The sequence below is a fragment of the Pterocles gutturalis genome, unplaced genomic scaffold (genome assembly GCF_000699245.1).
Source record: "Pterocles gutturalis isolate BGI_N339 unplaced genomic scaffold, ASM69924v1 scaffold26814, whole genome shotgun sequence".
In the NCBI taxonomy this organism is placed as follows: domain Eukaryota; kingdom Metazoa; phylum Chordata; class Aves; order Pterocliformes; family Pteroclidae; genus Pterocles; species Pterocles gutturalis.
In genome coordinates, this window is record NW_010136547.1 from 1 (window position 1) to 57,727 (window position 57,727).

The window sequence follows — 57,727 nt, forward strand, 5'->3', positions numbered from 1 at the left end:
CAAACCCAAAACAAATCAAAAAACCCCACCAAACCAATGACCCCCAAAAAACCCCAACTACACACACAAAAACCAAAACGAAACCCAAACGAACGAACCAGACCAAACAACTCCAAGTGAACTCTTTCTAGGCCCTGTTTTGTGACCTTATATTAACCATTTCTAACTTACTCTCTTCTGCTAAGAAGCTCTGCTATTTTAGGGAGATAGAAGAAGCACATTGAGTCTGCCTCTTAACCTGGCATTACTGAACTGATATCCATGGCTCAGTTCTTTGGGATACAGATCTCTTCTATCTGAATGCTGACTGCTAAAATTAATAGGCAATATGCTGGTGAAATATGCAATTCAGTTCAATTATTTCTCACTTCTGGGGCATCTGAGGTAAATAATTCCCAGTATAACCTTAGATTACATAAATAATATTATATAACTTCAATTATTGGGAGGAAAAGGAAGGAAATCTTGTAGCTATCTCAGCCTGTTCTAGTGCAGGGAGTGTACTTTCATGTCGCTTAACCATGAAGCCCGTGTCCAGCTCTGTTTATGAAGAGGAGTCTGTCAAGTCTAATGTGTGGTTCCAGGCCCTGTGGTTCACCTGCAGACATACTGCTTTCATCTAAGGCAACAGAGATGCTTTTGTATAACACAAGACTTCTCATCTTTGCTGCATCAAGCTGTTTAAACTCATCTTTTGAGTTGCTCTGTCATATAAAATGATGTTAAAAAGGTCACTAATTATTGTTGTATTTATACCAATTTTCATAGTTGTGATGAGATAAAAAACATTGTTAGCTTGCTTGACTTTTATCATATTTCCAATTCATAAATTGAGAAATACAATTCTTAAATATTTACCTTCCAGAGGTTAAGAACTGAAAATAGACTCTTGAAACAGCGCATAGAAACATTAGAAAAAGTAAGTATGTTGGTGATTAGATTTAATCTGTGTTAATTTATACTTAAATTGACGGCAATTTTATTGTACTAAATGGGAATTTCAGAAGCATAGTTTACTGTTTTTCCTGCTAATCTATGGTGTTTGCTAAGAGTGCTTAGCCAAATAGCATGGCAATAACAAAACAATTAGGGTCAGTGCTTGTAAATATTTAAGGTTGTTATGTCTGGCTCTTAGAGAATATGAAATCAAACATTTTGACATACCCAGCTTTTGTTGTACCATGTTTTTTCTGAATTAGAAGCATCTGTTCAAAGTCCAGAAGACTACAGGAAACAGTAGACTGCTTGGGTGGAAAAGAGGTTATTGTGAGAGAATCCTCAGCTTTGAAAATCTGAAGTTGCTGGGTGTGTTTACGTAGGAGCAAAATGACAGACCTACCACAGACCAGAGAGAGATTGAGATGAAGGCAGATTATTTCATCGCTAGCAAATACAGCAGTAGAGGGGTGGTGTTGCAGCACTCGCATTTAGTACATTCAGTCTTCTGCCATGAATTTGTTTTACACAGTTTTGAGTTTTTATAGTAATTTTGCTGCACGGCGGGGAAGAGTATCTTAAGACACTTCTTGCAGATCTAGTCTGGAATAGAGTTTTGTTAGAGTTCATTGTAACTGGATATAACTTTAAAAGTATGCTTGACAACTGGTGTTGATACATAGCCAACATACAGGCATTGTTCTCCAATGGCCCCTCCTATATTCTGGTATCATACTTCCTGTGACAGATTGCATCTGAGCTGGTCAGCTCTAGAATGAGAATGTTCTTGTCCGTATTAACCACAAATAGCAACTGTCTTTCAACAAACGAAATGGAATGTTCTTGTGAGTTGCAAACAGTTATTCATGTTTCACAGGATAGAAAATGGTAAAGATTCAATTTAGAGTGACATAATTAAAAGATGTCATACTTCAGATGTTAAATCCTTTGCAGTTTCTTGGAAAAAGTGTCAATCTATGTCAAATTCTAATGAATTTATTTCTAAGTTTAGTTTGGAAAAATGCACATAATGAGGACATATTATGAAAGTTGTGACCAAAAGTAAATTTTATAAACATCTTTGTTTCTAATATTGAAGTGCTGATAAAATTAACTGAAAAGAGCAGGCTCTTTTTTAAGACTTTTGAAGCTATAATTATAATTCAGTGTTCTTTTGGTAAATTTATGATAGTAGATACCCCTGTGTTATATTTAAATTAGAGGTTTGAAATTAGTTTTTTTTTTTTTAATTAGGAAGTCCATGACGAACTGCCAGATGCTAGTGCTTTTGCATATTCTGTATTTTATATTTAACTTAGAGGTTTGAAATTAGTTTTTTTTTTTAATTAGGAAGTCCATGACGAACTGCCAGATGCTAGTGCTTTTGCATATTCTGTATTTAAAATTTCAGAATTCACTTCCATAGTATCCTGTTCTGACTTGAATTAGAACATTACAAAATGGGAAAAATATTATCTATTAACTACAGTTTCTGAGGAGTATTATTATCGCAGCATCTGAAAAACAGATCCTAAAGTGTGAACAACCACATTCAGTTCTTCTGTTAGAAATTTGTTTTTATTTTAAAATATTTTTTCCACATCCTAATCTATATTATTTAGTTGTGATTTCCTTAGTGTACCTTAATGACAAACACCTTAAATTCTAAGTAATAGCTCTTGTCACCCAGTTTGAACTTTAATTTTAATAAAAGTTACAAGGACAAAGATAGTATGTAAATCAATGTGTTCTCTGTTGTAAACATGCAACTTGGGGAGGGGAATGCAGTGCTTGTCAGTGTGCCGAAATGAAAATTTCTTTCTTGGAAAACTTTGGCAAGGAAAGACAATCTATGAACTGCTCAATTGAGTTACTGCAAGAGTTCAGTAAAACAAAATATTAGCTGTCTAGTAGAAATTTTCTACTTGTGCCTGTTGGTTTGCACCATTTAACTTTCCTGCTTCATCTTTTTGGAAGCCTTAGTTCTGTATGAATGCCTCGGTGCTTAGTGGAGGTTCCTTTGTGCTCAAATTATGCCTTCCTTTCATGTTGTGGACGGACCATAGACCACATTTCACATCCATACACTAGATCATATCAGACAACGTATCAGTAACTTCTGTTAATTAGGGAAGCAAGCCATTCAGATGAAAATACCCAGTTTCCTGTAAGTGGATTTTAAGTGTTAATGGAAATCTGGCTTTGAGATTTTCTTGTATCAAAGATGGACTGTGTTAAATCTGTTGCAGGAAAGGCTGCTTCCTGGGACTTTCAGGCTGAGTTGTCTTAACTTATATGAAGAGTTGTTAATTTTGCAAAAAAAAAAAGCTTGTACAGAAAATGGGTAGAATTTGGGCATTTTCCTTCTCTCAGCTCTTGTCTCTCATCACTATTATTATCCCTTTGTTTTTTGGTTTTTCTTTTCCTTACTTCTATCTGAATTTTTCCTTTGTAGGAAAGTGCTTCCTTGGCAGATAGATTGATACAGGTATAGTCTTTTAGTCTTTTACTGTATGACTCTCTTCCTACTCTCAAAAACCCCAGACTGCTTTAATGCATGCATATTTGCATGCTGTACTCTACCCCTGCCTTGCTGATTTGGAATAAATATAGAGCTAATCTCTTGCTAGAAACTTGTTTAATTTTGTTTACTAAAAAAATATAAACCCAATACCTGCACGTTATAATATTTTTCCTAACCTAATTTTTTGGTAGAAATTCCTGTGACAAATGGATTCTATGACGCTATATTAACACTGAAATTGAATATTGCTAACTTAAACTCTGCATGTACAGCTGAGTAATATTGCATGAAAGGACTCTTAGTGAATGCAAGTACACAATTGTGCTTGCTAAACGGATGCTGAACTCTGTTATAAAGTACTAAAGCAGCTGTTTAGTGCTATCTTGTCCTAAAATTTCTACCAATTGTACTGTATGCTGTTTGCAAAACCAATCTGATGAAATAAGCAGCTAAGCATCACAAAGGCAGCCTTTCTTGGATTTGTCCTCAATTGCTAAAAAAAAGAAAAAAATATTATGTCCTAAGGGACAAGTGACAAGGGCCCAGGAGGCTGAGGAAAACTACCTCGTAAAACGGGAGCTGGCCACCATCAAACAGCAGAGTGATGAGGCCATTACTAAACTGGAGCAAGCTGAGCATACCATCAGGGAGCTCCAACAGCAGCAGCAATGGGTAAGGAGCCTGACAGCACATCATCTCATCTTTTTCATTCACTTGTGTTTTATTTTTCCTCATCATGACATGGTCTCTGTGCAGTCCTTGTAAATGCCTGTTCGTTGTGATTTGCGTTCTTAAAATTACAGAAACTGGACTGATATTTTGGTCTGCTCTTACTGATAGATGAGATTCATAACCCTGGATAAAAAAACCCAACTAAACAAGCCACAACAAAACACACCAAGCCAAAAAACCCAACAACTAAAAACCCGAACCCAAAATCACACCACCACCAAAGAAATACTAACACAAAACCACACACAAAACCTTTTGGTAGCTCCCAGTGCTGAGAATCTAGCCAAGGCAAATTGTGTCACTCAGAATACTCAGATTTGAGAAGTTGATTCATAATGCCTTTACCTAGCTTCTCGTTTAAATCAAGTCTCTTCCATGTTGAAATTTCTTCTGTGTTTTTTTGGGGGTTTCTGGGGGGGGGTTCTGTTGTTGTTGTTGTTTTGCTTAGCATGCTTAAATTTGCTGTTTGCAAAAAGAGAAGGGTATTGTCCCTGGGTTTGGAACTACGGGACTTTATAAAAATGTGTGCATTTATGTGCAGATAGAGCAGGAAAATAACTTGTAGCATCTATGTGTAATACTGTGTTTTAGGTAGCATAACGTGCAAGACTTCAGACTATTACTGTGAGACTTTGTCTAAGCCACTTACCAAGGGCTCAGTATCTTCTCTTGAGAGAGGGAGGGAAGCAGTTTCAGCAGTCTTCACTTGCTGAGTAAACTGCACTAGCAGTGTTGATGTGAATATGCTCATATTGGTTTAAGTAAGTGGTATCCAAGTATTTTTCTGAAGCCCTGGGCATTTCAGGTGTATGAAATAAAACTTTTCAGAACTACAGCATACTGCAGCTGCTTACCAGATCCGTTAAAGGCAATATAGCAGTTTTACGCATCTTCCACCAAAGCTCTGGAAATATTTGTATCTCACCTTTGAAAGTGGAGATGAGATTTACTGTTAAACTGAAAAGAAATCATAACTTAAACACGACATTATGGAAGTAGTTTATTATGTCTGTTTAATGGATTTTGGTGAAAAAAAGGTACATCTTTTGGAACAGTTGTAAGGCGTTATTAATGAGCTGTTGCTCTGTAGTGTGAAATGCTGCTTTCTGTTTAAGTTTGGCAATTCCTTTAGGGAAAAAACATGAAGAAATTATGATTAGGAAGATGGGGATGTTGTAGAAATACCTTGCAAAATTTTAGATACATTGTAATCTTTCAAGTGAAATAAAATGAGAAATTTTTATAGACTTGGGTAGCCAGCTGTTTACTGTCTGATTACAATACTACGCATGCTTTTGGAATATGTTTTTGGAGACATTAATGTTACTTACCTGTACTCAAAAGTTATTAAAAAGACTAAAATGCTATGTCTATCTATTAGTTAATTGATGGGTAATATGACTTTTAAAGCTAATGCTTTTAATTATGCTGGGGACCTTATTAGGTAGCAGTGATGGGGAAGCCTGACAGGTTGGCTAGGAATGGGAACTCATCCTGAGAAAATTTATAGGTAGCTCTGGATTGCAAAATTGGCTGGATTGGAGCTTGAAGGCAATTTGGACAGGTACTTGCAGGAGTGGTGAGTGAGTAAAATCTAAGAAAAAGCCAGACTTCCTACCCTGCATGCTTGCAGCCTTGTTTTCCTCCACTTAAGCGTGACCGTGACTATAGCAAATAGTCCTGACTATGCTTGGAACTGAGGCTGTAAATCCATGTGGTTATAGAGAGATTTGTGCTAGTAGATGACTAGTTTTGAAGTGTAAGGAATAGTACTGTGGTTTTGAGGACCGTCTGATTTAACTGACAATGTGCTGAAAGTGTTAAGATGGTTTCAGTTAGTGGTTCTCTAGATTATGCTGCATTAGTAAGATTTGATTGAACAGGCTTTTAAAACTTAATTTCTGAGCATGGAGACAGGAGCAACAAATGTGAACAGCTGCATGCACATAGGGCACTACCTAGTGGAAATCCATTAATTTTGGCATTTTGCTTTGAGTACACCAATAAATCTTTTTGCCACTTCCTAGGACCAGTAGCTTTGCTCTTGGCAATACTCCTCTTCAGTATTGTCATATGAATATTGGCTTTAATGTTTTCTTTCTCCAGTTATTTCTGTTTTGTTTGAGCAAAACAATTGCACGATGAACTTGTAAATGGCTGCATAGTTTATCTGTACTTATTTAAAGGTACAGCATCTATCCTACATATTTTATCTACATCTTTTCCAATTTTGAGTTGTCTGTTTAGGATAGAAACTGTAAAGCTTCTGAATAGGAATATATGAAAAGAACTGCCTAGGGATACTTGTGTCTGCCTCTTCTGAACAGCACTATGGGATTTAAAAAAAAAAAAAAAAAAAAAAACCAAAACACAACCCACTTTTACTTGTAAGCTATAAGGCAGGAGAAATAAGAGTAGGGTTTTTTGTTTTGCTGGTAGCAAAAATATTATCTAAACCATAGTATTTCAGAGAAGGGTAACATACCCCTCATAAAAAGGTTAGGCATTTGTATTTAAATATTATCTAGGGCTTATTCTGTCTGCTCTATGATACTTGATAGCACAAGTTGGATGGCTTAAAGGTAAGTATTGAAAACACTTACAGGACCTGTGTGTATATGACTAGATTCTCCATTGCAGCGCGTCTGTGTAAGGCTGAATACAGAGATGGGTAGAGGAGTATTCTTTTGACTGAAGTCCAACACCAGAAGCCCAAATTACATGCAACTTTCATTTTTCCTCTGCCTGCAGTATTTATAGAGAGCTTTTAGTTGAACCAGAATGACTTTATTACAAAGTGTTGAGTCTACTTAGAGAGGTTCTTCTTACCATTGCTTATTAGTGAAAGGAAGATCTGCTATAGTACTTCTCTCATATGACCTGAAAATAGTACTAATAATAATATGATAAATCATATACTAAGTGTCATCAAGTGTATTCTACATATTTCTGAACATATTTAAGGTCATTTGGAAGGCGTGAAGGAAGTGGAAAATAATATGGTTTGAGATGGAGACTTCACATTTAATTTTACTTTGTATGTGAACTTTTATGTCTTAGTAGAGAACAACTCTGACATGTAAGGTTTTAAAAACAGTGTATAACCTGTACAATTTTTTTGGTATTGATAACTAGGAAAAAGTAATTGTAAAGATAATACTATTCTGAAGTGCTCTTGGAGTTCAGTGCTTCAGCTACCTGAGCATTTGCCTAAATGGTTTTGAAGAGCATGGTACTGATCTGTCTTTGGCACATCTAATCTTTAAATAGAAAAACTTGCAAAAAGCTTCTAGATGTGGTGAGTACAAAAGATTAAGAGGAAGGTGGTTTCTTCCTCATACTGCTAGTAAATCAAGAACTGCATAGAGGAAGTTGTGCCTGACTTCAACAGAATGCGGAAGGTTTTCTTTTGAGGTGTGCTGAGAGCAATGGTATTTGAGTTTGGGGTGAGGGTAATCAGCCTGTTCTAACCTACTCATGATAATTACATGCTGAAGTTTGGGGTTTTTTTCCTCAGTTCTTTTCCTCCTATTGTTTCTGAATGGATAAGGTAGCTTCTGCTGAATGTATAAAAATGAATAATGTAATTATTTCTGCCAGTTAAATCCACCTCCAAAACAGGAATCTCAGTATTTCCCAGTAATACTCTAATTTGCAATGATTACCCAGTTCATCAGTCTGAATGCTTGAAAATTGCATCTGAGAAATGAAAGGCAGTACAAGCTAAAATTGCTTCACATCTTACTTTTAAGAAGGTTCAAGTGTATTATGTGAAAATAGAATTTTAATTGACTAAACATCCAGATGAAGCATATGCATTTTGCAAGGTAATTTATAGCCATGTATTTATCTATTGCTGCAGCAACTCCATATTGTGTAGTTTCTTTTCGGGAACTCAAGCTAAAATGACTAATAATTAAGAGCATAATAATTGATATAGGGAATATATGCTTGTAAATGAGTGTTACAACATTATAGAAGACCTCACTTGATTTTACAATACACTTTTTGTATATTATGTTCTGATTTGCCATTAAAAAGCAGAAAATAAAAATACTGCATTTAGTACAGTACTATAGTGAGTGCTTAAATGTGTAAAAGTTAGCTGGGCAGCTGCTGAACAACCTGTTAGTTGCCCTTAGGTATAGAGTACTGGAAAAACATTCAGTAATTATATATAATAATCTGTTATTGGCCAGAATAATATTAGGAATGGTTGTGTCAGTCTCTGAGAATTTACTATTTCTGAGATATTAAGAAAAGTTGGGAGAAAAATCTTTCTTTCAGACGCAAATGGATGTGGAACTACATTTTTAGTGCTTTATATGACAGACATCTTTTCAAAACAGCCAAGAAAAACAGTGTTACTGTGGTTAAAACATTTGACTGGTGCTTAGAAATCTGGATTCACATTGTGTTTTTTGTCAAATTCTAGGGCTCAAGGCAAATATATAAAAGGAGGGTTTTTTGCTAAAGGTCAGTCTTAAAATAATTTTCAAACATTATTTTGACTACAAACCTGTGTTACCTTTATGTACTAAATTATTAAAATTCTGTTTTGTTGTTTTTTAAGGAGCAAAAAGTCACAACTTTTAACTTGTGAATATTATTTTTTAAATCTGTTTTGATCTTGGCTGTATTTTTTTGCCAGTCTATCAAGACTTGAATTAAAGTTTGTTGTGGCTAAGTAGATAAGTAGTGCTAACATATTCCGTAGGCATGTGAAATATAAAGAAAGATTTAAAGGAGGCATAACTTGTGCCTGAAACTGAATAAGTAACTTTTCTTATACTCTCCATTACTTATTATGTGGCAAACATCAGTTAGATTTTTTTTTTTGGTAGTCCAGAACTATCTAGAGTACACTTACATGTTGTTGCAAAATCAGGATGTATTCAGCTGTTCAAATCTGCTGTTTTATTTCAATTTCTTGGAAGGCACAAGAGGACTTTCTACCTGTGGAAAGCATGCTGTTGTTCTTGTTCAGTTTGTATCATAAGCAGAATCTGGAACAAGAAATGCAGAGTCTATTTAAGTTGCTGTGTGTATCATCTGGTGAACTAGTACAAACAGAGAGGGAATAGGAGAGCTGTTGCCTGTTCTCCGTGTCTGCATGTCATTACATATGCTACTTATGCTCCAATGTCACGTGAAACAATTGTAGAAATGCATCAGCATTGTCCACCCTCCTCTCCTTACACTCAAATCAAGGCTACCTCACTGCTTGCTGGGGCGAAGACACTGTGGGCTGAAAATAATATTAATTCAATGAGTCTTGTATAAAGGAAAATTAATATTAGATATAGTATGATCTTTGTATGTTAAGCATTCTGTGTTCAACTGCAGTTAAGTGGGATGAGCGTTTAAATTGATATTTTCAGTGAGACTAAAGAATGCCTGCATAACCTCTATTTGTCCTTTAATGCTTTGTATATATCCCCTCTGTTATAGCTTGCTGTAGACATATATATAAGAAGTACAATAAATTGTAACACTAAGGTTGGTTAGTGTAGATTTTGAATTTGGGTTGTACTGTAAGTCATGTTGAAAGGCTTAGTTGGCAGAAGTATAAAAATAAATGAGAAACCCTTTCCTTGACCATGTAGTTACATATTGTAAATCCTTGTTTTGTCGCTTGCCTTCGGTTTGTGCATTAAAGGTCAGGGAACATCATACCCTAACAGAAGCATATGGAACTGAAGACTTTTCTGTTAATTTTGTCAACAGTTTTTAAATGCAGAAAACTAAATTGTTTGATGCAAACATAAAATAAAGAAAGAAAAAGTTGTATATTTAGTATAATAAATACTTTATGTATTTTGAAGTTGCCCTGTTAATTGAATAAAACTTCATCTATGAATCCAAGTATAGTATTTGTTGTTCACAGTGTAGTTAATAGCATCAAAGGTGTATTAAATTATTTCCCTTTAAATTTGATTTTCAGAGTAGGTTTGCATACACAGTAACTAGGCAACTACGCTTTGGGGATTTTGACACCCATTTTTTTTTCCTAAATGGGAAATTTAAATGCTGATTTAGGGTAGCATGGCCATCAGTGAGTCTTACAATCTGTGATGAATTTTAAGTCATTTTAAAGTGACCCAAGAAAGAAAGAAAATGTCTTTTTCAACTATTGACTGGAGGAAAAAAGTGGGGCTTTTGAATATAAATGCTTAGTATGACTTCAGTTGGATGTATCTGCTGAAGATGCAGTTTCAGGAAATTGTGCTTTAACAAGTGAAAGGGTAGATCTCACTTTTAATTCCAGCTAATCACCAATCAAGAAATAAGCTAATGGTGAATTAACTTACTTGAGCAGACTCTGGTTTGTTTTTTTTTCCCTTCCCGCTGAAGTTTGGAAAGGGTGACCTTAAGTTCTGAATTGCTGTTTTATTACTTGAGGGGAATGTGTTTGGGTGTGCAAAGCTGACTGGAGATAGCCTTGGAGTAAGTCCTGTTTGGAAAGAACCAAATTTCTTTGTAGCTTGGGCCTGTGCTGCCTGTCTAGAAGGGGCTACACTGCTAGTTGTGCCTGTATTTTCATAAATCCCCAGGGCTGGCCCCAGAAGAGAATCTGTGAAGCAATATGTATAGTGTGAGCAAACAAGAGCCAAGGGTTGGAGTGGAAGAAAGGAGCAAACCAGAGGGATTGTGCATTGACACATACATGGCTTTATTTTAAATCCAAGATTATGGAAGTCTTCTGTTGAATCAGAGTTTAAGTGAGTAGGGATCAAGAGAGGTACTGGTATTAACCTTGTAACTAGCTAGTCTTTCCTGAGCATCTTTTTCTGTATATCACAAAATAATCGCAGATCCTTTGAGAATTTTTCAGTTTGAGTAACAATGAGAGAAAAGTGTGAGTTGTTGCTCATCAGTATTAATGGGGGTCTCAGTTTGGGTCTTACACATTTGGCTGTGTGGAGGTGCAGTTGTTTGAGAGGCACAGCATTAGGGTTCTTACTGTTAGCAGTCTGGATGGACATGTTTGTAGGCTTGTATAAGGTAAGGTCTTCTGTTGATCTTAAGCTAATATTCCTAATGTTAAGCATTTGAATGTACTTTTCACTCCAAATCTGGCATATAAAATACCTTTTAAACCATCTGTGTTTTATACTAAATGTATTTCTGCAAACTTTGTAGCATAAATGCAGTTCACGATACAGTGAAGACTTTGTGCTACAGCTGGAAAAAGAGCTGGTGCAAGCCAGGCTGAGTGAAGCAGAATCCCATTGTGCCCTGAAGGAGATGCAAGATAAAGTTCTAGAGATGGAAAAGGTAAATCCAACCAGGACCCTTTGTGTAAAATAGCACTAAATGCAAAATACAGGTCCCTGTAATTCGCTGCATAACTGTGCTCTAGAATCTTCTAGAAGAGAAGTTTTCATGATTGCAAGATGCTTTTCAAATGTGAAGTTACTATAGCAAAAAACTCTAAGATCTGCTTGCACTGGCAAAGGTTTGTGAAGAACAGATCACTTCTCTTCTGTTCCTGAAGCCCACTGCAGTGGAAGACTTGGATTCTGGTAGAGTTTTTACAGTAATCATCAATTGTTTCAAAATTACGTCCTGCAAAAAGAGCACAGTAGGCTTAGGATAAGCATTGAGGTGATGCTAAACTAAATAGTTTGGGAGGGGAGAAGGAAAGAGTTTAACATTACCATTCCCAGGTCTTGAGTTCTTGAGTGTCTCCCACTTTGTCTCATTATGGGCAGGGAAAGAATACCTCCACTGTTCATTATCAGAATCTCTCCTGCTTTTTGGGTGCCATCCCAGCTTGTAACTGCAGATGCCAGAGTTTAAGCTGTACTCAAACCAACTGTTAAATGTTTACCTTTCTTTGAAGAAAACCTTAACTGCAAAATAAGATGGAAAAAAAGGAAAAAAAAAAAAGCCCACTAATTGACCTAACATAAAGCATACTTGTAAGATCCTGTTGTATTGGCTTTGGAAATGATTTCCTCATGGAAATTTTAGAGAGCTGTGTAGTCAGTAATGTAGCCAGAACTTACTAGCTAATTAGATTAACCCACTGGAATCAAGATTTCACTTTTTTAATTATCTGAGGGGCTTGATGGGAGTCTGTCACGCTCGTAGTGTGATTAGTTTTTACTGTACTGAACACTGGGAAGAATTCAGGATCTAAGCTATTTGAAGTTCAAAAACAGACTACTTCTTTACTTAACCTTCACCAGCATGAAGACAGCATACGCTGAAAACTTCAATGTGAAGAAAAACTGGAGCAGTGGGGGAAATTCCAGTGTTCCAGACAAACTGAGATGTACAGTACTATTTTAGTCTGTCATAATGAACTTAGACACATGAGGAAGTGACTGAAGGTAATTCCATCAAATTCCTGCAAATAAAGTTCTTGATTTCTCTTAGTGATGTGTCATGTGACCTGGGAAACTGCTCAATAACTAAAGACTTCCATGGCTATCTTGACAGTGATACAAACATTCAGAAACACAACCTATCACTTCCTATGTTTGCCAAGACTTGGGTCCCATGATTTTGAAACATGGCGATGCTAATAAATGGCTGTTGTACTGTGTTCTGCTAATGTTAATAATGTAGTTTTACTCTCAGCTCTCAAGAAAACCTGGCAATTGTCACAGTATTACTTATCTTAAAAAATATTTGATTTTGCTGAAAATTACTATTGAGAAATACAGTAGAAAATGATTAAGCACAGTTCAACTTTGAGTACTTGGTGATGAATGATTTGGTGTAGGCATATTGTAGTTAGGCAGACTATGTCCTTTTTCTTCCCCTGTTTTTTTTCCCTAGATGTCCCTTGTTATGCTTTCATTACTGTTTTACTTTCTCCCAGGTCACTCCTGCTTTGTGTTTTCTTGTTTTCTGTTTAGCTTTCTGCAGTCTTTCTACTTTTTCCTCCTGTCTTTTGTAAACATCCATGCACTTTCATCTGTAAGAGCTTTTCTTGACTGGTTGTTGTTTATAAATGTTAATGGATGGTTCCTTTGTCAACATATCTTTTCTCCTTTTCAGAGGCAGATGACCTACCTACTTCATAAAAACTAAATTTCCATTTATTTTTTTTCCTGTAGGGCTAAATAAAATTGAACTCTTAAAAGTGTAATTTCAGTTCCTCATTTGCTTTACTTTTATCAGCTAGCTCAAAATCTTTCAGATTGCTTTCTGTATTTTTGATGATGTGTGCAAAATAGTGTAACTAATGCTTTGGTAGGGATACCATCTGGGGAAATCTGGAAGTCAGAATGCCTAAAACTACCTTGTCAAATTTTTTCTGTATTTGGCAGTTGGAAGATACTTAGGCACACGTTCTATATTAGATTTTTGAGGGGAATTTATTTTGCAAGGGATGTGTGATTAAGAAAATTTTATTACTAATAAGAGTTACCATTCCATTCTGTATTCTTCGAGTGGGTCTCACAAAGCACAATTTTATTCAAATACATTTTTAAGAGGACGGTCCTTGTTGCAGAGGAACAGCTCTCTCCCTGATGAGGAAAATGTTGCTAGACTACAAGAAGAACTGATTGCAGTAAAATTAAGAGAAGCAGAAGCTCTGATGGGTCTCAAAGAACTAAGGGAGCAAGTCAAAGATTTGGAGGAACACTGGCAGGTATGGGTAGTAATACACTTCTAACCATTTTTATTTTCAGTGAATGATGATAAAACAAAAGACTATGAAACTTTGAGATGTAGAGATCTCATAGAAACTAGTGATTGTGGAACAAGCCACTGAGGTGAGAAAATCTTTAAATATAGCTGCCACAAGAAACTTTACTTGAAAAGTATGGTAGGAATTGGTCCCTAGTTGTTATAGATGGCAGAGAGCCTGTGCTACCAGCTAACCATTCTGGTAGAAAGGAAGTACCTGATCCTGCTTCACTGAATGTTAATAAGGGCTAGAAATAAGCAAATTCTCAGGACATACTTGTAATTCACTGACTTACTATGGTTGGGAAGGACTGTCTCCAGTTTTTTAACTGTCTGCTCTTAAAATGAATAAGTTTCCATGGGTTTCTAGTTTTTAGGACAGAAGCACTGTAGCAACCTGTCCCTATATAGCTCTGAGACCTTAAGTGAAATAAGGGAACACCAGGAAAGAGCAGGCATTACCAGCAATGGCATGCTATTTTTTTAGCGTCATCTGGCTCGTACCACTGGAAGATGGAAAGATCCTCCCAGAAAAAACACAGTGAATGAGCTACAGGATGAGCTGATGACAGTCAGATTGAGAGAAGCAGAAACTCAGGCTGAACTGAAGGAGACCAAACAAAGAATGATGGAGATGGAAACACAGGTATGTTACTGAACACTAGCATGTGTGAATTGAGATGAATGCTGGCAAATGGGTGTCAAATGGTAGATATCCGATGATGGTCTTTATCATCTACAGGCTGGAATTCAGTTCCAAAATGTGCTTTAATGCTGTGAGACTAGGAGGGAAACTCTAGTGCATACAGTCAAACTTACTTCGATGTCTTTTCTCTAGTCTTTTCCAGAACTAAGCCTTCTGACTTCTCATTGGACTAATCGGTAGACTCTGTGAATGTGTGTGAATCTTCATTAAATTGTAACTGGTGTAACAACAAAAGAACATTTAAGTTGTTTTAAATTTCACAAACCTAGTTGATGATTCTGATAATAGTAATTCTAATTCTTTAAATGGCAGTGTTTTCTTTCTTCTGGTGAAATTGCCTATACTAGATTGTCCACTGAGGTCATGGATCTGGTTACTGAACAGTGGACTCTCAGCAGAACAGCTGCATGTTGTCAGGTTTTTTAGCAGAAGCTTTACCTTTTATGTGCCAGAAAAGAAAAGCATGATTCACCATTGCTGAGATTTGTGCAGAAAAGACAAAAATAACTTGTTTGCCAAGATCTTTTTTGTGTTATCAGGGAATAAGTTGTCATTAAGCAAACAAATCTGACATGAAAGTGCACTGAAGTTGTTGGGTTCATATTATATTAGTAAACTTTCAACTGAATCAGTAAGCACAATGTGCTGTTGATTGAGAAGGATTTCTAACAGGCTTTTAAGAAATCTTCCCGTGAAATCCCTGCTAAATGTAACTGCTACTTGAAGGAGACCTGTGCATCCAAAAGACTAAAAAAAACCAAACAAAAACTTTACTTGACAAGCTTCAGCAATCCCAGAAGCCAGGAGAGCGTGTAAGGATGTGCTACTAAAGAGAAATGAGCTAACTGCAAGGCACATGGTGGCTTATTTCTGACAGAGGCACAACTTTATACCAACTGAATAAAAGTTTCCTCTTGTCTTAACTTTTAAAGTTTTCATTGAAGTGCTAATACTGTTCCACTACAATTAATGTGTGCTTTTTTGTTGCTTTTTTCCCGTCTATGTGTTTTAGTCAGTAGAGGGCATAGGTATCCTGCTGTCTGGATTACACATATTAAAGTCATAAGACATTTTAGGTACTTCTCACTTCAGTGTTATGCATTGAGTCTTTGTATGTGCTTATGCTGTTTAGCTGTCATTTGACAGAAATGCATTGGTTCTCGTGGTATGTGCCTGTCTATGCATAGCTTCATATAAAAAAGGTGTGATTTGTATTAATGCACTGATCTTAATTAAGGTGCCACGTTACTTTCAGGAATTCACTGGACAGAGACATGCACATATTCTGACATACCTGATGTTTCTTGGATGCGTCAGCTTGTTGCTGTAGTTGGGATGCAAGTTCACAAGATCTTTGCATGACCTAAGCAAGAGATGGGAAAAAACAGATGTACAGGAGCTTTGCCATAATGTTCTTTAACTCATCATGAGTCATCTGTTCTTTAAGAACAGTTTGAATAACCTGGTCATAAACCAAATGTCATGCCAACTTTTCTGATTACACTTAGAAAATTCTGAATGCTTTTTTATCAAAGGTTTTTTATAGTAAATGATCTACAAGTCTTTCTTGTCAGACTTTGGGGGGTTAAATTGGTATCAAAGATCTTTCTTTAACATGCATTTTATTTCTTTTTTTTTGGTCGTAAATTTCAGAATCAGATCAATAGTAACCATTTACGAAGGGCAGAGCAAGAGATTACCAACCTACAGGGGAAGGTACAGTATCTTTCTGCACAGAACAAAGGACTTCTTGCTCAGTTGAATGAGGCAAAACGTAGGCAAGCAGAGATTGAATGCAAGGTAAACAACATAATGAATAGACTATTTGTGTTCTAATGTATATGTACTTTTTAGTCTTGTCCTCTGTTGCTGGGTTGAATTGTGTCTTAAATGAGAAGTAGAAATCACAAAATGAAAACTTTCTTTTACTGATTTGACAATATAATACTGAATTTGCCATCTCACAAAAATCACATGAGGTTTTGACAGAGCTGCTGCTTTGTGGTCCCACAAAGACAAACTTACTTTCAAGTGTGGTTCTACTCAGAAAATTGTCTTTGTATAACATATACAAAGGTGCTCTTACACAACAGATTCTGATCACTGTGATTGTCTTTAGTGCAGAAGAGGTTTGTTACTTCAACACTGGCTATTACTGCAGAATTAGTTTAGGTTCCAAAAAAGGGAGTAAAAGTAGTATTTGAATGGGGTGGCCTACAGAAGGGAGAGTTACAGTAGTCAGTGCCTAGTAGTAACCAAACTTAAGGGGACAACCAAAAATGTTGGGTGAAAGAGTAATTTTTATTACTGTTAATGCACAAAAGAGAGCCCAATCTGATGTTTGAATCTCAGATTGAATTAGTTATTTTTGTAACCATTTCCATAACCATTTACTAATTACTTATCTTTTTAACTTGTGCATGTAGTATGCACAAGAAATACAGGGTAAGTCATACAAGCTTTTTCCTCTTAACTTGGGTGAGAATTTTCCTGAAATTGTGCCTGATAATTACTTCAAAAAAGGACAGTATTAGTTGACGAATCACTATAGTTAAGATATTACTTGCTAAAGAAATGAAAACAACTTTTTACTTAAATTGTATTTCCAAAAGATGTATGAATAGTCTTTTATGAAATAAGCTAGTGCTGAGCAGTCAGTAATTTCTAAACAGGATACTTATTAGTATGTTAAAAATAATACTGTAGTATGAGATGGATAATTAGAATACTGTTTAATAAACTCTGTGAACTGGCAACTTGAGAGCAGATGCTATTATATAATTTGTTGTTCATGATCACATCTTAATTTTGCCTTTAATCAAACCTTTTTCATGTGTGTACTACTTGTTTCTATTCTCATTCATGCTGGACACTTATTGGTTGAGTGTTTGTTTTTCAGTTTTATCCAATATACGTACATTTTGCTTGTTGATACCATGAATACCCCAAAGACTGCATTAGCTGCAATTCCATCAAAGGCTTCTGGGAACAGTATGAATAGAGAGTGTAGTTTGACTGGTTTATCACTGAAACTTAGCCTGGAGATTAAATTACATCCTTTTTAATATGCATAGTTTTGCTATGATATCACACTTCTCAAGTTTTACAGATTTTCATTTCTTGTAACTTATTTTCTCGAGGATAATGCATAAATCTAGGCAATTTAGTTGTGTAGCAATCTCTGATCTTGTGTTCATTACTCAAAGCCATAGTGTGTAATTTGTAATTGGCAATTTCTTGCTAGTGTTTTGCTTTGGTTAGCTTCATTTTGCTGAAAGAACTATGATTTTTGTTGTTGTTCAGTTGTTTTAAAGAAAATTAAGAAAATAAATAACTGAGATGTACTCCAGGTATTTCAGGGTTGTTTTAGGTTTTCATTTCTCTTGTTGTCTTGCCAGTTCCATTTGTTTGCAATGGAACCTGAGTCTAAAGTGCGTTGAAGTTGTAACTTCTACCGACTCATCAAACTCCATCACAAGCTTTTAGGAAACAAGACAATTAGTCTTAACTAGATGAAATTACTTCTACTGACTGTTTTTTTTACCATAATCACTGGTTTCCTAAATGCTGGGGTTTTTTTAATGCTGAGATTATTATTGATTTTTAATATTCACAGTCTTGGTGACATGTCTTTTCATATAACCCATAACTTTTTTGTTTGATTGGTTTTTGATACTGAATGTCCTCATTAATCCTTAAGAGATTGAGAGGGTGTAGTCAATGTTCTGAAGTTTTTATGTTGACTATACAAAGAGTAATATGTCTTTAACCTGACTAATGAGTTAATATACTTGACTGTTCTCACTGAGATCATTTTCTTGGAAAGTTACGTTCTAATATGGGTTAGAGAAATGTGTGGTAGTAATAGAGCACTAGTTATATTTTTTAGAGATTCTCTGAAAGTAGCAGTGGTCAATAGCCAGTGAAGTAGCGGTACTGGCACACTAACTGAAACTTGTTTTGGACTGATAGGAAAAAGATTACAGTTTACATTGTAACATGTTTTCCAAGTGGACGTTTATGATATAAAATGAAGTATTACCAATGTGAAGCATATACATTAGCTGGCGTTCTGCTGTTTGACTGTGAGCTAGTCTGTGACTTCTTGGGATGAGGCTTAGTATAATACCATATAGACTCCTGTACGGTTTAAATGCACAAGGGGTTTTTTTTTGCTAACTGTATTGAAAGATGCTCAAATTTAACTTGTTGGAAACTGCCTTTCTTTAATGTAGGTTCCCCTCATATTCGCTTGTCCCTCTACCTCTGACATTTGTTGTGAACTGTCATTGTGACTTTAATAATTTATACAAACAATCCAGCAGTGTTTTACAGATTTAATAAGAATGCTGTGTCATCAAAAAAAAATGAGCCATGTTAAACAATATGCACAAGTTTAAGTGTTCTCCTGCTCCCTAAATGGGATATAACTTGGTATTGAGCTTCCTATTGTTGTTTCAAACTTAGGAAAAACTTCTCAATTTCAAACTCTATGATAACATGCAATTAAGTGACAAATAAGAGGATATAAAAAGCCGTTGTCCTTTGACATTTGATTTGTAGGGATTGTCATTCTGTTTTCTGTCCCTTGCTCTCCATGTTCAAACTACTAGAAGCATGACTTTTAGCTTAATCTAAGACTCATGCCAAATGCTTTAACTTTTTCTTATTATAGAAGAGACTGTTTTAGGTTACTGTCTCCCTGCCTCGATACCACAATAAATGAAGGAAATTGCTGCTTGGGACTGTTTAAGGTTATTTCACTGTGTGAGGAAAATTAGATTTTTATTTGAAATAAATAAAAGCCAAAGTTTAAAGTAGAAAGAGAAACATTGTTATGCTTGTAAAGCCAAAACCTTGCCATGTTAGTGTCTTTTTTTTGTGCTAAATGTTTTCAAAAGTTCTACCTTACATCTCCTTTAAATCTAGTGAGTTTGTTATTCCTGATTCCATTAGAAACTGATGTTTTGGGTTCTTTTTTTCCTGTTGTTTCAAATAATCTGAAATGATGCTCTAGTTTCATTTCTGTCACCACATCTTGGCTAGGTAGCAATATTTCTACTTGAAGAGGTGTACCAAAAAAGGGATTTGGATTTTCAACTCCCCAATTGTTTTTTCTATGCAGAGAGGATTATTCCATAATGCAGTACACTATTTCTGGAGCTTGTATTTTTCTTTAAAGGATAGCTTAAAATAAATAAGCAGAAATTAATTTTTTTGTAACAAGTTACATCTCGTTACACCTATATGGCAACTGTTTTCTGTCATTGGTGTGTACTATTATTTTTTCCCTTTTTATCTAACTACTGCTTCTACAGCAAGGACTTAAATTGTTTCTTGAAACACAGCATGTATCTTTCTAATCAGTTTTGCTAAAGAATTTACACCATAAGATTTGTGCCACCACCCCAGTCTTGTCTTTCCTACCATATCAACTTCTGTGGTAATTATTGAGAACATGCTCTGTTTCAGAGATAAACCATCAGTGCCATCTCAAGGAACACTATTGACTCATCTCAGATACCAGAGTCAAACCAAGCCAGCCTGTCCTTCAGCTTTCAGTTAAATACATGCAATCCTGTGGACTTGTGGGTTTGGCTTCTTTCGAGCAATAGTGCAGCAGGATTTAGCAATAATAGTTAAACTTTAGCTAGCACATGATGGATTCCTCTGAAATGGACTCCACTGATTAAATATGCTGTTAATTGGATCCTGTAGATGATGTACCTTCATTACAGGAGTCTTTTTTTTTTTTCTTTTTTTTTTTTTTTTTTGAAACAAACTGTGTTTTCAGTTAGCTACTACAGATCCGCTTTGGCATGTTCAATTCAGTCTCAGCCAAACTGTCTAATGAAATGTGGTTAAATACTGTCAGTTTGAAGCACACATGAAAATAACTGAAATACTGGAATTGATCTACAGTTAACTACAGTTTGCAGAGTTACACCAGTCTGCCATAAAAATAGGTGCACCTGAGCCTAGTCTGTCTCTTCCCCGGAATTATTTGCATTCCAGCTTGAAGTATTGCTCACTCAATATGTGTTGCTGTTTTCTCTCTGTCGTTGTACCAAACTGCTAACAATATAATATTTTGTGCTCTGAAGTCTTGAGGACTTGCCTCATAAAACGGAAACAAGGAAATCTTTCTCTCTTGTCCAAACTAAAGTTATCTATAATTTATAGGTGAATTTACAGGTTAAACTTATACCATGAGTCTGATTGTAGGTTACAGGCAGTAGAATTATATTCTAAACTGTCTTGCAAATCTTTGTTGCAGACTGTGACTAAGATGGCTGGACTTAAATGTGATTGAGAATATTTGTGCTTTTTTGGTTTTTTAATTTCTTCTTTATTTTTTTAGACAAAGAATGATGAAATAAGTACTTTCTGTGTAGTTTTGCTGTTTCTGTATATATAAGGTCAAAAGTTGAAGCATAAGCTGTTTTTTTTATGTTGATACTTTTTCTGAAGTTACGTTGTAACATTTCTGGAACACAAGACAGCTGTTTCCTGGACCTGGAAATTGGTAACATCATGTTTCCAAACTACACAGATTTTGGGTTGGGTTTTTTAATTATTTTTTATTATTATAGTTTAGAATTTATATTAGATAATTACACAGTTCTATGGTTTAAAATTAAATTTGCATTCTTTAGAATATGCCTTATCAACAGGTGTGATATTTCACACAGCAGTGTGTTAAGTTTTCTTTCCTTACTTGATTTTAGGTAAAAGCAGTGCAGTCTTTAATCAACTGAAACTGATATTGTTAGCTTCAATCTATTCCTTCTTTCAGAGTAAAGAAGAAGTGATGGCAGTACGGCTCCGTGAGGCAGACCGCATCGCAGCTGTGGCTGAACTCCAACAGCATATTGCTGAATTAGAAATCCAGGTAACAAGTGATGGCATTAAATGTGTAACTTGATACTGATTTCTTTTTATACTTTGTGATTTTTTTTCTTCCTCCACTTTTCATATTAACCTACTGTGAATATAAGACAGTGCTTTGCAAAGTGGGATGCTATATTGCTGAATGTTCTTCCTTTATAAGCAAAGGTCTTAAATCTGTCTTATGGGCGTGCTTGTGAGCTGTTAATTGCCTTCTGTAAAAGCACCATGCTACAGGCAATGCTCTTTTAAACTCTGACTTCTGTATTTGGTTTTTGTCTTGTAATTGGTAATTTTTACTAATTAATAGATTGAAAACATCCTCTGACAAAAAAAAATCCGTGCATTTTGATTCCAGTAACCCTTCTTTTCTGTGATTAGTCTTCTGCAATGACCAATATTAGAGGATTTGTTTAAAACTCTTACTTGCTTTATGTAAATTGTGAAACCAGGAATGTTTACTGCTGCCATGTCACTGAAGGACCTGAAGATGCATCCTTTGGCCTCTGTGTTGCTCCTTATGCTTTCAGTTCCTTTTGGAGCTTTTACCGTCACATGAACTCACTGCTCCCTTGATGAGAGAACCAGAAGTGACTGTTCTCTATATTTTCTTGGCTTTGAGAAATCATGATGTCTTACTGTAGTCTGTTCTTCCTATACTTATATACTGTTGTCCTGTCTGAACTCTGTGTCCATCTGCAAAGGTTTTCTTGGTTATTACTAAGTTACAGACCAGTTACTCTCTAGTTTACTTTTTTTAAACTGGTATTGCTAGTGTCTTTCTTACCTCTGAAATCTTTCCTTCAAGGTGGTGATTTTACTGTATTGTGTCAAAGCCTTTTTTTCCCTATGATCTCTCAACTACTTGCATCTTTTTAATCTTTTCATATATAGAATGTACAAATAAATTTAATGGAGGTTGCACAAAGAATTTTCACTTTGGATATTTTTCCTCTAGTGCAGCAGGCATTAAATTTATTAAAAGATAAAGCAATCATTTATTTTAATTGCATAATGCTTAGATAATGCTGTAATCAGTACATTAGAAATACTTAGATAAGTACAGTAAGTATTGCATATGATTTATTTATTAAGATAACAAGAGAGTAGCTGAGTTTAGGTCAATTTTTACTCATATGTTAGCATTTTACTTAAAAAAAAGTTTAAAGGTTACTTCAAACAATGTGATTTTGTATTTGAGGAGGCAGTACTCCTTTTGTGTTATTTTTACTGTAGTATAGACTTTAAATGCCATTCTGCTTCCATTGTTTGGCTGATACACGTCTCCCAAAAAGTACTCTAGTCTTGATTTTATGAAATTAAGAAATAGTGAACCCTATAATGATCAGCAGGTTTTTTTGATAGCTGTCATGCAGTTAGAATTGTTAATTTTTTAATGTAAATACATCTGACTTGGTATTCTGTTGTTTGACTGATCAAGTGATCAGTGCTTAATAATTTTATAGCTTGCTCCTGTTTCCTTTCCCTCTTTCTGCTAAAGCTATGGGTGCCAGAATTGCATGCAGGTTTTCACAATACCTTGTCATGAGACATGTGAAGAAGTTAAGTGCAGGAGTGTAATCTATTTCATGACTCTGGTGAATACATCCAAAGGTTACACTGTCCCTGTTTTGTCATGATATTGCACTATATCATGTTCTGTTGTTTATCCACATCATCTCTCCTTCCTTTTCACAATTACTACTTTGCACAATGCAATCTTCAGTTATGTCTCTGTTTTTCTCATATTCTAGGTGCCCTTGGTTTTTTTTATTTTGTACTAAAGTGCTTTTCAGGTTCCATTCTTTTTGGTGTTCTCAGATGATCACCTGTTAATGATTTCTTGATTTGTAGTCTCTTAGTAAGATTCTTGATTTTTTGAACAAATGAGAATGGCTGTGCTTTCTCTGTATACAGTCTGGAGTATGAAGTCATTCTGTGGCTGTGGGTCATGTTTCTAATTTAATGAGTTTACCCTGTGAGGCTTTTGGTGTGAACTATTGATCCCAAACTTACAAAGTTTGTATAGTGGAGTATAAAGCCTGAAATAGAGCTTCTTCAGTTGTAAAATACAGATTTTTGAGTGTTAACTGTATAAAGACATTTAAAACAAAAGTGATTTAGTAGAAATAAGTTCCTCTAAAGTCAATGTACTTATTTTTGACACTCTAGATGTGACTTGAAATGCTTTTATTGGGCTGTGACAGATTTTTTTATGTGTAAGATTCTGTGAACAAGTAGATATTTTTGACCAGTATTTTGCCAGCAAATACAAAACTTAAAATCAAAACTTCCTTTTTGGGTACTCATGCTCAAAGGCCTCTGAAACACCTGCACCAAAAAAAGTAATAATGGAGTTGGAAAGTATTACCTCCCAAAGCCTGTAAACTGTAGAACATGCAACTGATAATAGAGCTTAAACAAAAGCTTCTTTTTAAGGAAACTTAAAATCTAGATAAGTTCTTCCTCACTGGGGAAAGAGCTGCCTTCTCTTCCATTCAGTTTGTCACTGGAATTGCTGTGACCTGATATGGGGAGCAGAGGGCCTTTTAATGTGGACTTGCTTTAATGAGTTGAAATGCAATATTTAATACCATAAATACATTTGGGCAGTCTTGGAGTGTAGGTGTCAGTCTCAAAGTAATTGTTCTTTTAACATGGAGCATCACAAATAAGTCTGTCATATTGTTTCAAAGCTGATAAAGATGAACAGCGGAAGTGAACTTACCGCGTAACCTTCCTTCTTTTGAGGGGGATGGTGCTTTTCTAAGAAGGTCTAGGGATTCAGTGCCAGGTCCACATCATCCATAGCAATGCTTAATGTAAATTGTGCAGTTTTCTGTTAAATGTTGATGTAGGTGTAGGTGCCAGACACTGCTGTTAAATTTGTAATGCAGAGTTAGCACTGCTCCCACATAAGAACTGATCTGACATTACACACACAAATACTAGATTTAAATCACAGTTTCTGGGTCACTCTCAGTTTTGGTTAGTAATAATGACAGAGAGGGAGAAGGAGATGGAACTCTATCATTTAATAGTAGATGTAATTCTACAGCAAAATGCCAGTTTATGATGATGTTAGGAAGTTCTTTTTTATATATTTTGAATGTCATCTTATCTTGGTCAGGCGTTCAGTTCTTGATGCGAAGCTTTTAAATTTTTGTGTAAGCATGTTGAAGTGCAAGAAATAGTCGGTACATTATGGATGTTCGTAAACAAAAGAAATGTATTAGTCTTTCCTTAGCAAAAATAACACAAAATTGAAGTGTAACTGAAGATTAACTTATGTTGCCTATGCATCAGAAGTGACAAAGAAAAACCCTGAAGTTACGTATAAACAAAGGTTTACTTTGTCAGCCTTTGTTTTCTCCTCTATCCTCTCTTTATTTTTCTCTCACTTGCCAGTTCAGCTTGTAACCCTTGGGAAGCAAACGTGATTTGGAAGTGTTTAGCAGGCTTCCGGGCTTTGAACAAGACATTTGAGGAAATTACTAACAAGCAAAGAATAAATTTTTGGATGGCTAGGCTGCTACTTTTGTACCTCCACACTGGGGAGAAGCTGTTCTCTTTAATAGGATACATTCTACTTTCTCACAAAGGTTAGAGGGTCACAACCTATAACTAAATGACTTGTTTTGGCCAAGCTACATGCACTCTCTGATCCCTTTTGTCCCGTCCTCTTGTAAGATGTAGGGAGCCAGGGCTAAGGAATACAGATAGTCTCCCTCTATGTCTATAGTCAATCAGCAAAACCTCAGGTTAGTTTCCTCAGGGAATTTGTCTTTCTTGTTTTCAGCTAAACTGGTCTGATAGCTTCAAACTGCAACAAGCAAATGCTTTTAACTTCTTAATATCAGCCTTTAAAACCCTATTGCTTTTAGCTTGTGTGTGCTTTTCTGAAGCTGCCAAGAAGAGTCTACCAAGCTTCACTACGCTTTTGGCCTAATAGCAAGTGTTCCTTCTGATTGCATATGGGCAGTCCTGTTGGTCCCTTGATGTTGCTTTGTGGGTTTATTTTTTTTTTTCCCCTGCAATAGTTAAGAAGGACAGACTGCATAAAAGAAGAGGCCTTGGAGAAATTCAGGCAAGGTTAAATCAGTTACAAGTTGGAGTCAATCAGCTGGCTAGGGTAAGGAGCACTAGGCCAATGAAAGTGTAGGCAGACTGAGAAAGCAGAGCTGGGGCAGCTGCAGTTTCTGCTCTGCAGCTTAATCCCTTTCCCTCCATTTCTATTCAGGTTGGTGACTTGTAGCATCCTCTTAGAATTATGCATGGCTGGTTTGGGTTGAGGTGTTAGAGAGCACACTCATAATACAGGAAACTGATTTTAGGTCTGAATAACCTTAAAGCAAAAACTGTCTATAAGAATTCATTCTTGTCTTTGTTAGGTTGATCTGGACAGGGGGTAACATTGCTTTCTCCTGATGTGTTTCCTGGCAGATTCAGAGAATTTTGTCGCATTTACCCTATCTCTAACCATGTCAAAACTGCTTTGAGAACAACTGTAAAGGAAATACATGATTGTGCTAGTTCTCTCCCCCACAGTTTAAACTTCTAGCACTGTTTCATTAGAATGAAGCCTTTCTATGACCTCTGTTTAGTAACTTTTCCAAGTACTGACTGTTGAGTAAAGAAATTGTTTCCATCTTTTCAAATTACAGGAAACTTTTTTTACTCTTATCAATAGTGGTGTGTGATGTTAGTGATGTGTTTTTTGAAAGTCTAGAATGAGTCACTGTAAAGTCACTGAAAGGACACTAGTTACCACATTTACCCTTCTGAATAAACTTCATTTACATTTTTAATGTAGTGTCTTTTGCCACAGAGTAAGAATTTAAAAGCTTCCCCTGAAAAGAAGCTTAGGCAGATTGTTACCAAGTAAATATTTCTAAGTTGGAAAAGATCAAAATATGGGTGTTAGGGAAATGTCCTACTGTCTAGACATTTTTAGTAAGGATGATACACTGTTATCTGAGGAACAGCAACTATCTGGCTGCCTAGAAAACCATTTGTTTTGTTTTTCTGTTTTCAAGTTTGCAGTTATTAAAGTGAAAACAACCTTAGACATTTTCTTATTATTCAAAATGGCTTATTTTCTTGTTGATGTAGACTTCTTTTCCTATTCTGATGTGATCATCAGGAGTGTTTTAGGAAACTTTGTGCTTCTGTTCCTCTTGGGGTGAAACACCTGCAACTGAAATTTGATTACATTCATCTTCTTATATTTAGACCTTGGTCAAGCAGTGAAAGTAGACTTAAGGTCTCCACTGTGTTCCAGGTGTATAGTACCTCCCAAAAATCAAGTATAATAGTCATGATAAAACAAATAACAAATCAGTCAATCACGGGAAAACACCTGGCCCTGAATTGGTCAGACAGTTGGACTAGATGATTGTTGTAGGTCCCTTCCAACTGAAGTAGTCTATTCCATTATGAGGAAGCTGGACCTGTTTGCAGCCAGAGCATGTGAAAATGTAATTTAATGGAAACAGAAACCCTTAGATTTTAGGTATTTTTAAAAAATTGAAAGCTGAAGCCAGATTCAGAAATAGAAGGGCCTTGAGCAGGGCAGCCAGCTCCCTTTTTTCCCAGGTGGTTTTACGGAAGACATGTTTTATGTCCTTTGCCCTTGAGCACCCTTACTATTTATACGAGTTGAGATTAATTTGTTTTAGCTGTGCAAGACTTGCCAAATCAGTCCATCCTAACAGCATGTGTTTTCCAGCATATCTGCATGGCTTGACACTTGAAGCAAGAAGCTAGCAATACTAATAATATTAGGATTGACAATTAAGAAGGATATGAAGAATGTTCTGAATGTGGGCTCTGACCTCCCTGGCTGCTGGGATTGGACCATGGAGCGTGCAGACTTCTGTCCTTTTGAGCAAGTAGCCCTCTGTTCCCCAACTCAAATTACCCTTTAATCTCAGTAGTTGAGCTTTCTTCTACCATAGCTGGTTCTTACACTGAGGTAGCTGAGGCCAGACAAGACTTAATCCATACAAGACTGATTTCTTCCTGCCTGAGCCTGGAAACCTTTTCAACGTATACTGTTGGACCCTTAGGAGGATACATAAATTAATCTGTTATTTAGAGCTTTATGATACCTGGAAGCAAAGTGAAGGATGGCAGCAGTAGAACAGGGAGAGTGGAAAACATGCATCTCCAGAGAAGCAAATGAATGATAGAGGGCTAGTAGTTATTCCTGGAAGATTATTATCTTCAGTTGCCCTGAAGTACATCAACTAACTAAATGCAACAGCCATTTCCTGCAGATAGTGGGCTGAAGATGAAATCTGCAAGAATCCATCAGTGCTATTGTCTAAGGTCCTTACCTTTACTTTCAGTTCCATTCAGTACCTCCTATATCTTCACTTCTCAGTTTCCGTCCTACTTTCATGTCACTTGCAACCTAGCTAATTCCCTGTCCCTCTATTTCTTAACCAAGTTTAATTCAGATTCTGCACTAAGAACAAATGGTAACTGTGGTATCAATCTCAGTTGCTTCATGACTAGATCAGTCTCAAGAGTTAGAAATTATGTCTATATAATATGATATTATATTTGAAGCAGAAGAAATCCAAGCTGAAGCTGCTCAAGCTTTCTTAATTGAGCTACTAAATGAAACATGAACTTAAAATTCTTTGTGCAGTTTCCATGGGTGTTAACAAACATTTGGAGTATGAGTATGCTTGCTGTCTCTGGGTCTTTTACCAATCACAGTGGCATATAGGAGTGGTTTGGCACTAATCCAGTGTCATCTAGAATTATGATTGTAAAAGTCGGAATCTAACCTGCATGGGGGCAGAATATAGGGTTTGTTCTGCAGTGGTGGAGGTTTTCACTATCAAGATGCACACACACTGACAATACTGCTTAAAAGAGACTCAAGGATTATATTAAGATCACTTGATAAAAATAGTAAGAAATAGGTTTTTATGATAATCAGGAAGTAACAGATAATGTGTTATAATCTAGAGTATGTTGAGAAGCAAATCTAAAATTACAGCATTATTGGGAAAAAGTGGTCTGTTTTTGTGATGGATACCAACAGATAGTAGAGAAAGCTGTTAATGTTGCTTTCTGTCATGTTGAAAGGAACTGCCATGTTGAAGTTCTTCCTGCCAACAATTTTTCTTTTTGACTTCTGTCAAGCTGCCCTAATGAAAAACTCGTGTTAAAGAATGTAATTACCAAATTTAAGTTGCGCACATTAAAATTTGCCTTTGATTAACAAATGCTCGTCAGAAGCTGGAAATTTCTAGAAAGTAATCTGAACTTAATACAAATATGAAATGTGATTGGAAAGTTGAAACAAAAGTAATATTTTGTACTTATATGAAAATAAATATATGTATTGGTGAGAAATATCAGTCTCTTACAGTTTTAAAGAATGTTGGGTAATTTAAAGATCATAATCTGACAGATAAAACTACTTTTTATAAAAAAATTTTTTTGGCTCATTTGAAATATGTAAACTTTTAGCTGTCTACTTACTCTTTGTTCTCTAAAATAGAAGACTTTGGGAAGAATTAAAAATATTTTAATACTATAATGTCCAACCCCTGCATGTTTTCCAGTGGTTTGCTATTGCACGTGCATAAAGTGTCTTTTAAAAAACTAAATTGATGGCATGATCAACTTAGCTTATTTAAATTAAAAAAAAGTAGAAGATATCTTTGGTGCTCAGAGATGTGAACAGCAGCTGTGAGGAAGACTGATACTTGTTCTAAAGTTTCTCCTATGTCCTCCTTCCAATTAACCCACTGTAGACAGACTTTGTAGCTTATAGAACATGGGCTTATTTAGCTAGAAATATCTGTTGCAGACAGTTAAAAGGATCAGCTTCTGACCTCTAGTGTTTTGAATGTTGCAAGAGGAAGTTACAGCATGACTATTCTTTGAAAAGGATGTTTGTAGAAAATGACATTGCAGGGTTCCTTTTTTTGTGCTAAATGCATTTTTGTGAATTGTCAGCTCCACAAAAATCTGTAGATCTGAAAGGAAAACTGAAACTTAATTGTCCTTTGCTAATAATGAGGATCTTGCAAGCCAGGCTTATGCCCTACATTCAGCTGCATCTGATTGGAGCTAGAGTCAGTTCTTCTATGAGGAAATATACATGTCAAATTGTTCTGTGATATCTGCATTAACTTTACAGTGTTATTTATGGAATAAAAAGTAAAGATAAAACCATTTAAATATAATGAAAGTGTGTAATTGCTAATATGGTGTACCCTAGATGGTATACACTAACAGCTTTCAGCTATTTGGGCAGTGCCAAACTTAAGTTAGTAAATGCTTTTGCTGTTAGTTTATGCTAACTTAACTTGGGAATACCTGTTTCATGTCCTGTACCCCATTTGAATGTAAGCTCAGCTATTTATTCCACTTCCATTTTAAAAGGGCTGTGGCACCTATCTTCTATTTATGGTAAAACTCTTGCTTTGTTAATTCTTCACGCTCCTCCATAGAATTCAACCTGTACTATGGTTAGTATTGAGAGGGTCAGCTTGGTCTGAGCTACTGACACCCCTAGATACCTGCTGTAACTTCAACCAGATGAAAAGTGCTGAATGGTGCCTGTGAATAGCTTCTGTTCATGACAAAAATATGCAGACAGTTAAAATAAGTTTTTTTAATATAGTACATTTTTGACTAATTTGAATAAGATTTTTTTTAACCAAAACAGAAAGAAGAAGGAAAAATTCAAGGGCAGCTTAATAAATCTGATTCTAACCAGTACATCAGAGAACTGAAAGATCAGATAGCTGAGCTGCATCATGAGGTAAGTGATAAAATACTACTGTCTCTGATCACTTGCACCTTTTGTCCTATGTTTCATTTGTAGCAGGTTTGCTTATCTAATAGTTATTACAGCTTCAGTAACTGATTTTGCCAATGTACATTATTTTAAATTAAGGCAATAAAACTAACTCTACACACGAATCTTGCCCTTATCGTGGTATGTAAAAGAACAAAAAATTCCTTAGCTACATGATATGACATTAAATAAGATCAGCATTTATGTTCCATCTTGTTTTTTTTCTTAAATTTCATGAGTTGATCATATTTCACTATGTTGGGTTTACTGCATTTGGAGATGTGTGCATGAAAAATAGTCCCCTTTATGTCTTTATTTGATACAAATTTTAAGGCTAATTTAGTTCAAAACTAAACTGTATTTGTGCAAGTAGAAGAGCACATGTATAGATTTTTTTTTTTTTTGTTCTTGCTGTTGTGAGGATAAATTTTACATGGTGGTATACTGAGATTGCTTAAAAAGAAAAAGGATGCTTGCTTAATATCAGTTAACAGATTTTTAAGTTTTAAACTGCCAAAATCTTCAACCTATGAAATTTCTGTCTCTAAACTTCCTTGCTTTAATAGCTGTAGTAATTTTCTGTTAGTTAAAAAGATCAGAAACTGAAATGGCTTATGTAACTACTGTGCTCACTGGCTCATTTCAGTTCATCCTGCATTGTGAAGAAATGTCTTTACCTAATACTACACTGTGTGCAAAATGCCCAGTCATCTTTGCATTGTAGTCTACTTCTGTTTCCATACGCCTTCTAATATACAGCTGTGATCATGTTGGTGGCATCATAGAGCAAAACAACCTAATTATTTGTTTTTTGCGTTTGTTAAATAAACATATCCTTTCTTGATTTAAGCGCGGGTAGTGTTTTCATAAGTCTTAGTGGATTTGACCTTTTAGGACCAATCCCTTGAGAGTTATAACATAGCAGAGGATCTTGGAATGCTGTCTATGCTATGGATTGAGGATAGTCTCTAGGGCCATCAGTCCAGCACCTTTAGCAATCACTAAGCTCACTTAAAAATAAATGTAAAAATCAATAACCTGGCCCTTTCCATTAAAGGCCTATAACTAGCTTGCTTTGTTCCTTATGTGAAAGTTGCTTGTGTAATTGTCAGAAAGATATCTTGCCTATTTTGCATTATGAATAAATAAGGCACTGTACTGGCTTTGCTCAGTGTAAGTTTAAAAGGTAAGAAACCACTGCTTTGGAGGAAAAGTAGAATTACTGTTGGAAAGCTGTTGCATAATTTTCTCTCTGCAAGCATCTGTCATATGCCTGGCTGAGCAAGTAACTCAGTTGCCAAGAAGGCATACAACTGTGTATGTGTTTAATGGTATAAGTTAATGTGAACAGGTTGGAATGAAGATGAGGTTCATTAGCTCACAGAACAGTCATAATTCTGAGCAATACCAGTGATTCCTAAACATTTAAGTCTAGACAAATACTTCCATGTGATTGAAAGAAAATATCAGCTAGGGAGAATGTGAATTTCAACAACAGCAGAGTATGAGTAATTCCCTGTAGAAGAGCCCTCCTCTTCCAGATGTGTGCTTTGTCATGGATTAATTTTTAATTTCCAAATTAGGTAAACACTATAGGAACAAGGTATCTCATTCTAGGATACAGAGGAACAGTAGGAAGAAACTCTATGTAGTAGACATGTTTTACCTTGACAGCATTTCTGAATGCTTCCTTAAAGCTTTGAAGTCCTTGTTTACTAATGACTCTTCCCCCCCACCCCCCCACCCTCCCCCCTTACTCTTGCATATCTATTTGTGTAGTTTTTATGGAGGGAAAGTAATTGTTTATGCTCAAAATAAAGGATTGTGCATGACCCAATGGGCTGATTTTGAGATAATGTAAGGTTAAGTCTGAAATTTATGTAGTATTTATAGGTAAGTTGGTGCTAATAAATAATAATTAAGTCTTGGATTAAAATAGCTGCTAAGTAAAGAACTTCACTTGCAGTGTTTCCTGAAACAGCAAAATCTGATTAAAATGGCAATGGGAAGAGGCAAAAATGTTGCCCCTCAACTGCTAAATGTTAGGATTGGTATAATTTAGTCACTACTAATTAAATAACTTTTTAGGTCTGCACTGAAATGTCTTCATGTGCAGATCCATTAATGACCATGTTCTTTGCTTTTCGGCTAGCTGCTTTTTGATTCTACTTCTGCAAAAGCTAAAAGAAACGTTACAAATTTGCAAATTCATCTTCCTGAAGATACGGTGATGGTGTATGTGACATGCTGACCACAACCTCCCAACTGGTTAACATGTAAAAGGCACTGGCAAAGGAACAGAGATCTTGGTGACTGCATGGTTACCATCTAATATGTTGTAATTGTGCAACTTTAAACTGGACATAAATTAATGCAAAAGGTATAGATTAAAGTAGGGGTGGGATGGGTGTGTGTGAAACGAGTATATGTCTTGGCATGCCGTCAATGCTGATTCTGCTCATTGAACTTTTTTTTCTCTCGGTACTGCATTTTTACAGAAGTTTACATCAGAAGAATTGCAGGTTCTCCATCTGAAGGATGGAACAAAATAGTTAACAAATCCTATATTGAATATAAGTAACTGCAAACTAAGTCCATATTCTGGTCTTCTGAGAAACACTATTTCATGTCTTTGCCCAGCAATCTGAATGCAAATGGAACCTGAATGCAGTGGAACGTGGAGGAGCTAGATAGTTTAATTCCGTCGTGTGGTATAATCCATCAGATGGCGATGGTACTAAGATGTGACAACAGCATGTTCCATCCTAATTGCAAAGTTCCAGTGAAAGGTCTACTGTTCCATCAGTATTTACAAGCCAGGCTAGTAGCCAGGGCAAATCTGGAAGACCAATACAGAACACCAGAGAACAGTAGAGAGAGGGTTGCTATTACTGCCCAGGGTCTAAAGCTGAATTCTCCCCACCAAAATGGAGGAGGTGGGCATACTATGGCAAAGGTGCGACAGGATGCTGTTGTGACACCTCTTGACTTTGTAGTGGAGGAAAGTTTGACCCTCACATTTCAGGTATGTCTCTCACACATTCCAGGGTGGTAATCTAAGTCAGCTACGTATCACAACTCTGCGTATAATTTCAGATTATTAATTTTATTTTAAAAATTTTATTTGCACTTTTAGAAACTTCCAGCCGATTGCCCTTTGTAATCTGAGTCCATTGATTAACTTTGGTCTTCCTTTACTGAGCTCAAAATCTTGCATGCATGTTAAATATGGTGCAGCTTGCAGCCTAAAGGATAAATTTCAGCTGCTTCTATTACTCATGTAGGAATAGTAATGCTACAGTCAGTCTTCAAATCATATTATAAGATGACTTATTTGTAGTAAATTCAAGTTGTGTTTCTGTTACTGAGTAAAACTGCACACACTGGAAACTGTAGTATGGCTTCCAAAACTGAACCAATGAGGCACATTGCTATTAAATGTGGTAAATTAAATAGAAGAAGATTATCCCTTTTTTCTTACCTTTCAAATAAGGTAAAATAACTATAAATTGAATTACTATATTGGATTTTTGGTTTGTTTTAACAAGATGTCTGCCTGATTCTGTTTATACCTAACCAATGGATTTCTGTAGCATGGTAAGCTGAATTGTATATTGAGTACTTCACAGTAGATCTTGAACTTGTATTTGATGCACACTTCAGGAGAGCAAACAGACAAAATCTGGAGCTTTGAGAACAGTGTAACAAGACTTGTATTATAAACTTCTGCTCTATGCACACCATCTTATATCTACTCACATGCAGCTCTTTCTTTGCACTAACTTGAGTAACCAAATATGTGTTAGAAAACATTGAACATAATTTTATATTATGCTGCATTCATACCTAAATTACTCACTGCAGCTGTAACTTCAGAGTTCACATGTGTAGATCAATTATAATTAACTTGCAATTTTAACTTTATTGAATATGTCAGACTTTTTTTTTGTTAATTCCTTAGAAAGTTACTGACATCTATCCTTTAATCTTTTATACAACCTATCAACATTCAAAGAACAACTGGTGCATAATGAAAGGACACTCAGACTGCAGTGTTCCTAGTTAGCCAAAAGTAGTCCTGTGAGAAGTTGTGTATATTTAGTGTCAGATTAGTGCTGAACTTCCTTTCCTCCCTGTTGGCTGAGTTGCTTTATTGGGCACAAAGTTGTAAGATGCTTATTGTGCCTTATGGCTTTATTGTTGAAGGCTGAAACTAGTGTGAAAACCTGAAATTTTGAGGATTGTAACAAACAGGAAGTCATGATGTAAACTTCAGACAGCTTTTAATATACCCTAGACTTAGATACGATGCTTGCCTTTTTAGAAATTCATGTCCCATTGCCATTTTTTCTTTTTGTTAATTGAAATCTTTCCACCTATCATTTTCTTTCTTCATCCATCTTCCTTCTATTCTTAAAGCTATCTCTACAGCATTCTTGACTACTTCTAGTTTAGTAGGATTTTAACCTAAAATGCTTTTCTGTTGTGCAGCCCCAACAGGCTGCAGCTTCTGTGAAGCAACTGTTACTCTTGTCAGTAAGTACACAAGCTTTGTTGCCCCATATTTGGCACAATAAGGTCTGGTGGGCTCTATACTCTCTGTCACTTTGCCTTGCAGTTAATGTGCTTTAACTGATGTAACATAAATGGCATGAGTATACAGGCACTGCAAGATTTGTACCATGTGTTGCACACTCTCAGGCTGCACAAGGAGTGCTAGTAGTTCATAGAAGTTGCTTTTGATCAGACGCTGAAATGTTAAGTGAAAGCAACTTTTATGAAACATTTTTACTATTCAAGAGAGTATCCCACTTCAGTAGGTGGTACTGCAGTAAAGCAGTTACTGTATGTGGAAAAGACTATGTACAAAGTCTGGACTGTTAAAGAGTTTCCTTTCATTAAGTAGAGTTGAAGGTTTGAGAAAAACTGACTAAGATAAATCTTGAATCATTTCAACATAAATCACATACTGGGGAAAAAGGAGGAGGTTTTTTGTAGTTTGCCACTTTTTACTTTAAATTCAAACTGAATGGATTTGAATGATTTATAAACTGCTGAAGTTCTGCATTTCATGCACTACCCCTCTGTACATGCAGTCACTTTATATATATTACACAGCAGCTGTCTCTGCTTCCTGTTGGATGTTGCAAGGCTTGTATGTGTTACCTAGATTACAGGAGTGGTACAAAAGATTAGAATTGACATGCTTACCCACAAACTACACTGGCAGACCACAAGACACCTTTGGAGACAAAAGCAAGTGGTTTCCAGTCTTACAGACTTTGTGATTTAGTACTGAAGTGCTTAAGTTTACATTGTATTTCAAGCGAAACTTTAAGTTTGTCTTTGTAATACTTATAGCTGATTTTTGTGTCTCTTGGAATGCTTTAATGAGTTTGTTTTGCTGTTAAATTTCAGTTTCTTATTTATATTACTATGGTATTTCAAATGTAGGTTTGTTTTAATCGTACGACAGTTTTCATATTAAAAGCTAAATTCCACCTAATATGTATTCAAGTCCACAAAAGCAAGTAGCCTCTACAGATTTGGATTGCAGAGCGTTATTGTATGAGGCTATGATTCTACTGTGTGTTGGCCATTTGCATTAGGGGACAGCTTTGTGAAGCGGAACAGCAACATGCAGAACATAGTGCTTCTTTCACTTAGCATGCATTTTTTCCTTCGAAAGCAGGGATATGGATGTTGAAGGTAGCTCTTTGAAATCTTTTTTACAACGTTTTCCTGTACTTGAGGGATCCAGTAGCTGGTTTTTAGCTCAGAAGCAGTTAAGAATATTTAAAGATTACTGATGCCATTTTTTTTCTGACAAATTATTTGGCATTTTTGCCATACAAAATATTCTTTATAATCCTGGCACCTTTTGCTCTTGATCTATATTCCTAGGTAAAAAAAAATAAATTATTTCTAGATAAAAGATTTCAGACCTCTATAGAGTCAAGGAGATTTGTGGAGGAGAGAAGGTGATTTCTGGGATTTGTCTGCAATTCTTGTCTTAGATTTGAGTGGAGCTTTCAGAAGATCCTGTAATGTTTCCTTCCTATATCTCTTGCCACTCCCAGGGGATACAAAAATCTGACTGAATTAGGACTTTACTGAACTAATGCTAAAAGCATAATAAACAAAGTTACCAGGGAAGATAATTGAAGCAAAATAGCAAGTTTTGAAATAAACTGACTTGTTTCTTTGTGCACTTTCTTTTGCTTCTCATACTGTTCTAGATGTTTTCTAGTCACCTTCAGCAGCCAGCACAACTTGTGACCCTAAAGAGGAGGATCAGCTAATTCCTGTTTACCTGCTTTTGGTGTGTAGATAACACTAGTCAATTGAAATATTTGTTATCTTTTTATCCAAGGAATTTTGAATTGAGAGGTATAAAATATTCAAACTGTAGGTGGAATTAAGATGATGGGTAGGAAGCATTTGTTCCCTTCTCTTCCGGTGCAAAAGTTAGTATCTACAAATGAAACAGAAGGTGTGTTGAAAAAACACTAGAGGATATCATCTTTGCAAATGTAAAAGATTAAATTTCTTTAGTTCCAAAATCATTCCACATACTAAAATCTATGTTAATACAGATTAGAAAAAATAACTGGCTAAATTAATGGGGAAGAAAAAAAAATCCCTGGAGATGCACAGATGTCACATGTATAACTGAAAAATGGGCTACTTGCCGGAGTTTGGGAAGAACATTCTGGGAAAGTACCACTACATATTTGTCTATTGATACATTATTTCCCAGGCATCTGCTGTTGGTCAGTGTCAGAGACAGAATATGGACCTAGTTTTCTCCTAGCTGTTCCTCTGTAATGCAGTATACTCATAACAAATAATTACTTGAAATATTTTGACAGGAAGCAAGGGTGAGATTGTTTTCTAATGTGCAGATCTTATGTATATGTTTTTGGTATTTGAATGAAGAAAAAATCCTTATCTTAGCCTGGCACACTCTTCCAGCAGTTAGAAAACCTTCTGCAAACTGATAATGTTAACAATATTTCAGCATGGATGATGGAAAAGAACAAGATGACAGATAACTGGAGCATTATTATTCTGCTGAAATAATTTTTGAGGCTTTTAAAAGGCTTTACCATTATTTCACTTTAAGTTACTATTATAATGGTGATTAAATTCTTGCATATTGACAATGTAGAAAAGGGGGGATCTTTTAAAAAAATTTCCCATTTTCAGTATCTGAAAACTTGATGGCTATTCAAAGAAGTAGTGACCACTAGTTTACTGCTCTTCCATTCCCACTTACATATAGTTTATCTAGGAATGGGTCTGATATTATGTTTTAAGAACCTAATGCAGTCTGTAAGATTCTGATACAGGTGTTATCTCATGGTCTGATCTTGCTCCTGGTGAGCTAACATTTTAAGATTGGCTTAATGAAAAGAGATATAAAAGTTGGAGATTAAATACTATGCTTTTAAAAAGATTTTGCTTGTCTAAATAAAATTCAAGACACTTTAAGTAATTACTTAGGGGATAAATAATGCATAAGTTATGACCAGCAGAGTAATTGGTAATATGGCTGAATTAAGGGTACATTTTGCAACTTGGTTTAACTTTCTAGGCTTTTACTACTGAAACTAAAATGGAGAAGGGAAAGTAAATTGTAGCCATCAGTGTGAAGGATTAAATAAAAAACACCTATGTAGGCCACATAATACAACACCTAAATAAAATACAATGCACTATAATACACAGGAGGAAAGTTTAAACCACATTAACAGTTCCTTTGGTCTTAAATACCATAAACTTTTGTTGTAGGTAAGCTGTGTTTAAAAGCTGCTGAATTATTTCCTCCTTGTTTTTTTGTTATTATCTAATAATCTTAAATCAGTATGGTACAGTGAGTGGTTCTGGTCCCCAGCACAATTTAGTCCAGGTTGTCCCCTGAGGAGATGACGGAACATCTTTACAAGCAGCTAAACGATGACTCCTGCATTGTCCATAGATGAGCTCAAAATTATGATGCTGCTTGTGGCCCACTGGAGTAGCACAAGATGGGTTGGCTGCTTCTAGCAACATTCCAGGCTCCTGGTTCTCTCACAATAATAGCACCTGGGCTTGATGATGGGATACCACCAGAATGCATTATTCCTTTCCTCTTTTATTTCTGTTACTAGACTTCCTTTGAGTCAAATTCAGTGGTTACCAAATCAAATGTTCTCTAATCTGAAACACCGAGACTGCACTCAGAAGCAGGGTAAATAACTGAGCTTCACCCTGCTGTACTTGGACTGCTGGTGTCCAGCTACTTGGTTTGGATGCCCCTATGCTCTGTTGCAGTCATGACTGCAGTGTGGGCACATCTTTAACTTTTAAAGCTATGAGTGAGTTGTACATAGCTTTGCATGATGGAGATAGGAGGAATAACTGAGGAAGTGAATTCTATTAAAAAAATTCTGGTAGGTTGACCTTTAAAAGTTCTCCTCTGAAGAAAGACTTTTATAGGGTGGTGACTAGCAGTGGATCAGATCAGATGGGCAAATAAGAAAGAGAGGAACAGATTTATCAGCATTTAGGTATCTTGGAGACAGAAGTAGGTAACATTTCTTTCAACAGAACTAAGGAGAGAACAGCAAGTCCAAAAAGGCCTAGTACTCTTCCTGTAAAATTCGTAATTAGATATAATGCTTTTCCACTCAGTCTCTTGACAGCTTATTTTTCTTCACTTTCTTCTGGAAGGAGTATTACTATTTGCTTTCCATGTAGTACAGGCAGATGTGTATTTGTCTCTTGGCAACTGTCATTTTGCTTGCTTTCATAAAACCAGCTAATCTTCATGGGATTTGTTTCAGTCAATTTTTACATTGTTCTCACTAAAAATGTAATGTTTGTTGAAAGTACTGCATTAACTCTTGCAAAGGACTTGTTTCTCAATACTGACTAGAATCATGTTAACACCTTCTAATACTTTTACTAGACAAACGCTTTCAAAATATGTGGTGCTCTATAAATGTTTTCTTACGTGATAAGAAATGTTGCCCCTAAAAGGAAATATGTTAGCCCTCAGATTTACAAAGTAAGCATTTCAACTTGTGGTGGAAGTTTGTAGCACAATAAATCATGTGCTTTTCTTTTACCATATCTTGCAAGCACAGTTGGACAAGAGACCATCAGATTTTTCCCTCCCCACAAGTAAAGTTCTTGCAAGGCTGCTGGACAGCTAAAAATGTAGTTGCTTTACTAGTACGTGTCAAAGTTACAGAGCCTCTGTGCTGGCAGAGTCTGATTTAAGTGGTTGTGGTCAGTCTGAGGAACCTGTGATGTGATAAGATAGCGTTTGTGAGGTCATGTGGTTTGCAAACACCCAATCTAATTGTAGCAGCTTTGTCTACACAGGATAGTTAAATATATACTGTATGCTTTAGAAAAGTGAATTGCTTTATGCCTTTAATTCAGCTTGTCCTTGAGAGTCAGAGATGTTATACTGGCTTGGTAATACCAGGATTGTTACAGAAGTGTGAGACTGAACAGATTGGGGGTCTTATTTCTCCAATAACTTTTTCCAGTTTAGTTACCATGCCCTTAATAAAACAACTAGCTTTAGAAACTGTTTGGCTTAACTGAGCAATCGACAGGCAGAAGCGGTATTGCACAATGGAGTCCCTGTATAACTTATGACCATCAGTTGTTTAATTCAATTAATTTTGAGTGGGTGTTCATAGTGTAATTAACACAGACATGTTATACTTGCCCATAAAGGTCGTATAGATTCCATTAACGATGGTACTCTATTCCAGAAATCTTTGGCCACAAAGTCCATCTTTATTGTTGCATCAGGTAAGGTTTCAATTCCTTTCCCTTCCCCCTAGTAACAACACCATCAACAAAACACCTTCTCTTATCAGAGTGAAGGAAACCTCTACATGTGAACAGTGTAACCAGGACAGTGATGCAGTCTGTCCTCAAACAGAATAGGTATGACTTTGTTCGCTTCAGTGAGGGCAACAGCTTTAGGTATGAGTCTTAAGTATTTCACTCTCCTTACTGACAGGTTAGATTCAGTAATAAAATAAATTAGGATTGGTTATTATTCTCTTTACAAACATTTCCCTCTTTTTTTTTTTTCTGACTGTATCCTACTGTGTCAAAACTCCAGATTTTTCTTGCTCAGCAGTATACTAGTTCTTGATTGCAGCATAGAAATGAATATAGGTAGTTATACTTAACCATACTAAGTCCCTGTTCAGTTTGTCTGAATTGACAAAGGAAGTAAACTGATTATAGATAAAGTTATTTCATTATGGCAATAGTGCTCTTCTTTTGAGTCTTGAAGCAGTGTGACCTATCTGCTGTACTAATTAGAGCTATGCCAGGGTCTATCCTATTTTTTTTCCTATAAATCAACTTTTGAGGATTGAGAAGTGGAGGGATTGAGGTTCTACTGGTTTGAATTTATCTGAATAGTTGTTCCTTGCAAAACGTCTTGTGTTAGCCACCATATGCAGGTCCTGTCTATGTAAGAAACAAGCTCAGGAGAGGAATGCTATGTATTAGCTTGTAATATGTCTCTCTAAATTTTTTTGAATATAAGTGGGGCAAACAGTGTAATGTGGTGGAAGCCCCTCCTATTCTTTTATCACTCTCAGAATGGCAGCCAGCACAGAAGGAAGTAATTTCTGCAAACAGAAGCAAAAATAAATGTAACTTAATCAATTTAAAAATGATGAGTTTAACTCCTGCTTTAAAAAGAGTAAAAGTGTGAAATTATAATTTCCTGTAACTTTTGCCCATAATGGGTACCTTTTCAGTCTCTGTATCAGCCAGTATATTCTAGTTAACGCTTGATGTTTCTGTAACTTTTGTATTTATAGATGCATTCTCTAGATTTGAGATTTAGGTAGTTCCTTGGGTATAATAATTGCAGTACATTCAGTGTGATCATGCTGCTGTTTTAAAATATTTTTGTTGCCATGTCCTCACTCCAAATAAACACTTTAATTAGAATTTCTTGTAGGAAGAGTTTCTGGGAACTTTCCTTCTACCTACCAACTAGGTATTTATAGAAACTTCCCAGGGCTAAGTCAGCCTAGAACTTTTTTGGAGTTGCATACAATCTCACTACAACAAACTTGTCAGATCTTAGAAAAATTCCCTGAATAGATAAAATTTGACTTACAGTTGCCAAAGACTGATTTCTTTTGAAAATAGTTTAAAAGTTGGGTACTTCCTTAGCACTGTTGCTATTTCAATTGCATATTTGATACAGAACTTCAAAGTTTAATTTGATTACATGGCACTAGATCAAAACCAGATTCTTTAACTGTATAGTGCAGTGATCAAAAAGTCATGACCTCCCATTGATCGCTTTATTGGTTTCCTGTTCTGATTCACTGGAAACCTTCTGGTCTGAACACTTGTTGCTAGTTTTAATCTTTGTCACGTTTACAACAGAGCAGACTCGTCTATGGTAAAACTGATATAAAACACACTTAACATCGTATTTCCTTTTGACTCAAGTGCTCTTTAACTGATAATGTAGAAAAAAAACCTTTTATAAAAACTTAAGTCAGGAAATGTTTTGGAATTTAAATTGTTTCTGACTTAAGTCAGGAAATGTACATTCAGAGCAATATGAAATAAATAGGACAACTGGAAATGAGCTTTCTTTTAGTGCATTAAAACTATTACATAGATTCCTGACATCTATAGTGATTTTGTAAAGCAGTTTATATTACTGTGAGACTGACTATGACTTACACAAGCTGGCAATTTAAAACAGAGGCCAAATATTTAAGTGCAATTAAAAAACCCAGAAGCCCAAAATGACTCAGTCTTGGAAATTTCTTGCTTCTCTTTTGTTTTTCATTTATGACACAGTGCAATGGTGTGAACTCTGTCTAGTGGTATGATCAGCAAAGTTAATTGGAAAGAAATATTTCAGGTTGCGTACCAGGGTGTTACTCTGGGCAATCCTTTTAAAAATACAAGTTTCAAAAAAAAAAAAAAAAATTAATTATTTCCTTAAATGGGAGATCTTTGTAATTAATCACATACATGAGCTTGGATTCCAAAGAGTTAATGATGAGTAGGGGCAGATTAATCTGATTTTGTGGTAGTTTATGACTGTTGCTTTTAATCCCACTACAGATGACTTAAAAAAAAATCTCTCTGGAGACTTTCTGGTTTTAGTTTGTTTGTTTGTTTGTTTTCTTTTAAGAATAGCAGCCATATTGGTACAACTGAAAAAAGCAGCCTAGGTCTGTTCAGGTATGTGATATTTTCATTCACTGCTGTTCTGGTTCGGGCCCACAACAGGCTTATCAAGCCTGGAGTTAATACTTGCTCTGACTTCTGATCAGCTTCTGTAGTTGCCAGTTTCAAGGTGTTTTGCTGCAATTGCTGTAACAAGTGGATAGGTCATACTGCAACTGTATTAGATTGAATTCAATTTCTGAACTCCAGAAACAGTTGTACTGTTTTGAGATAGTGTGGATCAAGAAGTTCAGACACTTATGAGACCCTGGAGACAACTGCATATGGACAGATGCAGTCTTCCTACTATTAAGTCATTCTGTAAATCAACCTTTTTTGAACCCTTCTGCTCTACTGGAAGTAATATAAAATTAATTTTCTCTGTCTGCTTATTTCTGCTTGTCTTAAAAAAAACCCCTAACAAATCAAATGAACTTTTCTCGAAGATTCATTTTATCACACTGCAAAATAAGGAGCCAAGCACTCCACTCCACAGCCAAGTCCTCCTAAGAATTTTTGTCAACTGATTTTTATCTTGGTATGAGCATTATAAAACTGTTTGGAGGGCAGATGAGGTAACGTTAGCAGGAAGCAAATACAGCTCTGAACTCATCCATACAAAGAGTTAATTTTATTTAGGGAACTATTTTATAGTTTATATTCTTTGGAAATACTATTTCATGGAAACAACTAAACTTGCACTATTCTAGCATCATTAACTCTTATCAGGTCTTGTTGTTGATTGTGCAGGTTTCCTGTTTATTCATGCTAAACTCAGTCCCAAATGGCCAAATGTGCTAAGGTGGATCCCAGATAGTCATGACTATGCTGGAGTGCAGCTTGGCTCTTCCTACAGGGATCCTGCAGGAACTGCCTAACAACTTCATTTCAAAGGTCATTGCTAGACTCACTAAAAATCAGCATTTTGTTTATCTGACTGAAACTTCTGCTGGGTGAAAATTTTTAGATGAGGTAATGAATTTGCACCTTTAAAGGATACCAAAGACAAAACAACATCTTACAGAAATAAATGAGCCTCCATGATAAATTAAATGCTTAAGTGATTTATTAACTACTAAGCAAAGGAAGCAATTTTGCAAACAGATTTTGAAATGCTCTCACTGCATGTTGTTTGTAAGCATGGTCAAGACACTTCCTGCTTTCTTAAGTCACAGTACCTAATGCACTGGATTTTTTGTTTTAACCAGCAATTTTGGTTTGCTTGATTTTGCTTAACTAGTCTAATTTGTTAAATTAGACTCAGATTAGAATCCTGAGTACTGCCTTACAAACATTGCTTTTGGCAGTGGGGGGAAGGCAAAAGCAAAGACAAATCATAAAGCTATGTAATGGTGATCCCAATCTGCTAAACCCCAAATACATGTCAAACCCCCACCCTGAACACTTCAGGCTAACTTTAATATTTGTAGTTCAGGTGAACAAGAAGAAAAAGTATTTTTGTCCATGTTAGTGTTGTAAAACTTCCCTGAAATAGTTTTCCAGGGTTTTTTGTAATGCATTTAAAATCTATTTAGTTTCCTCCTTATGTCCGTAACTCTTCAACAACCCATTAGAATGCATTGAACAACTTGATTTCAACTGAATCTAGCTAATTTGCTGGGTTTTTTGAATTTTGACACAAAATTAAATCTTGGGGAAAGGAGCAGTAAAGAGCACGGCATAGTAACACTTCCTATTTGAGAATATAATTGTCTATTGTATCAATTTCAAAATTAGTTAGAGCTTAAGCTGAAGCAGAACATCTTTAGGAAATCTGAGAAGACTTAGTCATTCTGGAAGAGTTTTAATCTTAATATTTTAAATTCAAAAGAAAAGACAACTGCGTGAAAGCAATCATTGAAGATGTAACCTGTCTCCTGAATTTCTTTACTCAGGATATCTCTGATTGTTGCAGTTCTCTTCCCTGTCTGCCTCACAGTGAAAGGAAAAGATGGTTCGTTGTGATTTTTCTTTTTTTTGACCTCCTTTTTTTTTAATCTTTTACATATTCCTTGCATATATTTTGAGGTCTACAAAATGTATTCTAATTCAGTTTTCAAATCGTAGAGGAAGGTATGGCATTGGAGAATCCAAAATAGCTTTGATAAGAGATATGGGAGTGGTCATCTCTGCAGCTTTTCATTTGGATTTCAGGGAGGAGAAGCCCATACAGTCCCTCTTAGCTGTTACCTTTTAAACAGTGAGTCCATGCTATTAGGGTCCCTTCCTCAGGAGGGACAACAGTGACCAGGTAACAGGAGCAAGCAGAGAAGATGGGAGTTCCTGGATTCAGTGTCTGTTTGGTCTGGTTGGTTTGGGCTTCTTGAATCATCAGTAACTTACAAGAATGACCCTTGCTTGCTCATGACCAGCGTTGCTCATGGCTGTTATTTACAAGTTAATAATACTAATTATGGCTGCATTTATAGCTATGGCTTTAGAAAAGAAAACCTTAATGCTAACTTAAGTGAAACAGGAAATTCACTGCCACTGAAATAAAAGTCGCAACTTTGAGCTTTGTCCTAATACAGTTACAATAACAACACATTTCTAATTTAACATATCTTTTTCAAATTTATTTTAAAATTTGTTAGAGAATGTGTCACTGTTCCTAAACAAAGAATGTTATTGTATTATATGCAATATGCGTTGTTGACTTATTTTTACACATAAGATTATTTTACACGCAATCTTGAGAGCTACACAAATTGTCAGGAGGCTCTCAAAAGGCTATCCTCGATCTTTTGCATATGATCCATGTATTTGGGTAAAAACAGTCTCATGCTTGAGGAAAATGAAGAATGTCTTTAAAGCTGGTTTGGTTTAGCATTAAACTTTTTCTTTATTGCAGGATATATTAAACCGTACTTAAGCTTTTTTTTAAATCTCAGACTTTTCAAAGATCAATAAGCAATGGCTTTCATTAAAATGCTTGGTTCTGTCGCAATGCGTGCCTAGCAGTCCCTTTCATATAAGGAAGCTGATTCTGTTGGGGAAATTCAGAAACCCCATTTGCGTTGTAGCTGTACAGCCATTAAACTTGCTAAGAATTGGTTTAGATGATAGATTGCTAATATTAGCTTCTGCAACTATTCGTTTAGCTCATGGTGTCTTCATTTGTGCAGTGTTCATGTTGTGATGGTTTCGGTATGAATGTGGCTCACTGTGGAAGTAGAACTGTATATTTAAAAATGGGCTTCAGAGAACTTAAGATATCTAGGGAGTTGCTTGTGTTCATGGAAGTGAAAAAGTATCATAAAAAGGCCTACAACCTTCATGTTCATTCTTTTTGTATGCGTGTGCAGAAGTGCTTCTGCATTGTAGTATCTACTGGACATAATATTTGTCTGGAGTGATATTTGTCTATCAGATGACAACATTTTTTTTCCATCAATTCAGTCTGTGAAACTGCAACTACTTCATTTTCTGAGATAAGCATTTTTCCAAAAGAAGTTACTGTGAGCTTTTTTTTAAAGAAGTGCTAGTGTACTAGTGTATGCCTGAAACTGGAGTGATCTCATCACAGTGGGAGAGGGTCAGTAGTAAGCGGTAGCCAACTGTTGACTATGATAAGGGATCCCATTAGATGCTGTGAATAGTTAGTCTCGGTAATTTTTAAGAACTCTAAATTGCTTTTATTCCTGTTAAAATGTGATTATGATTTAATAGATCATAACATATTTTTGTTTTTTATTTTTGAATTCTAATTCTCTATTTTCATGTTGCCAAGTTGACAATGTTTTTCTGAATTGTAGGACAAGTATTTGAAAATGCTTAACTCATTTTTCTTCAGCTAACGTGGTTAGATCATACTTTCAGCAACATTCTAGTTTTCTTTTGAATCATATTTGGTTTTTAAGCAGGAAATCTTAGACTTCCTATTGTTACTAAGGTAGAGACAAATAAAGAGGGAACTCTGATTTTTAGATTCCTCTTGCTGTAAGTAAAAGCACTGAGAATTCAGTATCTTTATCCTCTAAATAAAAACTTAATATGCTGCCTTCTGCCAAAACTAATTTCATTCACCCAAGGCAGTGGTCATATTTTTATCATATTTTGGTCTCACCTGTGTAGTGCTTATCCTGTTGTGAGCAGATTGAGTATTTATTGGCAAGCTTTGTTAAAACTCTTCTTTACTACTTCAGAATTGACTAAGTTTCAATAATTAGTTACTGAAGCTTTTTAAAGGGAGCAGAAAGTGACACTTTAGTTTGACTTCTTTCCACCACTGAATTTCTAGCTTTATAAAAACCCTCACTGGTTGTAACATAAAAAATGTCTCCCAGAGCTTAAGTACAACTCTTTTATGAAGTCTCACTTGAAAATTTGACCTGGTCTCTATTTAAAGAACAAAGGGGCTTAGAAATAGAACTTGATTGCAGCTGACTAGTACCCTTCAAACTATTGTATGATTCTGTGATTTAACATGGAAGAACTTCTGAATTGTACTAAAACTTCTAAATTTCTCTTTACTGTCTCTCCTTCATGCCTGGCTTGATGAGGCAGTCAGCATCAGGTAAGAAAGTTTATTCTGAGGTTCAAGGATCTGATTATTAGCCTTTTTTCAGCTTTTCTGAATTTGTGAAAGTAAAATGTTACCTGTTAAGAGTATGTACAGTTAAAGTCTTTTCATGTGTTAACCAGCAGGACATACAGTTTGTCTTTAAAATGATGAATTCTTTAGGCACAAGAAGGTATATAAATGCAAACATTATTAAGATACTGTTCTTGATTCAGCTGGCTTTTGAAAGGATAACAATGACATACATTTTTGATCACATAATGTTATTAAACCTTTTAAATGTCCTAAAGACCACATGAACGTGCTGTAGTGAAAACTGGGTTGAAGCTGCAGTCATCTAGACAATATGACCTGGATTTGAGAATTAAAAGCAAAACATGTGGGTTTACCAGACTTTGTTTTTTTTTTTACAGATGTGATCAGATTTGAGATTCTTGCAAAACTGAAGCAGTAAGAAACAGCCAAGGTTCATCTGAATGTCAGTTGTCAGGGTGACAGAGGTGCAATTCCCTTCGCATGAAGGGTGGCCAGACCCAAACCTGAAAGTCTTTAACCAGTATTGGCTCTTTGTACAAAAGGGAACAGAAGTGACAGACCCTGGGGTGCAAGTCCATACTCTGCTCAACATGGCTGCAAGAAAAAGGGCTGTTCTTTTACATTCAGTGAAAGAGTAGATAGGGATAGAGTTAGAACTAGGGCTGGGGGTGGGGTGGATGTGTTTAGGTTTGGTTGGGTCCACATGCCATCCCCTCTAAGTCCTTAGTCGAATTTCCCATTATCTTGATATGCTTGGCTACAAGAATGACAAGCTCTTGACATAATGCTTAACTTTGTACTTTAAGTTCTTGTTCCATGTTCAAATAAAACACTGGTGGTGAGAATCTCAAGAAGCCTTTCTTAAAAGGTGACAGATGAGCTTCAATGTTAATAAGGTAATTCATCAGCTGCAAAATCTAAGCCTACATGATGGCAAACACAGAATTGGTAGTTGTAAATCAGGAAAGATATTTTCAAATTGTTGCTGAGATTCCTCTGACATCATTGGCATACTGTGCAGCAGTAGCAGCCAAAACAGATGCATTGATGCCAAAATGTTGGGTATCAATAGGAAGTGTATTAAAAACAAAATAAATGGGTTTATTGCCACTACAGAACCTTGGTGCAGGGCTGGTCTGTACTCGTCAAGATAGATGTAGAGAGTTTAAAGAAGATCTGTAGGGAAGTTAAAGGGCAACTAAAATTATCAGTGGTCTTGAGCACTGCCTGTTCGTGAGAGGCTGAAAAGGCTTGGGACTCACCTGTTCTAGAGAGAAGGCTGAGGGAGCTATTACAATGTTAAGTTTCAGAATCATGACTGCAGAGCTGCTTTTTACCACTTGTTCCTGCATTACTAGAATTAGGAAGCAATTCCTGAAACAAGTAGGAGATTAGCTTAAAACAAGTAAAGGAATTTCTGGAACTTACTGCCACGGGAAGTTGTGGAATTAGGCAGCAAATTAAAAAAAAATTGTCAGTCATGGACAACTGGTCAATAAATGGATGCTGAAACAGATAGGAAGAGATGCACTCATATCTGCTACAACATTTTCTGGACAAAACTGAGTGGGGATATGAAGGGAATGGATTGCAAAAATTGGTCATTCCCTTGCTGTCCCTTAAAAACAAAACAACATGAAAGCCCTATTTGTCACTGTTGGAGACACAATATTAGGCTGATGGACCATTGCCCTGAGCCAACTCTTATGTTCCCATCTTGAAAAAAAAAAATACTGTTTTTTTTATTGCAAGTGTAGACCCTCACTTGCTGGACTGTGAAGTTATATGAGAGTACAAAACTTTTCATTTGAAGAAGCCTCTATTTTAGAGCCTTAAGCTGGTATTAGCCACTGGTATCTAGTTGCATTGGAGTGCCTTCTGTCCAATTTGTTCCAAATGCTTTGAGAAGCCTTTCTGCTGCAACAGAAATTGCAGATAATCAGGATCCTTCAGAAATGCTCTTGAACAAATATTAGATTCAGGTGCCCCTGAAGTATCTTCAACTCTGAAACAACACAAAACTAAAAACAGCGCACAGCTATTTCCAACATATTCAGTTGGATGCTTCTATTTTCTTGAATGTTAGTTGCTTTCATCAACATGTTTAAAAAAAAAAAAGATGCAAATCAGATTCTGCCTTCAATTGAAAAACAATTTGAGTATTTTCAAGATTACAGTGACAGATTTCTAATTGTAAAATAAAAGTAACATTCTGTTGAAGACTAGGTTTTGTGATAAATTAATGTACTGACATTTAGTGTAAAGGCATTTGGGTTCAAATGGCAGCATTTACATTTTTACTAAATGCAGTAATTTTGGCAGGTACAAAGTATTTCAGTTTTTCAAACTCAAAATGGCTGCCATAAGAACAGTAATATGCATCCCACTGACCATGCTTTTCACACATCTCACTGAACTGTCATCTGTCTTTCAGTTGGAAGGGACCCTGGAAGGCCTCTAATCCAACTGCCTGCTCAAAACAGGATCAACACTGAATTCAAAGCAAGTTGCTTGGGGCTTTGTCAGTTGGGTGTTGAAACCCACTGAAGATGGAGAGTCCACAGCCTCTGAACAACCTGTTCTAATTCTTAACTAACCTTGTAGCAATTATTTCCATTCATATTCAAACACAACCCTGTGTTTTGTGTTATAATCAATGTCTCTTCTCCCACCATGCATTTCCATAAAGAACCAGTTCTCTGTTATCTTAAGGCATAAGCTCCTGCCCCTCAACTGTCTTGATGTCTCTCCACTGAATCTACTTGTGAATATCTTGTACTGAGGAAGGAGTGAGGTAGCAAGTGCCAAATAAGTCTAACAAGTGCCAGATAACAATCAGTTCCCATGATGTACTGGCTATGCCCTTGTCAATACAATTTTTTTCGCCAACAGCGTTTTCTACTGACTCTCACTGGGTGTTTGGAAAGGCTACTGCCTAAAACTGTGAAGCCATGATTTTGTCATGTTACCTGAATACATTCATGTAAAGGTACTGTGTTGAAGTCTTCAGGAAAACAGCTGAGGTCATTGACTTGCCTTTCTGAATGTTCAAAACAACTGACGTTGAGCGTCAGCTTTATAATCTCAGGTGAAGCAATGGTTTAACTGTGCAGACCTAAAAGCATATAGTTTCTTACTCTAATATGGAATTTGTACACTTGTAGGGTGGAGCATTTTTCTGTAGTGAGGGTTTCATTTTGTTTTTCTGTTTTATTTTCTTAGTGACTAAAATTGATAGCTGTTTTGGAAACTTCATGTGGCAGCTGATCTGATCAAATTGCAGGACATTTTTAGGGGTAATATTTCCAAATAACACAAGAATCTCTGTATCAGGCTTTCTGTATCTAGGTATATAAGCTAGTAAAAATTATTTATTCCAGATACATGTTACTGTCCAGTATCTGATATTTGCCATAAGCTGTTTTTGCTTACATCATTAATTATGCTGTGCAAGTGTGGTACTTCTTGTTTTGTTTGCCTTTACACAAGCAAGTTCTTCATTAAACAGCTGCAGCCCATGTGTTTGTGAAGAAAATGCAAAAAACCTAACATTAGTATGTGTAGTTACAACCAAGGTTTAGATCTACAGCATGTCCCCATATTTCTAATGGGGACATTTTTATATACATTAAAAGCTGAAGCTTTTACATGTTGTTAACATCCGATTTGATGGCTTCTAGCATGATTATGACTCTTGAGGTCTTTTTTCAACTCCTTTTTTTATTCTCATATTTTGCACAAGCCCATGGTAGGTACAGAGATTCCTTATACCACACAAATGGACAGGTAGAGTCTTCTATTGGTGTCAATAGCAAGGACCTACATGCACTTTTTATTTATCAAAGTAAATATTGCTTCAGATTTCAGAAATCTCAAATAGATCTGTGTATAGATCTTCAGGCTTTCTCTTCTTTTGATTTTCCAGGTTTCTGTTACTGTGAAAAGTTGCTTACAAAATAACACATGGTACATCTTCCTTTTTAAGCTTCCAGAGTGACATTAGGAAGTTTCTGTAATGCATTTTTAATGTTTTTCCACATCCTTAGGATTTTTTTTTTCTTAATACTCTTAGACTGTCAAACTGACCCTGAGGTAGTTGCTACTAAAAGCTAGCAAAAGTGAAATTCTAAAAAAAAATAAACAGAAACAAGACAAAAAAAACCCTCAGGAATGTCTTCCATGAGTTGCAGTTATTTTCACTACATTAACAGGGGACTTGCCAGACTTCAGAGACTTACTTTTTAATAGATTGAATGCATGGTTGTAATTTTGAATTAAAATGTTATCATATCTGTCCATGGTCTGACAATAATTTTTGTCTTGTTTGATGTTCTCTTAAAGTTGAAACTGCAGTCTATTTATGCCATACAAAGATAAGTTTCTCTCATACTTCTTGATCTGAAATCTCATTGGGACTGAACTAGGTAGTGAAAAGACACTCATCTTGCAGTGTAGACAGAACTAAGCATATTATTTGTTTTTTGGGTTTTTTGTTTGTTTGTTTGCTTGGGTTTTTTTCTGTGGCTATGTGAAACTGGCAATATTCACTTGGGACCCTGCTCTTTGATATTGGGGAAGAGCTTTTCTTAAGTGCGAAGTTAAGTGATAAGAGAAAGAATGGAGCTGTAAAATAAGATGTGAAGGCCAAAAGTGCTGTCAAAACAACTAGGCCACTCTAGAAAACTAACTATAAACCATTCTCATGGGGATATTAAAGATGCAGTAAATAGCCTGGAGGAATCTGTCATTAGTGATTCTAGGTACGTTGATTATTAAGCCTTAAAACTGAAATACTCTGGGGGTGGAAGGAGAACTTCGGAAAACTCCAAGTACTATTTAAGATGTTCTTTCAAGGTCTCTGCTTCAACAGACAGAAGTGAGAAGTCACTTTGTTCTGATTCCAGATGAGTTTCAAAGTGTTCATCAAATGTGCTGCTTCTAGATCTAGCATTTAATTTAATCCAGTAAGAGTTCAATGAGACATTTATTGGAAATGTGGGATTTTTTTTTTACTGATGGACTCCTCAGCTCTGATTAACTGTTAACTTTTGCTTTTTCTAACAGATCAAATGTCTAAAAGGCCAGAGAGACTTCTCAGACCAACCCACTTTTGATGGGATTCACATTGTCAACCATTTCACAGGAGATGATGAATCATTTCATTCTTCTGACGAAGATTTTATAACTAACTCCATACAGGAGAGTGGGGTGAACTTTCATCTACATAGGAGGACTGGTCAGATGGCTTTGGATCACACAGTTGTAGACAGCAGTGACAGTGATACTGAAGAAAGTGCCCTTCAGACTGGGAATTCAGACAAGATGGTTTCCAAGCAGAGAAGAATGGAATCTTACTCAACTACTGTGTGATTATCACTGTGACTAGCATTGAAGCCTTTCGCATTTCTTTAAGGGTGAAATTGTCAGATAACTGAAACTATCCAGCAGTTGGTTTAGGTAGCTATTGGATCTGGTCTGACCTGTGGTAAATATATACCTGTACTGTCTATCTGTCTTCTCTCTTTGCCAAATCTTGCTAATGACATACTATTGCCATAAAACAGGCTGGGAAGAAGTTGATGGATGACAGTTCTGACAGTATTACTGAATGTTCCCTGGTTTAGAAACGGCAAATATATCATTTCTTTAATGCATAAGAACCATTTTTGCTGTTCATAAACAGGGGAATTATTTTCCTCAAAATAAATTGCTCTTGTGCAATATTTTATGCTCTGAACAAATGTGTATGTTTTACATTGTTATCCATTTGTGGTCAAGATGGACCCTAGTAAACCATCTGATCATGACACAAATATATATAATTATCTTATGCTTCTCTATTACTTTTGTTTTTACTAAAGTTATTGGATGCCCACAGAAGGCTTGAAAGAGGAGCCTTTATCTGTACTACTTCATGTATGCAAATAATGGTCACTAATGTCAAAGGTGTTTTTCACCATTTTCACTTAAATCTATGTGCATCTGCTTTTGATGTTGCTAAGTAATACCTGGTCTAAATATATTAATTACAATAATGTTTATTTTGTATATATTTATGTATCTACACCAAGCTGAAAATGTACATTACACCATTTTATATGAGGAATGTAAATGTTGCGGTATTACCGTCTCTGGTACTCTTAACAGGAAAATGAATTCTGTATATACACACTAGAAATGAATTACTAAATAAAGGCAAAACACTAACTTTAAGTTTCAGCCTAGTTACACTAACAGGTTCATGTCGGAAATGCTTGTTCAAAACACTATTGACTGAAATCTTTTACCTTCATATATATGTAATGAAAATAAATTTTTCATGATTTAACAAGGTTGCAGCATTTACTCTTTAGTCACTTCTAAGGTACAGCCCTTGGTTAATGCATAGTTACTTGCTGGCTCTAAATTAGAGTGGTAGTTCAAATAAGGTGAAAAATTATTCATGTCTTACAGTTAGTTTAATGAAGACATGGTCAGCGCAGTAAAAAATGTGTAAGTTTGGTCTTCTTACAGTGTTATATGGCAGAGCTATCTAAGAAATAAGCTGTTGGTTCTGTCACCAAATAGCTGTGATTCACCAAAGCAGTAAGAGCTGACCTGAGCATTCTGCTTTCATACTGTCCTGAAAATTAAGATCCAGTAAAATGGCCTTAGGTTCTTGAACAGAATAAGATATTCTACTGTTGTCATATGAACACTCACTTGCCCTTTCAGACACATTGTTGTCAAGAATATTCTTAATGGCAGCTGTTATTGCCATCTTAATTAAACAATCCTTAAGACTTATTTTTCTAGCAATGTTTAGAACTGTTCTATTAATTAAAAAAAAATAAGCCATGCACAAGTTGGTACTGATAGTCAGCACGTAAACAGTCGTGCTACCCACAAGAAGCGGTGTAGTTGTTTAAAATTGCTGAAGTGTGGAAGCTTACTGCTGAATGCAGCTGCTAGTCCTGTTAGGCATTTCCTTTACTTTTATTTTGAATGTGTCCTCAGACAGCACAACTGAGGAGGTAACATGTTCGAGGAATGGTAGGGAAGGCTGCATAGAAGCAACACATTCTGGGCCTCTCAGCAGTATTACCTGGGTGGGTGCGATCTAATTTAAATCTTAAAGCAGGTGGGTGACAGATTCCAGGTTACCAATTTCAGTACTTCCTTCAGTATTCCTGCAAAATTTCCCCGCATCCTACCAGTGAACATATTCCCAGTATAGCCTGTGGAGATTGCCATCTCTGGGGCAGATTAGCTGACTGATTCTGATCCCTGTTGAAAATCTCATGTATGCAAAAACAAATCAGGAGCGCTTTTGTTCACCAACAAGTAACAGTTGCCTTTTTTTCCTTCCAGTGAGCACCTGGTAACTTATGTTTGCACCTGCATAATTGTTGCCTAAGAGGATAGGTGACAAATGTCTTGTTGCCTGTCATCAGTACCAGCTGCAAGTTTCTCTTAAAGGTAATGTTCTGTAATAAGTGGCAGGAGCAAAATTCAGTTGGAGAGCCATAAAAATCTTGTCTGTTTGAACAGTGAAGTGTTATGATTTTGCAATAACTGCTTTACTGTTCAAGTGATAGCAAATGAGATTAGTTGGCAAGGGTTATTTCCTGAGCTTTTGTGGTTTTGAAGTATACTAATAGAATAAATACTGATACTGAATAACAGCATAAATAAAAATATCAAGGGAAAAGCAAAAAGTTCTTACCCAAAGAACTGCATCTCTTCTAGTGGTGAAGGTGAATCACCGGACATGCTGCAGTTTCAGAAGACTTAGTTACACACAGAATATCCTAGGAAGACAACCCAAGAGAGGCTGTTCAGAATCATACTGCTTTTTCTGCAACTATTCTGCCAAAAAATGACATTAACCTCTACCTTTGTGTATTATAATTTGAATATGCACCAGAATAATGTCAAATCATCAACAGCACAGATTACTATTATTTACTAACACATAAATAAAGCATACTAATTATGCTGCACACCATGCCCTTGCTTCCATGATCTTCTGACAGTCATTGCCATTCTCTTAGACTTGCTCTTACATGCAGGCTGTAAGAGCTCAATATGAATCCTAAAAGCATAAAGAAAAAAAAAAAAGGATGTAAACATGAAAACTTATGATTCTTGAATATGCAAGGACTGCAGATGAGAAGACAGGTGAAACAGGGAAGGGGGATATCCTGCTATATACGGAGTTTCCATGGAAATTGCATTTTATGTTTGGTAGTGAAAATGGTTCTGCTTTCCCAATCTGATAATCAAATATCTTCACTAGCTAGAGAAGCCTCAATATTTTAATTTTCTTATTTCTCCAGGCTAAGGGAGGGAATATTTTAGGTCCTAATAGCATTTATGATTAGACCTTTTTACTTAAATAATTTCATTTCACATATTAAAAGTTAGTAACATTTGTGAAAAATTGTGAACACAACTAGTTGGGAGAAAGTACATCTGTGAAGTTAAGCAGCATGTATTACATTCACAGCTCAACAACTATCTGTTCATGTTGGTCATGTATTTTGACAAAATGCAGGCCTCATCTGCATATACCTTCACGGGGTGGTATTTTCCACTAAATACAATTTTCAACTGTATGCACAATTTTCTATATTATTTTAATGACTAGAAATTGCTATGAAAGTGATTAAAATAAGTATCCACGTAGGGGTTTGCATAAATTTAACAAAACTAGCTACTGACTCGATGTGTATTGAGAGACAAGAGGAAAGCTATGTATCAGGTAACGAACTTCTGGATTTATCTGTGAAATACTTTTGTCGGTATATTACACCAATATATTTTTTGTAATTCTCTGAGGGTTTTCTTTGTTTTTTACAAACTAGCTCAAGGCATAAGAAAAATCAGATAAATACATTTATACAGTAGCCCGTAGAACCAGAGATTCTGAATGATAAAAGGAAAAGAACATGGTAAATTGATTTTCAACATAACCTCTATATAGCATGAAGTTTCATATTCAGAGTGGAGAAAACGTGGTAACATGTGCATGCCTACACAGACATGGACACTGATCCAAGATGCAATAGTTTAACATGCTCTCTTCCAGGAATTAATACCTCATTTCACAATTATGAAAAACAAAAGCAATATGGCATACTCTTACAATTGTATACTGTTGCATAAGTGACTGAAATTTCTAGAGTCCCACTGTGAGAACTAGAATTCCTGAGACCATTTTGCACAGTCTACATTCTGTAGATTGATTCAGCTTTCTTCTGTTCATAATGGAAACAAGTTCTCAGTCCACTCCTTCCCAAAGCTGGAATCCCTCTTTTCATCCCAGCCTTCAACACCACCGCCCACTGTCACTTTCCCTCTTGAGTTCATGCTCACAGTGATCATTACTTTTCTAATCTGCCCTGAGAGAACCTGAAGTTACTTTGGTTTCCCCAGAGATCAAAAAAAATGCTATCAAAATAACTGATTAACATCTCACATATTTACAGCACGGTTATTCCACCAGGAGGAACATAAAGAACGTAGTGACAACATGCTGGGGAAAAAAAAAATAAGCAGGATATGGTAAAAATAATTAAATAATTACAAAAAAAGTTATAAACCAAAGACACACTTCCCAGCAGAACACACAGCGCTACAAGTTCTAGCACCTTCTCATAGTGAAAGTGTTTTGGATAACTGTGATTTCAGGTTTTATCACTTTAAAGTGTGTGTTACTCGTGAGTTCCCAACAGAATTGCCCTCTTTGCTGCCTTCTCCCAATCCTGACTTCCACACGCAATAAATTGCTTCTCCTCCCCTACGTACCAAGCAGCTAACTTGTCAAATTCTGTTCTTCAAATCCTTCCTCCTGTTACAAAGTTTCCCATCACTTCTGAACATGAAGATCTCATCTGCACCCCGTCACCTTTGGTGCCTTATCTGATGTCTTCTTAGCTCTAATGGTGACATCAGGCAGCTCCTGTGAACAGCGCAGTAAATTACACTGAGCAGCTCTTCAGTCTTAAACACAACTATAACATAATCCCACTCTATTTGAAACCCCTCCTTTTGTTTATTTCTTCCCCTCTTTTGTCACTATGTCGTAATGAGCATGTATTTACCATTGCATTCAACTGTATTTTATCAAGTATTTATGTTTAACTTTGGATATCACTCTCCCTTTGGGGGCTACATTAGAGCGGCTCTGGTATAATCCATCCCCAGACCCCATCACCTGCACTTCGCCTGGACTACATCCCTCCGCCAACTCAGGACCGTTGGCTTTTGGCTTTTTCACACTGGCATTGTCACACAGCTCTTGCGGTGTCACATGATGACCACTGCACACACAAGACCATCTTAAAGGTTATTGAACTGCGGCACATCGGCCACACCATAAACCAAGAGTAAGAGCTTAGTCCCCTCACCTCTCTTCGGCGTGCTGTGACTACAGACAGCAGGCTTCTCGAGAGGGTGGAAAGACCCCTGGGGCAACGGCTGTTGGAGGCTGAGGAGTGGAAGCTGCCTTCAAACCCTGCCTACGGATTGCAGCAGCACTTTTTTTTCAGCCCCTCGTGCCAGTGGTATGTCTGGGTTGCAAGATAAAACGCGTGACGGGCGAGTTCCAGACAAAAAGGGCTGCAACTCCACGAGATGAAAAAAGCTCGTACGCTACCGCATGAGCCGGGGCGGCAGAGCCCCGGGGGCAGCACCGCC

The 57,727-nt window shown here is 36.1% G+C and overlaps 1 protein-coding gene across 1 annotated transcript; it reads left to right on the forward strand.

Moving 5' to 3' along the window:
- Positions 1 to 865: 865 nt before the first annotated feature.
- LOC104468286 (ecotropic viral integration site 5 protein homolog) lies at positions 866 to 52,417 on the forward strand (the record flags this gene model as incomplete). Its single annotated transcript, XM_010082355.1, has 10 exons — positions 866 to 919; positions 3,392 to 3,424; positions 3,986 to 4,132; positions 11,336 to 11,470; positions 13,662 to 13,802; positions 14,328 to 14,486; positions 16,200 to 16,346; positions 21,343 to 21,438; positions 30,130 to 30,225; positions 52,112 to 52,417. Coding segments are annotated over 10 exons (1,314 nt in total), but the record flags the coding sequence as incomplete, so codon positions are not given.
- Positions 52,418 to 57,727: the final 5,310 nt, after the last annotated feature.